At 35.7% G+C, this 68,202-nt stretch overlaps 9 protein-coding genes and 1 long non-coding RNA gene across 18 annotated transcripts in view; 4 read left to right on the top strand and 6 right to left on the bottom strand.

Annotated features, from left to right (window-relative positions):
* Positions 1-3,201, bottom strand: part of LOC105160157 (Class II aminoacyl-tRNA and biotin synthetases superfamily protein) — a 5,855-nt gene extending 2,654 nt beyond the window's left edge. The window contains exons 1-6 of the mRNA XM_011077450.3: positions 2,524-3,201; positions 2,115-2,225; positions 1,901-2,014; positions 1,131-1,421; positions 943-1,053; positions 698-751 (exon numbers count right to left, since the gene is read on the bottom strand). Of these exons, the coding sequence (XP_011075752.2) occupies positions 698-751; positions 943-1,053; positions 1,131-1,421; positions 1,901-2,014; positions 2,115-2,225; positions 2,524-3,033 (1,191 nt within the window). The 5' untranslated portion in view covers positions 3,034-3,201. The remainder of the gene's footprint in view (positions 1-697; positions 752-942; positions 1,054-1,130; positions 1,422-1,900; positions 2,015-2,114; positions 2,226-2,523) is intronic.
* Positions 3,202-8,494: 5,293 nt separating this feature from the next.
* On the top strand, positions 8,495-15,237 carry LOC105160023 (uncharacterized). Of its 3 annotated transcripts, XM_011077313.3 has the most exons (14): positions 8,496-8,852; positions 10,263-10,390; positions 10,510-10,695; positions 11,257-11,325; positions 11,418-11,474; positions 12,383-12,436; positions 12,510-12,572; positions 12,665-12,727; positions 13,110-13,274; positions 13,359-13,514; positions 14,265-14,345; positions 14,443-14,504; positions 14,600-14,683; positions 14,933-15,237. In XM_011077313.3, the coding sequence occupies exons 1-13, from the start codon at positions 8,654-8,656 to the stop codon at positions 14,670-14,672; spliced, it is 1,356 nt and encodes a 451-aa protein (XP_011075615.2). In that variant the 5' UTR covers positions 8,496-8,653; the 3' UTR covers positions 14,673-14,683; positions 14,933-15,237. The 3 variants fall into 3 exon arrangements, 2 of the variants coding, with proteins under 2 accessions (XP_011075615.2, XP_088738277.1); XR_016066213.1 differs by lacking the exon at positions 14,933-15,237 and having other exon boundaries at positions 8,495-8,852; positions 14,419-14,504; positions 14,600-14,618; XM_088882151.1 differs by lacking the exon at positions 13,110-13,274.
* On the bottom strand, positions 13,356-18,510 carry LOC148789302 (uncharacterized). Its single transcript, XR_016066214.1, has 2 exons — positions 18,230-18,510; positions 13,356-14,475 (listed from the first exon to the last, which is right to left on the bottom strand). It is a non-coding gene; the product is annotated as an uncharacterized LOC148789302 (long non-coding RNA).
* Positions 18,511-19,561: 1,051 nt separating this feature from the next.
* SKB1 (SHK1 binding protein 1) lies at positions 19,562-32,206 on the top strand. 2 transcript variants are annotated; one of them, XM_011077201.3, is made up of 23 exons: positions 19,562-19,783; positions 20,475-20,592; positions 20,908-21,017; positions 21,201-21,290; positions 21,411-21,476; positions 21,882-21,973; positions 22,060-22,135; positions 22,664-22,750; positions 22,974-23,049; positions 23,232-23,323; positions 23,448-23,483; positions 23,605-23,673; positions 24,038-24,106; positions 24,220-24,273; positions 24,384-24,458; positions 24,729-24,821; positions 24,928-25,031; positions 26,321-26,369; positions 26,480-26,566; positions 26,645-26,750; positions 27,201-27,288; positions 27,481-27,574; positions 31,822-32,206. In XM_011077201.3, exons 1-23 carry the CDS (start codon positions 19,646-19,648, stop codon positions 31,903-31,905), a joined length of 1,953 nt encoding a protein of 650 aa, XP_011075503.2. In that variant the 5' UTR covers positions 19,562-19,645; the 3' UTR covers positions 31,906-32,206. The 2 variants fall into 2 exon arrangements, with proteins under 2 accessions (XP_011075503.2, XP_088737140.1); XM_088881014.1 differs by lacking the exon at positions 20,908-21,017 and having other exon boundaries at positions 19,752-19,783.
* A 978-nt stretch (positions 32,207-33,184) lies between these two features.
* Positions 33,185-37,298, top strand: LOC105159497 (pre-mRNA-splicing factor). Its single transcript, XM_011076615.3, has 3 exons — positions 33,185-33,765; positions 34,583-36,789; positions 36,989-37,298. The coding sequence occupies exons 1-2, from the start codon at positions 33,419-33,421 to the stop codon at positions 36,750-36,752; spliced, it is 2,517 nt and encodes an 838-aa protein (XP_011074917.2). The 5' UTR covers positions 33,185-33,418; the 3' UTR covers positions 36,753-36,789; positions 36,989-37,298.
* A 390-nt stretch (positions 37,299-37,688) lies between these two features.
* LOC105159582 (DUF1997 family protein, putative (DUF1997)) lies at positions 37,689-42,019 on the bottom strand. Of its 5 annotated transcripts, XM_088877953.1 has the most exons (9): positions 42,000-42,019; positions 41,715-41,929; positions 41,398-41,625; positions 40,214-40,322; positions 40,040-40,085; positions 39,614-39,699; positions 39,088-39,146; positions 38,636-38,768; positions 37,689-38,049 (listed from the first exon to the last, which is right to left on the bottom strand). In XM_088877953.1, the coding sequence occupies exons 2-8, from the start codon at positions 41,786-41,788 to the stop codon at positions 38,666-38,668; spliced, it is 705 nt and encodes a 234-aa protein (XP_088734079.1). In that variant the 5' UTR covers positions 41,789-41,929; positions 42,000-42,019; the 3' UTR covers positions 37,689-38,049; positions 38,636-38,665. The 5 variants fall into 5 exon arrangements, with proteins under 5 accessions (XP_088734079.1, XP_011075192.2, XP_020551456.2 ...); XM_011076890.3 differs by lacking the exon at positions 42,000-42,019 and having other exon boundaries at positions 41,715-41,993; XM_020695797.2 differs by lacking the exon at positions 42,000-42,019 and having other exon boundaries at positions 37,689-38,032; positions 41,715-41,993.
* A 750-nt stretch (positions 42,020-42,769) lies between these two features.
* On the bottom strand, positions 42,770-45,663 carry LOC105159245 (axoneme-associated protein MST101(2) protein). 2 transcript variants are annotated; one of them, XM_011076339.3, is made up of 6 exons: positions 45,497-45,663; positions 44,856-44,924; positions 44,217-44,344; positions 43,478-43,548; positions 43,307-43,393; positions 42,770-43,213 (listed from the first exon to the last, which is right to left on the bottom strand). In XM_011076339.3, exons 3-6 carry the CDS (start codon positions 44,323-44,325, stop codon positions 42,950-42,952), a joined length of 531 nt encoding a protein of 176 aa, XP_011074641.1. In that variant the 5' UTR covers positions 44,326-44,344; positions 44,856-44,924; positions 45,497-45,663; the 3' UTR covers positions 42,770-42,949. The 2 variants fall into 2 exon arrangements, with proteins under 2 accessions (XP_011074641.1, XP_011074585.1); XM_011076283.3 differs by lacking the exon at positions 44,856-44,924 and having other exon boundaries at positions 45,497-45,662.
* A 5,527-nt stretch (positions 45,664-51,190) lies between these two features.
* Positions 51,191-52,650, top strand: LOC105155927 (uncharacterized protein At4g15970-like). The gene is made up of 3 exons (XM_020693123.2): positions 51,191-51,510; positions 51,609-51,980; positions 52,094-52,650. Exons 1-3 carry the CDS (start codon positions 51,241-51,243, stop codon positions 52,637-52,639), a joined length of 1,188 nt encoding a protein of 395 aa, XP_020548782.2. The 5' UTR covers positions 51,191-51,240; the 3' UTR covers positions 52,640-52,650.
* A 79-nt stretch (positions 52,651-52,729) lies between these two features.
* LOC105159166 (Nucleotidylyl transferase superfamily protein) lies at positions 52,730-57,442 on the bottom strand. Its single transcript, XM_011076169.3, has 11 exons — positions 57,023-57,442; positions 56,735-56,920; positions 56,263-56,314; positions 56,080-56,145; positions 55,336-55,422; positions 54,672-54,764; positions 54,203-54,283; positions 54,045-54,116; positions 53,673-53,741; positions 53,432-53,542; positions 52,730-53,047 (listed from the first exon to the last, which is right to left on the bottom strand). Exons 1-11 carry the CDS (start codon positions 57,346-57,348, stop codon positions 52,997-52,999), a joined length of 1,194 nt encoding a protein of 397 aa, XP_011074471.2. The 5' UTR covers positions 57,349-57,442; the 3' UTR covers positions 52,730-52,996.
* A 515-nt stretch (positions 57,443-57,957) lies between these two features.
* On the bottom strand, positions 57,958-62,588 carry LOC105159075 (eukaryotic initiation factor 4A-3). The gene is made up of 8 exons (XM_011076054.3): positions 62,169-62,588; positions 61,477-61,717; positions 61,234-61,314; positions 60,615-60,722; positions 60,089-60,208; positions 59,365-59,532; positions 58,522-58,608; positions 57,958-58,332 (listed from the first exon to the last, which is right to left on the bottom strand). The coding sequence occupies exons 1-8, from the start codon at positions 62,471-62,473 to the stop codon at positions 58,219-58,221; spliced, it is 1,224 nt and encodes a 407-aa protein (XP_011074356.1). The 5' UTR covers positions 62,474-62,588; the 3' UTR covers positions 57,958-58,218.
* Positions 62,589-68,202: the final 5,614 nt, after the last annotated feature.

Raw genomic sequence — 68,202 nt, 5'->3', positions numbered from 1 at the left:
CAAGCACTCACTGGCACAAAGCAGAAACCAGTGAAGAAGACCAACAATTAAAAATTCTAGTAGAAGCACAACATTTTATCCTGAAAACTGTATTCATTAATTAGGTAACTACTAATTAAGAATTTAATGCATAGTGAACCTAGTTCTTTAATCCACAGATATTAGCATCTATTACACAGATTTTCCATGATTTGCTTTTATAAAGGAAGTGTACCATACACACGTATTCTTATGCTAAAATTTTCACTGTATCACAGTACATTTTAATTGAGCTCATACGGATCAGATCACATTTTTAATTTAGTGTAGTTTCTTTAATATTTTATTGTAGATTGAAACTTTTATTGGGGAGAATATTCAGCAATGCATTATATAGTGTGCTCAATTTATTGATTTAGCCCATTGATAGAACCCTCGCCTTCCACAATATTTAAGCAATCAGGAATCCTCCTAAGAACATCAAAATTGAATATACACTATAAGTCTATAATTGCCAAAAACATGAATTTCTGAAAGCAAAAAGCATGTAATTTCACAGACCTGCATATTTTGGGTTAATATTAGACATATAAAACAATCTCTTGAAAAAAATTAGTTTTACATAGCATTCACATCTTCACCAATTGTCTTCAAGACAAAAATAAGACTGGACATCTCTTTACAGAAAGATATCAACACTCATTTTTTCCACACTTACCTTCAGCATTTGAACCCCCTCTTCAAAGGTAAGCCTCAAGGTCTTCCGAAGGTACTGCATATGCAAAGTCAATTATAAGAATTAACACCAGCTTTTGGAAATAGCATATCTGTGGATGGACACATGGAATAGCCAAACCATGGTTCTGCCACAACAACCAATGTTTTTCTTCATGAAGTTCAGAGATCATTCTACTTAGTATGATATCTAAATAATAAATGGTGTAAAACTGTTAATGGCTCAACCTTCAGCTTCTCAAAAGGGTATTGCCTATTGATGGCTTCAAGCTCTTTGGAACATTTCTCATTCAAACTGTCAAACATTGTCACAAATAAGCGATCAACAATGTCCATCACCTGCATGAATATGGTCAGGTCATCATCTAGAAAACGAGATCTAGAAGTAGCCCAAGCTTCTACAAAGTAATACATACCTCTGAATAGTGCTCCTTAATCTCCATTTCAACATCAAGACCTGTAAACTCACACAAGTGTCTGTGTGTAAAAGAGTCCTCTGCTCTGAAGACAGGACCAACTTCAAATACACGACCAAAATCACCACAAATCGACATTTGCTTATGAAGCTGTGGTGACTGTGCCAGACATGCAGGTGTTCCTTTGTAATCAAATCTAAAAACAGCTGAACCGCCTTCACTAGAACCAGCAATCAATTTTGGTGTGTGGATCCCAACAAAACCTTCAGACAACAAAAACTGCCTAAATATCTGCATGAACACATAATAACATTTAGGATCAGTATGTAGATATAAACTGATAGTGGCAGTTAATTAAGCATCGCCAGATTGATGTCGACCAACAACAAAAAAATGCAGAGGACAACTGCAAAAATATCAATATTCTTCCAAAATATTGGCCATTACACCAGACAGCATGAACTTATATAGGTAAGTCTCACCAAATTGAACAACTACCCAAAATTTTCTTATAAAAATACCTCCAAACCCAAATTTGGGCTCACACATTAGGCAAAAACATTCAGAAATCCATAACTGAACTTCACCAAGACAAATAGATATCACTATTACTACTAAGACTGCGTGAGAATTTCAATTAGTGTTACTAAATCCACATGGACCGCATGTAGGAAACAAAAGAAAAAAAACACTCGTTTGAGACCTTGAGATAGATATAGCTGCCTACGAAAATGGGGATCTCATACAAAACTGAACCTGTATACTCTTACATTCTCAACTTGACACTGAATTCGAAAAATTGCTTGATTGGCAGGAGTACGCATGTCAAGAACTCTAAAATTCAAACGAGTATCCTGATTCACCCGCACAAGCTGCTCACCAGCCTGCATCCAGAAAACACTCATCACTACGACAGTTTCAAGTATAAGACGAGTCACGTGCATAATCGCACGAGAAAACATGTGTATAAATGAAGCAGTATACCTGTAAAGCCTTTTCTATTTCGAGCTCACTTCTTGCTGCATCCTCAATATTAATAGGCAGTGCTGGAACAGCCTTGTTCACACAATAAAGCTTCCTCACTTGAATTTCCACCTATCAGAATTAAACAAATCCACCAAATATTATTAGATACAACAGAAGAACAAAATACAATAACATAATCACATTAATACAAGTAAACTTAAGACCCATATAATGATTCTAAACTAATCAAGCAAGCAACCTCGTAACTCAATATACAACTACAGATATAAGAAGCAGAAGATGCAAACATTTGATACCTAAGTAGTATGAACTCACAAGCAGAAGCGTACTAGAAGTATTACAAAACCTTTCAATTCTTTCAAAAATCTTCCAAAAAACATAAAACACCAAAACCCCAGAAAAATACCTGCTGACTAGCGCCAGTGATTGGTTGGGTCGGAACCGATATAACCCCTTCGATATCAACTATACTCTCCCGGCTCAAACTAGTGGCAAACTTCACCATCTGCGGGCTGACAACATCCTGCGCCACAGTCAAGACACACTGCACCGTAAAACCCCGTTCCCTCACCACCAGGAACGCCATCTTCTTCCCGACAGCGCGGATCGCCTGGGCGCGCCCACGTATCAACACAACCTGATCCTTCAACTCATTAGTCAAATCCTTTACCTCCGTCCACTTCTTACCGGATATTTCCTTGGATTGCAGGTCGTTTAACGGGATTTCGCCGTAATTCGCCGCCAATGGGTCCTCGGCTTCGAGGGTGACAGCGGAAACACCGGCTGCAGCAGAGGCGGCCGCGGCGGCTTCTTGGCGTTTGCGCTGTCGCTCCAGCTTGGCTAGCTCTTTCTTGGAGAGCTTCTTCTCGGGATTCTCCTCGGAAGGAGTGCTCTGCAGTGGCTCTTCGGACGACATTTCGTGAGAAAAATTGTGGGATTATCGAGTGAAGGAATTATCAGTGGAATGGATTCGAGTATTGAGGAAAGCAAAGAAGACGAAGAAATGGTTGGCGGCCGAAGTTTTCACTTCTCCTTCGGGTTTAGCTATTGGATTTGGGCCGATTCCTCCTCCTTTGTGGATTGTCTTTTTTCCTTTTTTCTTTAAATTATAAAGAAAAACACACACACACACTCTGCAAGTTGATTTATGCTCGGGAATTTACAACATACTCTATGAGGTTTTTTGTATACGTAAATTTTTTACCAAAATTCAGCAACTATCTATAGTACCTTCAATGTTTATTTTTATTTAATAAATAAATTTTTTTATCAATTAAAATTTACTAATTTTATCGATATTAATAAAAATATAAATAAATAGTTATATTTCTGATCCAACTAATTTATAATGGAAATACAATGAAATAACCCCAAAAGACATATTTGCCCCTCATAAATGAAAAAATTCCTAAACATTCAAAGTTTTTACGTCTTTTATATCAGGTCAGGTTGCACCCAATTGCCTGGCCTAATGACCCAAATAGTCACCATTAATTTCAAACCTATCAAATGGTTATTTAGATGACATGTGGCTCTGTACAATTTAGTACAATCGACTCTTATAAATATGAGTTGATACACTTTACAAGATAAAAGATAGGCTATTCATTATTAATATCGCACTTTGCAACCGTTATAACCTGAACTCAATACTAATTTAAACATTGAGGGATTTTAGTCCGAAACACCTTATTAAACCTAACAAGTTGTATGGAGACCACCCTTATTCATTCAGATTAGGGTAATCCCTCGAATCTGCAATCACAGAAATATTCAAATCATCGTCAAGTTACCATCAGATCCTTGAGGACCTTAAAAAATTATCATATTTTTTAATGTATTTATTTAATACAAGTAGTTACATTTCCATTATTCTACTAGTCCTACTAATATTTTGTGTCTTTACACAAACTTATATAGAACAAAAATGACAAAATTAGGTTGTTACATTATCAAATATCTTAGGTGAAATTGAATATTTTTTTTATATAAAGGTATCAAGATGGTATGAAAATTGTAAAGATTAGAAAAAATATACAAGTTTTGTTATTTTATTTATTCAACCCCCCCCCCCCCATGGGCATGTTAATGTGAGTAGATAGAAAAATACATATTTAACCCTAACATTTTGTATTGTAGATTTTATTAATTTATTTTTTCCAAAAAATAGTAAAAAAATAAAGGTATTTGTAAAAAAGGAAATAAAGTAAATTAGATTGTCACCTCCTAAATTTAGAGTTATATACACAGAAAAAAATCACATTTTTTTAACATTACAAATACATCATTTGAAATTGCAGGTGTAATTATAACAACAACCTATCATAGAAAAGAATTTGCACAACACCCCATGAAAAAACAGTACATTATCAACCCTAAAGGGTGTACCTATAATTTTGCAAAAGGTATGGGATATTCTTGTATTTCAACATAACTTCATGTAGTGTCAATGTTATTTACCTCGAAAAATACAAGGGCTTTTTACCTTTAATTCTATTTGCTTAACACTACCTTTGTCACACTCTATGTTGGGGCATGTTGATGTGCATCGCGTGAAAAATACATCTTTAAGGCTCTAATGTTTTCATTATAAACTTAATTAATTTATTTACGTTAAGAGAAATACTAAATAGATGAACTTGTTGCAAAAAAATACAAATTTTTTTAATCTATTTTTTCAGCACACACTGTGCTGGGAACGTGTTGATGTACACGGTTTGAAAAATACATCTTCAAACCCTCTAATTTTGTTGCGTTGTACGCTTTATTAATTTATTTTTTACAAGACAAATCAAATTAGAAGAAAATACTGTAAAAAATACAATTTTTTTCATCTATTCATTCATTACTATACTTAGTACACCACCTAGTGGGGACATATTGAGGTCCATAGCTTAAAAAATATATCTTCAACCCCTTAATATTTTGTATTGTAACTTTATTAATTAGTTTTATCTGAGATGAGTAAAATGTTGGACAACGGTGAATGAAAAATTAAAGAATAAATTTAACTAATAAATTTATTTAGATTAGGTTAAATCATAACAAGTGATTGGTTACGATGTGCGACGCGTGAATGATGATTGATGATGCACAATCATCAGTCAGCTGTATTTGATCAAAGGTGGGTTCTTTGGTTGGAATTATGTGTTCATTGGGTGAAACCCTTTGGATGAAATGATGCGTTAATTTGAGTGAAATGATATGTCATTTGGATTAAATGATGCGTCTGAAAGAATCGGATGGTTCGGAAACGCGGCGGAAGTGTGAAATAAAAGAATTGTTAAAATGATTCAAAGAGGTGTTTCGTTTGAGATTCTCGGGCGTTCAGTATTTGTCAAAAGCATAATAATCAGCATATAAATATGCTAGATAAGTAGCTAAAGAATGAAACAAAAAAACATAGAAACAAAATTGAAACTTTACCTTTTTGTTTCTTTAATTGAGCAGCAACATGCATTGTTCTCTTTACGTTCTTCCATTCCATTCACTTTAGAATCCAAAATTAGAATCTCACTAATTTGTCCACACCACACTAAGGAAGAGATGTAGTTTTTTTTCTATTGCTAGATAGAACAAAGAAGAAAAACAACTCCAAACTAACACTAGTGTTTAGTGCTTTTGGAATGTTTTATATTCTAACTTGAATCCAATTCAATGTGTAACAAAAAGGAGAACATTTTTTGAGAGAAAAAAGAGCAAATTTCGTGGCTTAGGTGCTGGTCATACATGATATGTGTGTAGTTTTGTATATTACATACAATTGAATTCAAAATCCAATAACTACCAAGTTTGCCTCCAATGCAACCTATACACACACATGCATATAACCTCCAACCATGATGAAATAATCACTCCATTATGTTTATCATGGTGAGAATTTTCAACTCCTTCTTTACTTGTTCCTACCTCCCTCAAATGGGCTTGGACTTCAAGTATGAACCGAGCTTGATTTAATTCGCGGGCTTTATTGTTCTTTTTCCTGACACGAAGGCTTAAATTAAGTCCAACCAAAATCCATTGGATAATAATTAATTAAATTAATTATAGCCCCACTAAGTCCAAAGTTCACTTAATCTAATTAAATAAATCTAAACACAAACTCTAATTAATTGATCTAATCAATTAATTAAGTCAAACCATATAAATTAATCTAATTAATTTAAAGGTGTTAAGTCCAAAATTAATTAATTGAATTAATTAATTCTTTTGTCATCCATCAAAATGGATTATTAAATAAATGATCCAATCATTTATATATTCTCTTTGAATTAATTTAATTAAATTAAATTAATTTGTTTCTTCTCGAATTAATTCCACAAATTCCATAATGATTTGTGTGTGACTTTTTAGGTTCACCCTCAGCTAGACTTGGGTATTGCGTCCAACACAAATAATTAATTAAATCTAATTTAATTAATCATTTTCAATTAACCATTAATAAAAAATGCCCGTCACCATGGGTGGTCGTCTAGCAACGGTCCATGGCACTAGAGACTAGGTGAATGTTGGTGTGAACATTTATACTCTCGAGTTCCATACAGGTAGGTCCTTCCATCGACCATATCCCGACCTTAGTGTAGGCATGGAATTGGGCATCGGTTCCCATCTTGGACCAGACAATAATGTTGAATATTTGAGATGCGTTTACTCTATTGATTTTGAGCTCGACTCGAGCTCGAAAAATTCGGAGAGAGAGTGAGGAGAATGTGTGTGGATGTAGGTGTGAGAGAGAGATAGAGTGTGTCAGTATATGAATGATGATATTTTTGTCTTATAACATATTAATTTTATATAGCTTATAAGATTTTATAAAAAAAATTAAAAAAACTAACTTTTTTTTAAAAAAAACTTATAAAATCCAAAATATCTTAATTTGAAATTTTATAAGTTTTTTAAAAAAAATAATCAAACAATATATTAAAATTTATAAACTATCAAACATCTTATAGCTCATAAGCTTAGCCAAACGGCCACCGAATCAAATGTCAAAAGTTTAGTAGAACACGTAAATACTCAATACACAAAAGGGTTGTACTCCGTGCAATAATTGTCGGACAGTGACTCAGTGGAATCCAACCGAGTGGGCTGATTCTGTCTCAAGGACTCTCAGATTCGGGTGCATAAGAACACGTGCAGCTCAACAAAACCCTCCAACTACTATCGCCCCACCCACAACAAATATGAACGCTACATCCACTCCCACATACTCTATCAACACTCCATTTATGTTGCAAATGACTAAGTTGCCATTTTCAACTCAAAATACTAGTTTATATATACTATAAAATACTGATTTGAATTTTTTTTATTTTATGTATTTTTATGCCTTTCCATACTTATTAACATTTCTCCTTAATTTATATCAAAAATAAAGAAGTTAATGGTATACTAAAATAATTTAGTATATAAAAAAAAATTAAAACCTTATTAGTAAAAATATTCATTGAACTTAAGAACATAAATATTTTTTATTAATAAAAATATTCTAAAAATGAATATTAAAACTATTCAGTTTAAATAAACTAATAATTATTATCAATAACCTCAAAAAAATCAAATTTGAATAAAATATGCATTTTTTTATCTTATATTTCTACTTTTTCGTCCAATTTTAAACGAAAATAAAATTAAACTTCGAAGGAGTCTCGTATAAATACAATTTTATTGCTTCTCCAATTATTATTATAACCAAACACCAAATTATTTTTTATACATTAATTTTTCCTCTTAACTTTTCTTCTACACTCATTTTTTATTCAGACCAAACAACTCTGATATTGCGCTTGTTGTATGTTCTTATTATTATATAGTTTATGATTTATTGAAAAATCTACGTCAAATATATAGATAAAATAAAACTACTAATCTTATAAAATTTTAGCAACCACAAATGCGTAAATTATTTGGAGAATATCGGACTAACTTAATGAGATTTTAAAAATAAATTGACGACTTCATAATTTTTGTAAAAAAAAATTATAAATTCATAATATCTTATTTTCTCGATACAGTCTGTCTGTTTTTAGTTTTAGTTTTTCAATAAAAAATATGTGTTTGAAATTTTGTATAAATTTTCGTATGAAATAATAATATATTTAAATTAGTTAATAAAATTATATTTTATATTAAATATGGTGTCAATAATATATTTTTAATAAAAATACGTATAAATAAAAATATTTTTCATGCACTCCAATTACTATTAAAAAATTATAAAAATAAAAAATGAAAACAAGAATTCAAAACTTTGAATAATTGCATCTGGATTGTGGACCCCAAAAGAAGGAAGTAATGATATGAAGCTACAAGATATATGCAAGGGCATTATTGTCCTTATACAGAGGCCGTAGGCGCATAGAATAGAAACACAGAGTTTCAATCATTCATACATCTGGACTCCATCGTGCCGACCGGTGCTTCCTCCGCAAGGAAAAAGAAACAGTAGAAACTGCAAACAACGTAGTAGGGAGGACGCGGCTGAAATTACAATAAATTGCTGAAGATTGGATCGCCGGGCCTACGGTAGTGGCTTCATGGCGGCGTTGAAGCTGTTCGTGTTGATGGGTTTTCTTTTCCTAGTGCTGACCAGCATCACAGTTGATGCTGATGCCTCAATCTCAGACGTCGGTGTTGATGCTGATGCCTCAATCTCGGACGTTAAGGGTGAACCCAGATCGGATGGCCCTGATTCCGTCGTGTCAGAGCAGCTCAACTCTAAGATCAGCAGTCTTGGTGAGTGGGCTCTTAACTTTTCCTCTCTGTATTGTGTTATTGACAAACGCTTTGTCGAGGTGATGGGCTGTGTCGTTGTTTATGTTTCGAGTTTTTCAATGGGGTATATATTATGTGAACTATGAAGTGCTAAATTGATTTGGGTTGAACTCTCCGCATGCATGTGGAAGGTTCCCCTTAAAGACAATCATGCATGAATATGGGTTAGTAACTAATATGATTGTTTGAAATTGTTCATATTCTTGGGTCCGCGTTCAAGCTATTTCTCCCTTTTTCTGTGTCTGATGTCTGCAGTTTAACACTAATATATGCATCCACTTCGATGGGTGGATTTTATGCATACTTGATATTTGTCCTGTTCGTTACGACGCCATATCTGCAGATCATCGTATATAGAAGATGTGGTGAAAGGAGGTTATTAGAAACTGGTTTTCAATGTGGAGTATAGTTAATTCACATAGAATTTCTTTGGAGAAATGAAACCATCGGAGAAGTTAAAATTCTTGGATGTTGGAAACACCAACATGACTTTCTTGCCACAAACATTGGCGTAGAGAAGAGACTGGTTATATTGTGCTGAAGACTTGGATATGCAGTGGAATACACAGTGCTTCATCTTGCGGAGCATAGAAATTCATAGAGTTCCTCATCAGATTTACTCTGTGATAACTTACAATTGATTTTTCTTTCTGCCCTTGTCTTTTTCTGGCATAAAGAGGCCCGGAAAGCACAAGTGATAATCAGTATGCATTTTCAATTCTCTTAACATTACAAATTGGCGGTAAAACGGATTAGAATTTGCTGCAGTAAACAGCCATTATGAAAGCATTACATGCCATGAATTAAGCATAGCAAGGTTAACTTCTGGTGTTTAGGATGAAGTAAAACTTAAATGAAGTGTCGAAGAGTTACATCCTGATCTCCGTTTGCTGGTCTATGCTTCACTAAATTCTGGAGCATCTCCTTGACTTAATTCGGAAGTGTCTTCCTAGGAGCAATTATGTGTTTTCCTACGGCACTATATTATGTCAGAACTGTGGAATTTACTCCTGGGCCACTATCGGCATGTCCCTTCATTGACACTAGATTTTGCATAGAGTTCTTACAAAAGTGAAATAGCAGACCCTATTTCGGCATCTTTCTACCCAAAACCAGTGTTGGGCCGTGTTAATTTCATCAAGTAAAGGTCAAAGCATTGCCTCACCTTTTCATTGTTATGATATTGTTTGGACCTGGATATTGCTACATTATGTAATCAGTTCATATGGATTTGCTGAAGTGGGTTACCTTTTTTCTGTTTGGGGCTTCTTCCCTGCCTTGTTTTGTTATTTTGTGAGCAATGTCACAGTGTAACTGTTTTTCGATTGGTAGTTGTTTCTCTTTCTCTCTTACTCATTTCTTATGTTGAAGGGTACCGTATTGAGGAGAAAATTCGAGAAATAAAAGACAAGGATGCAGTGATCGCAGCTAAGGACAAGATAATTCAAGAAATATCAGATAGCATTGTGTCATTGAAGAGTGAAGTTGCTTCTCTACAAGTGAGTGAATTGACTCCCAAACATAAAGTTCTAATATCACTTTTCCATATGATAGGGACTTTTATGCTAACAAATTGACAGCTTCCAAGTGATTTGGATCTTAATTGTTTATTGCTTAGGAAAAGGGAAAATTGGATGCTGCAAAACAGGAAGACAAGGCTCATGAAAGAGCTCGTGAATTGGAAAAGCAGGTGGGGAAACTAAAAAGCAATCTTCATGTACAGATCAAGGAAAAAGAGCAACTGAAAGCCAGAGAATCTGAAGCTGACAAAAAGGCATCCCAATTGAATTCTAAAGTTGAAAGTGTAAGTCACTCGCATGTATGAAGTTTGTATGGTTTATGAAGTACTAAATATGATGTGATCTTTGAGTCTTTTCTTTTTGGTCTTCTACTGATGCATCTGATGTTATAAACTCATTGTCCATGATCTTCGTGTAATACTGCAAGATCTATTGAAATTGTGCATGGGTTTGATATGTCGAATAACTCTAGGTGCCTCTAAATGAGTTTCTGGAAAGATTGAGATATAATTACATTCTCATGAGAAACTATGATGTTGCACAGCGAAAAACTACCATCCATGCATTAAGAAGTACATATATTGCTACACTAGTATAATATGTTTGTGCTTCACTAGTATGAATTTATTGAGTATGCAGTTTGTGCTTCACTAGTATAATATGTTCTTTTTCAATATGGGTATGCTGCTTGATAGTCACAGAAGATTTATGCAATTATCTGCTTATTAATCAGATAATGTGATTAACTCACTTTATGCTAATCAGGACGGAACTAAATATACTTTAATGGTTTGATTCGACTTCATGGATTAATTTGGTGTTACTGTTAAATTTTGGTTTGACAGCTCCAAAAGATTATTGATAACCAGAAAGCTACGTTGCGTAAAACTGAACGAGCTCTTCAAATTGCTGAGGTATTTTACATTGGTTTAACTACTGATTAGATGTTTTTCTGCTGCGGTTAGGATGATTGTTACTGGTTCTAATTATATGTACTCTGTCACAGGAAGAAATTATGAAGGCAAAGTTGGAGGCAACATCCAAATCCAAGGAGTTGATGGAGGTATCTTTTATTAGGTTATCTTTTGCTTACAGTATGTAGCCTGATTCTTTCAGTACCAACTAACTGCTATCTCATTTGGCTTCCTTGATGTCCCATATGGATCCATTTTCAGTTTTTATGTCATATTCTTTCTATATTGGTCCTGCACACTTGTCATCTCATTCATACACCACAATTGTACTGGCGAAGTCCTGTATATCTCTATCAGCTATATGAGTGTGTTTCATCTGAAGCCAGGCATCATGACTACGATGAAGTTATATCAGCACTTTGCACTATAATATTTTTTTCTGAGTTATTGCTCATTATTATTGGACTACTGATGTTGTCATCTTAGTAAATTTCAGATAAGAATAGTTGGAGCATGGAATAAGGCACAAGAGGTCGATATGTATGTATTTTATGACTGGAGCAATATTTAGCGCATGCCAAGATAATCTGTTAAGAAATAGTATATTCGGGTTCTACATAAACATCCTGAGTTCATTCTTTTGTGCATTTTGTGTCATTTGACAATTTAACTTTTGCTCTCTAGATTCCTTAAACCGCCATATTTCAGTTCACTTAACTTTTGCATTTGCTGGCTAAAGTGGAGAATGATGTACTTGCAACTTGATATCTTGCATACATTTTTCTGTGCTACGCTTTATCTGCTGTGTATTTCTACTCTTGTTTTCCCTCCACCCTATCTTCCCCTGATATTTGACCCGGTCTTCTTTCTATGATAATACTGTTCTTACTGAAAATCTGAGTCTAGCATTTGGCATTTTTTATCTCTTCAGTGTGGGATTATCTCTGTTAGCTGTATATATTGTTTATTTTTATGTATAAATGTCCCCAGCTTCTACCTTGCCATCTGTCTTGCTGGATTTAGCTTGTTAAGCTTGTTCATTTTTACGTATATGCAGTTTCATGGTGCTTGGCTTCCACCTTGGCTTGCAGTCCATTTCATGCGTCATCAGGTACTTATTTATTTTTTTATCTCACTAGGTTTTGAGACATTAATGTATTTAGTTAGTCCCTTTTGCATTTCAGATACTTTTGGAGAAGCACTGGAAAGTGCATGTGAAGCCTGTTCTGGAGCCATTGATGCAAAAGGTTAGCATTTTAGCTGCACATATTTATATAATATATCCTGATCTTATCTTTCAAATATATGAATAATGATCCACCCTTTTTGCTGGTTTTAGGCTATTGAGAAGAAGGCCCAAGCTGAAGAGTGGGCTGCACCGCACTTGGAGACAATGAAAACTGTAAGTCAGCTTCACATAACATAACATTGCTTAGTCTTTTTTGTCTCTGTTAGTGTTTGTTTTGCTTGATTGAACATCAATGTGGGAAACAGAAAGTTGGATTGTATTTTCCCAATGGTGATGCCTTTTCTTCTTTCTCTTGTTATCCACTTTTAGATATTTAGTTGGTCTGTGTTTCATGATTCTTCATACTGCAAAATGGGCAATTTGTGTCGATATCACCAGGCCTTCTTTTTGAATCTTGAAAGCATTGGCCTAAAATAAAGGCTGATAGCAAGCTAAAGATAGCATACCTATTTGTTTATTAGTTGATGAACTTTTCCGTTATACCTCCTGCGGATTTGGATTCTGATGTTTGTTGTTACCGCTGGACTATATGAAGAAATGGGTACCAATCATCAAAGAAAAGTGGGTAGTGGTATCCAGCAATGTTGAACCGCATGTGCGAACACTAAGTGCAAGAACAATTGAGATATATGAATCATCTAAGACTACTGTAACTCCGCACATAATTAGAGTGGGGGAATTTCTTGATCCTTATTTTCAGGTAAGGTCAATATCCGCCGAGTTTGTTTGTTTACCTTTTCCATCATCCACCTGTACCACATGAATTAATTTGATTATCATGCAGGAATTAAGGAAAGTCAGCAAACCTTACATTGATCAGGTAGCTACTGCAACAAGACCTCATGTTGATACATTACGCTCTGCTTTGAAGCCCTATACCCAGGAGGCAGTTGTTGCCTATGGGAAGTTCGTCGAGTCGGCTACAATATACCATCATCATGTATGTTATGCTTATTCCTATATTTTGCAATCATTATTAGAAATTTGACCATACACTGTTGTGCTAGTACGTAATTCAATGAATATTCTTCTTCACACAGAAAGAAATTTAATGTCGTGCATTGACTTTAGATTGTACAGTGAATATGAGGCTTACAGTTGATATCTTATAGGAAAGTTTTAAATCCCCTTCTCTGCTCTTTAAATGAAATATAGTTTGTAAGAGCATCGCAATGAGGTTGTTTGTGAGCATGGTTTTATGCCCATGGTAATATTTGCTTAATATTTGACTTGCATACTTGATTAAAGTATCATCATCCAACTAAACCCACCAAACCTGTCTAAACACCTTTAGAACAATAAACTATTGACCCTAGGGAACTGCACATTGGACATGCCACCACATAGAATAACTCTGGCACAACGTAACACTTAGGAAATGTCGGTACTTATCCAAGTTGCTTGCTGTCAGTGCCAAGGCAGAACTTCTGCCAGAACCATCTTAGATTAGTTGTTTTGGTTAAAAAGAAATGTGAAACATTAAAGTGCATCAATTTGGGTTACTAGTAGGTGTGTCATGTGTGTTTCATGTTATCACTGAGTCATTGAACTATATACTTTGATGCTATTTCTTCTTGTAGATGGTTAAGTATTCTAGCTTCAGTTGAAACAAAAATGGTCAGTTTTAATCGATATTTAGCATAATCAACTTGTTCATGATCTGAAAAGTACTTTCTTATATATGATTAAGGTTCAAAACAGAGTTGAAGAGAAACTGAAGAGCCATGAGCTTACAGAACCTTGGGCGACAAAAGAGCTGGCTTGGTTCGCTGTAAGTTCTTGACAACAATTTTATGGCCTTGTCTTCAACTTTTTAGTGAGAACATCGGTGTATCATGTTGCAGTTTAACTGACCCGTTGTGCTTTAGGCCTCTGCACTGCTGGCTTTGCCCGTCCTTTTTCTGTTGAGAACATGTTCTTCCATCTTTTGGTTAGTATGACTTCTTCCTCCTTGGCAAACACTATCTAATGGTTTTTCTTTTTGTTGCAATATAAAATTTTATTCTCCTTGACATCATATTGCAGCAAAAAGGCGCAAAAGCCCATTCAATATGGTAACTCCCATCAGAAAGGAAAACATGCACACTTTGACAAGTAAAGCCCGGATAGGTATGCCCATCCGCCTTAGCTGACGGGAATGGAGACAAGCAAAATATAAACTAAAACACAAATTTGTTAAAATTAAATTTTCAAAATGCGTAGTGGATCCAAATCCGAATTCCAGTCATTACTTCTTTAGTTTTCCATCCATCCATTCATTTGTTTTTCTTTGGGGAGAGGAGCTATTTATCCATCAAAGTGTTGTTGCTGCACTATCTTCTTTTGATCTTAACGATAGATCTTATTGTTTTTGGTCAGGCTAGTTCGGTCCCTCTCCGATGGGCTCGTAGTTTCCAGAGCTCTACATGTTGGAGGAAATTGATGCCAGATCTTGAAGCTTTTGCAGCTTCTCTTTATACAAGGAGAACATAAGTTGGAATAGGATTTTTTGAGTGGAATATCTCACTCAAGTTTCAAATGGTTACTCGAGGTATAGGTATGTCCATGTCGCCCGAGTGTAATTTCTTCCTTCCGTTTCTCTCTTTTGGCCTTCAAAAGTATCAGATGCCACATCTTAAACGATCTTTCCCCATGGGGAAATTAATTTATTCGTACTTTTAGCATCTTGTGAAATATTAAATTTTGTCATCTTATTCTTCATCATTCATACCTCTTCTATTTATGGCATGTATTTTTCTCCCAGATACGCATCACATATACACCGCACTGTTGTTTCTACCATAAAACGTACACAAATAAACATAATATACGATCAAACGAACCAAAACTATTTGTAATGCCATCATCACAATTATTGCACCTGTTGCAATACAAAGAATGGCTTGATTCTTGAATCTTGGTACAGCGGAGAGGGATGGAGTAGATTTGGGATAGGGTTCTCGAGCTCTCTCTCTCTCTCTTTTTTTAATTATTTTTTAATGCATGCATTCATTTAACATATAAATTCATGTTCGAACACAAGACTTCTCTTGTAGGAAGTTTTGAGCCCAAATTCTTAGGCTATGATTCTCGGGATTTGATTTTTTATAGCAGTGGCACTTGAGAATTTAGATTTTTTTTTCTATAATTTAATAATTATATATCTCTATACATTATATAGATTTTTTTTATATTATAATAAATATTTATATCTATATTCCACTCAAACTTTTTATATTATAATTATATGTATCTATATCCTGTACTATGTATATTGAAAAGGAGACCCATAAAATAACTATAATGGCAAATTATACATGAATTGCAATGTACTAAAATGTATTTGTTTTCTTGACATAATAATTATCATTTAATTTACTAATTTTATTAATAAAGTTCTATTTATACACATTTATAAAATTAATATTTTTTTATTACTTATGATAGCTTATTTATTTTAATTTTATATTTTATTTATTAAATACATATAATAAAAATTTAAAATATATATATATGCATCGAATGTGCTCTAATGATTGATTATATTTAATTTTGTACTTGCCAATTTGGTGGGATCTGAATTAAATTTGGAAATATTTATTTATTTATTAATAGCATCTGTTTTTTATACTTAAAAAAGTCGTGGTGTTGTTATTTTTTTATCGACTCTAATAAATCAGCTTGTGTACTTCCGATCCCAGACCAATCGGTCACGGACGCAAAATAAGCTTAACAATATAACCACACACATCATTTTAGAAGAGTGAAGAATGCAAAATTCTAATTAATAGTTTCCAAATACTATAAAATCTATAGGTGCAGTGAATATTTTAAAGGAATAATTATATTTTCCTCCCCTAAAATTTAGTGTAATTATATGTAAATTTTTTGTGGTTTGAAAAATTACGTATAGTATTCTTGATTTTTGCTTTCGTCTAACAGATAAGTTTCCCCATTAATCAAAATTTATTGAATCTGCTGATATTAACAAAAAAATTCAATGAAAATTGATAGTTTTTCTTGATTGACTTATTATTGCTGGTCAAATAATCTTTTTGGAACTAAACTACCCTTATAACAATGAATACCTCATCACTTGCATTAATACTTAAAGGCGTATGAGGATAATTTGTTCATAAAGAAAAATATTTTGACCTGCTATAAGTCAGTAATAAGCCAATCGGAATAAATATAGATAGATACTATAAGCTAATACTCGCGATCCTCCTGCCCAAAACAAATTAACGTTGTGATGGAATTCATTCATTTCTAGATAAGAAAAATTATTTGTTTAGTTCCTTAAGTTTGACTGTTATTAATTTTAGTCGTTTAAATTTACCATTTTAGTTTTAATCGGTAATTTCCAAAATTGCTTGATTTTAGCCATTTGGCGTAATTTTGAACAGTGTATACAATTTTTAAAGAGCATTTTTAGTCCATATATATCCATTCATTTTACATCTCATAGCTAATACTCGCCTAAAATGGTATAAGAGTTTAGGTTTATTGAAAAAAAAATTATTTATATACACTTAAAGTATTATGATGGGACTATATCAGCCTTTATCATTAAAACAGCAAAAAAAGTCATAAATTAGGCTAAATAACCAAATTTATGCAAAATTGATAGATGAAAGGATTAAATTTAATATAGTTAAAATAAAGGACCAAAATGAAAACTAGTTTAGATAGAAGCATTGACTTCCTATACATTATATTTGTTGTTGGTGAACAATCTATTTCCTAATTTGATTCTTTCTTTATTCTATTCGTTTTATTTATTTATTTTATTTACATTAGAAAAATTCTTATACAAGTCTCGACTTACACATAAAAAATTGTGTGATTGAGGACCCCGTGCATAACTGTCATTACATTAATAAGGAACAAATAAACACCGATAATGCCTTAGCCTAATGATTCTAAGATTAAGGTTTCATCAACAAATTTGATGTCATGTATTCTAATTCTACGGGACATGTGGGTATTTGTCTCGCTTTATGTAATTTTATTGTGATTTATTTATCATTATTAGTTATATTAATATATTGAGTAGACATCATTGTAATTTATTATTGTTATTAGTCAAAATAAATAAAAAGATAACAGAAAAGCTTTGCAAGAAAGCAACTAAGGAAGAAGCATATACAAAATAACAGAGAACCTTCTTGGCTCAAAACTACAACAACAATGAGTATCTTACGAACAACTAGTCAAAAGAGTTGTCTAAACCATGATGCATAACAAAGTTTGTGCATGAAGAACTGTGGTGTGAATCGTAGCAGCATAAGAAATATAGCGACTCCACGACATATAACAGAGAAAACCTTATCGTCGTCATTAAATAAGAAAAACAAGATAGAAACTCTGCAAAGAAACTGGCTAATGAAGAAGCATATACAAAATAATAGAACAATGCAAGGGCTTGTTCGAAATTACTAAAACCCCCCTCTCTAAATTTATAACATTTACAACCCCGACCCCATTTCAACGGCCAGTAATTTAAATTTGATTGAACGCCAACGATCTATTTCTACAAATATACAAATGTAAATATTCTTCGTATACTCATATTAGAAATGTACGACAAGCAATGCAGAGAGCACAACACATGCGTCAGAATACAACCACAAAAGAGCAATGTATAAACCAAAAAAGAACCATGAAACAACTGACCAGAGTAGCAAGGACGAAATCGAAGCCACAATGAATGTTGAAGGAGAGGAGGTTCGGCATGTCATCGTCGATCTCCGTCTCGACGCCGCAGTACCGAGACTCGCTCTTGTCTCCGCCATATCTCTCTCCCAGCGGCATCTTCTCTCCCTTCCTTCTCTATGAAGAGAACGAGGGTTGTAACTTGTGAGTTGTGAGTGAGTGTGTGTTGCTTGGAGAGGAGGTGAATCTAGGGTTTTAGCACCCCCGCTCCAATGGACTAAGTTTTTTTCCGCTTCACCAGTCATTTTCCAGCTATTATCATTTTTTTTGTTATATTAATAATTGTGTAAGAAAAATCACCAACGGCTACTTTTTTCTTACCGTTGATTTTTTTTTTTAACCATTGATTTTGTAAATAGAATTTGTATAAAAATTTACATAGAAAATAATTTTTATAATCAATTCATAATTTATTGTGTTAAAAAAAATTAATAATTTGTAACAAAACCAACGGTAAAAAAAAATCACCAACGGTACAAAAAAAAAGTAGCTGTTGGTGATTTTTCTTACGCAATTATTAATGTAAAAAAAAAAACGATAATAGCTAAAAATGATTAGTGTTCTCATCCACTGACTAGGCCTATAATTAGGATCCATATGCGTCATGAAACTTATAAATAAGGCAGATTGCTTGAAATGGAAATTTTTACATCTCATTCTTTTAATAAGTCAAAGCTGCTTCATGATTAACTTGAACGACACCCCGCAACCAACCACAGTGAAAAAAAACAAATTCGCTTGGAGAGGGGGTGAATCTAGGGTTTTAGCACCCCCACTCCAATGGACTAAGTTTTTTTCCGCTTCACCAGTTATTTTCCAGCTATTATCATTTTTTTTGTTATATTAATAATTGCGTAAGAAAAATCACCAACGGTTACTTTTTTTCTATATTGTTGATGATTTTTTTTAATCGTTGGTTTTGTAAATAGAATTTGTATAAAAATTTACATGGAAAATAATTTTTATAATCAATTCATAATTTGTTGTGTTAAAAAAAACTAATAATTTGTAACAAAACCAACGGTAAAAAAAAATCACCAACGGTACACAAAAAAAGTAGCCGTTGGTGATTTTTCTTACGCAATTATTAATGTAAAAAAAAAAAGAAACGATAAAGGCTGAATTTTTCCTAACAGTAATAATTTTTTCCAGCTGTTTTTTTAAAATAAATAATTGCCTAATTTTTCCAACGGATTAATTTTTCAACCGTCATATTTTTTTCCAGCTGGATTAATTAGTCCGTTGGAGCGTTCAAACCCTAAATTCAGCCTTTATAAACCTGACCCCCCTCTCCAAGCAACACTCACTCACTCACAACTCACAACTCACAACTTACAACCCTCGTTCTCTGGCTCATAGAGAAGGAAGGGAGGGAAGATGCCGCTGGGAGAGAGATATAGCGGAGACAAGAGCGAGTCTCGGTACTGCGGCGTCGAGACGGAGTTCGACGATGACATGCCGAACCTCCTCTCCTTCAACATTCACGGTGGCTTCGATTTCGTCCTCGCTACTCTGGTCAGTTGTTTTTTTAACAATTGGATATTGCTTCCATTATAGGGCTGCATAGTTGCTTGATTTTTTAACAATAGGTTTCTTGTCTCATGTAATTGAAAAATTGTTCTGCATGTGGTGGCCAATTAGCCAGTCATACATCAGCTGGTGGCTGTTATATCTGTGTGAATGGTCAGTAGGCTCACCTACATCATTATTTTGATAACCTCCTATTCGAGAGACTGTAAGTTTCTCGCTGTGGTTATTAACTACATCTAACTCTTGTAGGAACTATAATTTTACTTTGTATTGGTAGATAGGATTAATGTTAAGAAGTTGTGTATTCTTATATAGATGCTACTGGGACTAGCAAATAATGTCATAGTCAGAATTTAATATGAGTTTGGACCATAACGTACAAAAACCAACATTGTGCATTCTATGTTGTGGTAGGAAGTAAAATATTGTTATATATGTTTGTATCAATGTTGCTGATAGGAGTAATATCATCATGATCCATACCATCATTTGTTGGTTTTAATTTTAATTTGGGACTCCATGGGAAGAATGCGCATTTGTTTTCTTTTTCATTGTGGGTTGGTTGTGGGGTGTGTCATTCAAGTTAACCATGTAGCTGCTTTGACTTATGAAAAGAATGAAATGTAAAAATTTCCATTTCAAGCAACCTGCCTTATTTATAAGTTTCATGATGCAGATGGATCCTAATTATAGGCCTAGTCAAGTGGATGAGGACACTATCAGATCACGTGCTCTGCCATTTGCTGGTTCAGACTTGGTTCTAAGCCCTTCACAGTGGAGCAGTCATGTTGTTGGTTCGTACCTCTTCCTGACTATTATTCCTTTATATCTTGTTGAAAATCCTAATTTGTGTAATTAGGTCTCCTTATAATTTTGTTCTCTTAGATCTTTTTTAGTTAACTGGCCTATGTGTAACTTTTTTGCTTTATTTGATAATCAGATACAGTAGGATTTACTTACTAATGATCTCTTAGGATGTAAGATTTCTGGAGGTGTTCATTTTAAATCCATTCTTGATAATTTGAATCATTGGAAAATTTGGTTAATAGAGATAATCAGTTGCCAATCGCTTAGTTGCAAAGCTCCATTGACTAACATCACCTATATAGGCAAAATTAGCTCTTGGATTGACTTGGATTCTGAAGATGTGACACTCCGGAAGGATTCTGAAATTGCATTGAAACAAGAATTAGCCTGGGCTTCTCATCTCTCTTTGCAGGTGAATTAACCTATTGGAGTATTGTTACCTTGTTTTGGGTCCACATTTCCATCCCATGATGAGAGTACTTTATTGTATTGTTCTCCTCATACTCATCATACATGTTTTTCAGGCTTTCCTTCATGCTTGTGATCCAGTCACTGTTGTTTTTGCTGCTTAAGAAGCTGAGATTTTCATTTGCAGGCTTGTCTCCTGCCTACACCTAAGGGAACCTCTTGCGCTAATTATGCAAAATGTTTGAATCAGATTTTGCAGAACTTAGGCAGCATGCAGGTAACTTTGAACCATTTCCATATCATTACTGCTTATTGATTTCTATTGCCGGTTAATTGTTTCATGTACTTTTATACATTCCCTTTCCCTTTTTTCTTATTATTTACTTCTGTATTGAAGTTGTGGCTTAGGATTCCACTGGAGAAGTCTGAGAATGATGAAGAGGCCAGGAACCCAGAATATATGGTGAGTAAAGTTCATTCATCCCATTTGACATGTTCATCACAATGTCCTCCAATTTGAAAGTCACTTGTTTTTATCATTTGGCATGGCTGATTTCTAATTGACCAGATCAGATCAATTTGGATCTTTCTGTCTTCATTCAGTATTTTGTTCGTTGCTCTTTTGCTATTAACCACTGTATCTTTGTCTTTTGGCCTTGAGCAATTAAGTTAATGGTGACATTTGTTGTTTGATAAGCTAGAACGACAGCAAAATATTTAAGAATCTGTCATCTAATTATATACTTTTTCCCATGTTTCTGTCTCTTATTGTTGATTATATTTCATTATGCCTAGCCCATTTATCGTTTTCCATGTAGACTCTTTTAACTTAAGCTTACTCTCATGTCCCCTTTTATTTTCCATATAGGGTGAAGGGCATACTGATTCATGGGAATTATGGAATTCCTTTCGACTTCTTTGTGAACACCATAGCCAGCTTGCAGTTGCACTTGATATTTTGTGAGCTTAAAATATTATGAATGCAAGTTGTAGTTTATTGTTTATATACTTTGCTGTCTGAAAAGCTTTTTCTTTATGTTCACCAGGTCCTCATTACCTTCAGCTTCTTCAGTTGGACGATGGTTTGGTGAACCTGTTCGGGCAGCCATAGTAAATACAAATGTAAGATTAAGTAGTACTTTTGTAGCCAGTGTTATTACTTGATGATGGATGTACTGTAGCAAATAGTATTGCGGCCGCTTTTAGTGATGACAATGAGGAAGGTGCGCACATAGAGGAGTTCATGAAAAGATAATATAGATAATAAAGAAACTTTGCTACTTTATCACTCATAACCTATGTGTGAAATGGATGCAGCTGCCTGTCTGATAATCCTTAGGTTGTTGCTAATCTTCTTTAGAGAGTAAGTCAAATTCTGTGGTAGTATGCAATTCTTTAAAGATTGCCTATATTCTTTAAGAAAGACCTTGAACAAGAAAACTCCCTACAGCGCTGTATATTCCGTTGACATCTCTATAAAGACTAGCTGAAGAAGTTATTGGACAAATCGTCGGTATCTACCGCATATTACTACTTTACACCTTATAAGCTGATATGTATTCAACTATAGCAACAAATACGATGTATATCCATGTTCAGGTGTAAGTTTTTCATCATTTTTCTCACTGCTTTGAACTGCTGTGTTGCCAGTCTTTTCTAACAAATGCACGGGGCTATCCTTGTCTGTCGAAGCGCCACCAAAGATTAACAACTGCATTTTTCGATCACTCGATTCAGGTAGTTTTGTGACACATGGTGTTTTGCAATTCAATACATGCTGTTGGAATTTGCAATGCCAACATAAAAAATGATTAATTTGATGGTTTTTTGTTGCGATCTGTTAGTTTGATCTTTCCCCTACTGTCCAGTTTTCTTCTATGGCCTATGAAATATGTTGTCTTAAGGATTATCATTATAGACTCAAATTTATAAGATGCTGTTTCCTCTGGGTGTTGTACAGGTAGTAATTTCTGGCCGACCAATCCACAATGTACCTGCGGGTCCCACAGGAGCAAATGCTGATGATCATGTTGAGGGTAAGACTTTGTGAGCAATGTTAAATCATACTGTATTAGCTGAGCATACAAAAAAGTGATGGTCTCTATAACTTGTCATAATTATTTCAGTCAACTCATTGTGTGTGTTACTTGATGGTTCGATACTACTGACACTTTATCATGGCTCATTTAAGCATGTTTACAATGATTCTGTTGCTCAGGTGGTTGGAGACACCCCTTAAAGGCATACTTGGATTATATTGCATTCCTATACCAAAAGATGGATCCCTTTCCTGAACAGGAACGTTTTGAGGTAAGAAATCAAACCACTTACACCTCCACCCCCCTGGGCGCTTCCCAATCCCACAACAACAGTGCACTTTCATACAGTGTTTCGTTTATTAATTTTGTTTTAACTTCCTTATTTGATTTACCAGCTTGGATATAGAGATTATCTACAGTCACCCTTGCAGGTGAGTTCCCACGTTAAATCTGACTTTTTGGTCAGCACTATTCTTTTTGACTTGGGAAATCTGTTGGTCTTTGATTCATATACTGCTGTTCCTCTGACTTATCTTCTCACTAACTTTGCAGCCTCTAATGGACAATTTGGAGGCCCAAACATATGAAACATTTGAAAAGGACACAGTTAAATACAGTCAGGTACGCTTTGATTTTTGTATAACTTTCCACAACCATTAGATGTGAATATTCATATTGTTGATAGAAGTCCAGTATACCAGAATGCAAGTATGTAAAAATAGCAAAAAGGAATCCCTCTTGTGAGATTCTATTCCACAAAGGTATTTGCAGCTCCTTGCAGGATGGCAACATCTACTTGAGCATTATGTTGATTCAATAATAAGTTGTGTTTTCATTTTAGAAGTAATATAGTTTATGGCTAATTTTCATTTTGCACCCTGTACATAGTTCATATGGCAGAAGGAAAAGGGGCATGCATTTCGAAGCTTAGTGTCTAATTTTTTTTGTGGAACTTATGTCTTAATATTGTGTCATATCATGACAGTACCAAAGAGCAGTTGCTAAAGCTTTGGTTGACAGGGTTCCAGATGAAAATGCTTCTGCAGTGACAACAGTAAGTTGATCTATTTCCGTAATCTTTATATTCACTTAGATAACTGCAGCTGCAATGTGAGTTCGACTAAGGTGTGGGCATTCCGATGATACATTTATTGGAACCTTTTCTAGGTGTTGATGGTTGTGGGCGCTGGACGGGGGCCTCTTGTCAGAGCATCACTACAGGTATATTTTCTTCCACTCTGCCAATAGAATGTGTAGAAACTATGAAAAACAATTTGTTGAAGCATGCTAAAAATCTTGTGTTTATACCTCGCACCTTTTTTGTTTGACAGGCTGCTGAAGAAACTGAACGCAAATTAAAAATATATGCTGTAGAAAAAAATCCAAATGCAGTGGTGACGCTCCATGTAAGTTTCATTTTGCTATTATCCGAATCATTTTCTGGAATCTAGTTCCACTACGGTGTAAAATGTTTTCTGCTGCTTAGCTCATATATAAAATTATTACTTCTTACATAAGCTTTTTTGTCCAACAAAGTTACAAACATGCTAGATTCTAGAATACATAACAGTTACCAGAAACTAATGTTTTTCTTATTATATTTTATTGTTTGCAATTTAAAGATTTTCTCAAATGAAACTATTAATGCAAGTTGCATTTTGATGATTTGAAAACAGAGTTTGGTCAAGCTAGAAGGATGGGAAGATATTGTTACCATTGTTTCCAGTGACATGCGAAATTGGGATGCTCCAGAGCGAGCTGACATACTGGTGTCATACTTGTTGTGCAGTTAATTTTTAAAGAACACTATGAGAAGTTACATTGATTGGGAAAGTACACCTAATAAGATTCTCTTGTTTTTTTAACTTAATGTAGGTCAGTGAGTTGCTAGGATCTTTTGGTGATAATGAGCTCTCACCTGAGTGTCTTGATGGAGCCCAAAGATTTTTGAAGGAAGATGGAATCTCAATCCCATCCTCGTATGTACTCTGGTTCCCTCTTCCTACTGAAGTGAAATTAGCTGTTAGAACAAAGGATCCACTGACACAAAGCCATATGGGGTGTTTAATGCATGTTGCATTTTAGTCCATATGGGGTGTTTAATGCATGTTGCATTTTAGTCAGTTTAGGCGTACTATGATTATAAATGACCTGCTGGTTAGACATTATTGCATTTTCTCAACATCTCCCTTATGTTATGCGTAGGGTAAAATTCAGTTTAGTCCCGACATGATTTCAACTTCAAAATAGTCCTTGTCTTTTCAACTCAATTCAAATTAGTGTCTCCGGTGGGTGATGTTTTTCCCCATATTATCTGTATAAAATTATTTGTTTTTTACAAAGAAAATCATTTTAGCCCACTTTTTATTTTCTATTTGCAATTTGGTCCCCCACACATAAATTTAGAGGAATATAACCATTTTAATTAGAAGAATTATCATTCAGCAACTATTTAGATAATAATTTGATTAATGACATATGAATATAATTGTTGTGAATTTAATGAACTTGTATTTTTCAAATAAAAAAGCGCTTGAAAAATAAGTTAAGAAAAAATCTTTTGAAATTAAAATGTTGAAGAATAGTGCATAATTTTCAAAAGTTTTTTCCTTAAAATGTTTTTGCTCTATTTTTATTTGGACTTGCCAACTTATTCAAGTGTACCTTTTTTTTATTTGAAAATTGTAAGAAGTTTGTTATATACACGAAACTTATGTTTATATGTCATGATCAAGTTATTGTTTAAATGATTGTCCAATTGTTAACACTTCCAATTTAAAACGGTTATTATTTTTTTAAATTTATATGCAAAAGGGGCCAAATTGCAGTTGAAAATGAAAAGCAAGGGATATAAATGATTTTTGTTAAAGAATGAACTGGTGGCAAGTGTGAGATCATTTAAGGATGATCTCTATTGTATTTCGTCCAATGTGAATCTGTGTTATTATTGTCTTGTTGTTCTCTTAAATTGTTCTATCAAGAAACTAACTTATGAGGATGCAGTTACGAAGAAACTTATGCAAACTACTTTTGCATATATTTACTGTATAATTAGTTATACAAAGGCCGCCGAGCAAAACTGCTGAGCTTTTTTCACATCGATTTTCTTGTGTTGCTATCATATGAATTCCTCTTTGTTATGGCATTGACAGGTATATACGAATTTCGTCTGACCTGTGACTGCATGCAAACTGCTGAACTTTTTTCACATCGATTTTCTTGTGTTGTTGCTATCATATGGAATTCCTCTTTGTTATGGCATTGACAGGTATACGAGTTTCATTCAACCTGTGACTGCATGCAAACTTTACAATGATGTAAGTCTGGCATCCTGATTCTCCATGTTCAGTTATTCTTCTTTGTTTGTTTTGGCTCTTCGCTGGATTCCTATTACATACGCTTCTGTGTCTATTTTTTGATGGTACAGATCAAGTCACATAAAGATCTTGTGCACTTTGAAACTGCTTATGTTGTCAAGCTGCATCGTGTGGCAAGAGTTGCACATACTCAACCAGTTAGTTGCTTCTTGTGAAATCTGTTATTTGGCATTGTGTCTGGTTCTAGCGTCACTTTTCCATTTGCTTAAATGTAGGTCTTCACATTTACCCATCCAGAGTACTCAGCCAAGTCAACCAATCAGCGCTACAAGAAGCTTCATTTTGATATTCCGAGTGACACTGGTTCTACATTGATTCATGGTATGTGGTTCCAAAGCCTTATCACACTTCATTGCTCAATATACTTGCAAGACAATGGAAATGCATACTCTTGCCAAGTTCTTGAACTGAGAAATGATATATTACTGCTCGTTTCTTTACATTTATTTGTCGCTATAATTTCAACTTTGAGTCCTGACCTGGAAGTACTATAATATATATTGGAAGAGGAGGTGCCATAGGATAAATAGTGTCTGGTGTGAACGAAGTATGGAACTGGTGCAGGTTATCCAGCTATCTGTCATCTTTCGTCACAAAAACTCCTAGCAATATTTCACTTGGCTTTCGTTAACATTCACTTCATGCCATAGGATAAATAGAGATTGGGTTGGTTGGGGGGGGGGGGTAGTATGTTGGTGGGTTTTGCTTGGCCCTTTCAAATTGCCTATAAACTAACTTAAGTTTGACTTCTATATTTGCCTTCATCAACAGGATTTGCAGGTTATTTTGATGCAACGCTTTACAAGGATGTGCATCTTGGCATTGAACCGTCAACAGCTACCCCAAACATGTTTAGCTGGTATTGTTTTCTAATGAAGACTCTCGAGTAAATCCTATGCAGACATGATTGAAACACTGATTTCTACTTTTAGTTCATTCCTGAAGTTGTAGATGTGATTGCTTCCTTCTTACTTGATATAAACACTGATTTCTACTTTTAGTTCATTCCTGAACTAGATGCGATTGCTTCCTTCTTACTTGATATAAACAGGTTTCCAATATTTTTTCCATTGAGGACGCCAATATGCGTTCAACCTGGAACTCCTTTGGAAGTCCATTTTTGGCGTTGTTGTGGTTCTACCAAGGTACCTTGCTTCTCCTCATCTTGTGCCAGTTCTTTTATCTTGATTTTGATTTCGTGGTATTGTGTCCAAAGTAGAATTGTTGTTCAAGTTGTCTAGAACACAATGATGTATTATGCTTTTGTCGTGTTTACTGTTCTTCACTTCTATCTAATGTTATTGTTACTATGTTTTATTATCTCTATTATCTAATTAATTACTCGTAAGACAAAAAGTTTAGGTTATTCGTCAAGTTTTTATTTTTGTAAAAAAATTATATATCAAATTCTTATTTGGAGTTAAACTTGTACTGTCTGTGAAAGTATTTTAAAAAGATATAAATACAAATATGTGAAGAAAAAGCTACTTGGATTCTAATGGTATTACGTCATTTCCGATCATGTTAACAATAAAAAGACCAAACACCCTCTTAGAGATGTTTGGCATAATAAATTTAGTTTTTTTATTGGTAAAATGACTAAAAGGACATACTGCCATTATAATCAAATAATATTTGTCAATATATTTTGTATTTAATTTTTTTTAAATACTTTCATAAATAATACACATTAGTTTAATTTCAAATAAAAATTTAATAGATATGTTTTTTACAAAAACAAATAATTGACAAATAACCTAAACTTGTGAATCAAAATTCACATTGATGCTAGTCTAAAATTAATAAATATACTTTTTCCTTCAATTGCAATGCTACTTTTAAGTAAGTATGATATTTGGAGAGGGCGAGATGGTCTTTTGTTCTTAAAGAAAAAGTTAGGAAAAAGTTTACTTTTCTGAAAAGATCTTATTATATTACCCTTAAAAAAAATGTATTAACGGTTTTTAACATCTGAAAAGCTCTTAAATCTGTTTTGAGGAACTTCCTGCATTCATAATTTAGAATATATAAATTTATAGGTTAACACTAGAATATTAGTAGTTGTAAGGGCAAGAATTAAAATTTTAACCATTGGACCTCCTAGTAATTACTTTTATTACTTCCTATTGAATGCTTTTTTGCATTTATTAATTCACATCAATTACTTTTTATATCATATTTTACAAAATGCTATAAAACAATAAAATATGAAATAACTAGGAAAAATCAGAATTGTGAAGACTTTTATTTAAGTATGAATGTTTCTTCAATTTTTTAATATTTGGATAATATATTAGACTTTTATTTTTAATTATATTTTTGGATGTTTTTTAGGTTTCTGGAATATGAAATAATCAGTTTTGAGTGACTTGACTGTTAAATGTTTGCTTAACATTTAATGTTTATTCTAATAAAAATGGTATGGCCCGGAAATGCGGCGGAAGCGTGAAATAAAAAAAATTATTTAAAACGAATCAAAGGTCCTTTGAAATTCTCGAGCGTTCGGTGTTTGCCAAAAGCATAATAATCAAAATAACATGCTAGATGAAACCAAAAACATAGAAACAAAAAATCAAACTTTACCCTTCACGTTCTCCCGTTTATTTTAGGATTCAAGTTAGAAACCCCTATAATTTGTCCACACCATAATACACCATAATAAGGAAGAGATATAGTTCTTTTTCTATTGCTAGATAGAACAAAGAACAAAAAAAAAAACAACTCGAAACTAACACTATTTTGTTTTATCTAAATAGAATCCAACTCAATATAGAACAAAAAGGAAAACGTTTTTGGAGAGAAATGGCAGCAAATTTCGTGGCTTAGGTTGTTAGTTACATGATATGTACAAATTTTAAATTCAATAACTACCGAGTTTGCCTCCAAGGCAATCTATATACATGCATATAACCTTCAATCATGATGAAATAATCACTCCATTATAACTCCTTAACTTGCTCCAACCTCCCTCGAATAGACTTGGACTTTAAGGATGGATCGGGCTTGATTTAATCAAATTAAATTAAGCCCAACCAAAATCCATTGGACAATAATTAATTAAACTAATTTTAGGCCAACCAAATCTAAAGTTTATTATCCAATTAAATAAATTTAAGCTCAAACCAGTGTAGTTAATAGCGCGCCATACGGCGTCCATGACGTCCTTCTATATGGCGTCGCCGTAGCGCGCGCCTAGGCGCCATTTCGGCATTGCCCAGGCGCGCCTTCAGGGCAGCGGGCTGCTGGCTAGGTTGCAGCTCGCCCAAGCCCATGAAATTAAAAAAAAAACAAAGGTAAACCCTAATTAAAAAAAGGAATTTGATTCTTCAGCTCTGTCTTGACTCTTCAGTTCTCACTTGGCTCTTCTTCGGTTCTTCCTCTGCCAAGTGCCAACACATCTTCTGCTTAATTCTTCTCTAGTTCTCTTCTTCTCTTTCATATAACTTATAAGCATCTTGTCCTGGCCCTGCTGTTCACACTTCACCGTAACGGAATGACTTTTTTCTAAATTAATTACAGTATTTTATTGTATGTTTATGTTGATGTTGATATTTATTGTGATTTTTGCCAAAAATCATGAAACTCAAAACTGCATGCAGCATACTTAAAGATGATGAAGTAACTATTGTTAGATTCTTATAAATACAATATAAATATTATATATATATAACGCATTTAATACTAATTATATAAATACATAGATTATTTGTTATATTTGCGCCAACCTTCGAAAAGGCGTGCGCCGCGCTGCGTGCTATGGCTCCAGGAGCCCTTGGCGCCATTGTGCGCCGTGCGCCACTAACTACTATGGCTCAAACTCTAATTAATTGATCCAATCAATTAATAAGCCAAACCAAATAAATTAAAAGGTGTTAACAATTAAATTAATTCCTTCTTTCTCGAATTAATTCCAAATGCCATAGTGATTTGTGTGCAACTTCAGCTGTGTCCAACATTAATAATTAATTTAATTTAATAATCATTTTCAATTAACCATTAATTAAGAAATGCCTGTCATAATGGGTGGTCGTTTAGCAAGTCCACGACACTAATGACACTAGAGACTAGGTGAATGTTGGCGTGAACATTTAAGCTCTCGAATTCCATACAAGTATGGTCCTTCCATCGACCATCTCCCGGCCTTTGGGCATCGGTTCCCATCCTAGACCAGACAACTATGTACTTGAGATGCGTTTACTTTATTGATCGACAAAGGAAACCATTTCTTATTCGACCAATCGCTATCATCATAGATTTAGAGAGTCTAAACCATCTCAAAATGCATAGGAGATACATCCATCATATACTGATAGAGGACGGATTTTATCTTGAAATCCATCGTCCTTAATACATAATCCGACTATACTGGAAAATGCTTCCATATGGCGATTCCCACAAGTCAGTTCAAGCAGCTAAGAACCTTGTCAATTAACCACTAATTGCATAGACATCCCATGTCTGTTGACGATGAAACACGACACTCATACTATGAATACAATACTTAGTGCAAGTCTCTATAGGACTCTAGATGCCCAGCCTTGAGGTTCGTTTCTTAACTGTCATCCAATGCGCAGCCCAACTAACATGGGTTATTCAATTGGTTTGTGGGCATTTGTTGTGACGTTAAAACACCATTGAAACACACGGTGCCAATCCAAGATAATATCACATTCATAAAGATCGTGCTAAATGGTTTCGGAAACCGTCAATCCAATTGGTTTTCTGGTCACCATTTCTAACAAACAATGCTAGAAGTTAAATTTTAAAGGCAAATGAATAAACATCAAATTAAAAAATGAAGTTTTTCTTACTTTTATCGTTAAATTTCTTACTTGTACATGATATGGGATTACATGATATGTTAACTTCTTGTGATTTGACAAATTATATTTAGCACCTCTGAAGTTTGCTTCTTTTGTCTAACAAATAAGTCCTTTCATTAGTCAAAATCCATCGAATTTGCTGATATTAAAAAAAATCTATATTACCCACATTTAACTTATTACAGGTCAAATAAATCTTTTTGTAACTAAATTATTCGCGTACGTTTCACGCGTTAATACTTGTGAGGAGGTATAATTACACCAAACCTCAGAAGAGGGGAGTGTAATTATACCTATTATGTTCAAAGGGCATGCTTTTTTACTAGTTTTATGCAAAAGGAAATTGTTCCTTGGAATACAGTGGAAGTCAGTAGGGATCCTATATCAGGTTTGGCATGATGAATTGGTATAAGAATACTTGTTATTTGTTTAAAATGAAATATAAGCTTACTCTCTTTTCAAAAACTTAAAAAAATCAATATTTTTGAAAACCTATTATGTTTGTATGCATAGTAGAATAATATCACGATTGACGAATGATATGTGGACATGCTTTCTGTGTTGAACAGGTTTGGTATGAATGGTGTGTGACGTCTCCGTCTGCTTCTCCCATCCACAACACCAATGGTCGCTCATACTGGGTGGGGCTGTAGGATTTTTTTTTTTTTTGATTTAAAAAATTTTGGCATGAAATACCCTGATAGGACACCGATTGGATGAAGAGTGGGATTGTGTTGTATACTAGTGTTGGGAGCGTACTTGCGTACCCAAGGTTAGGCGACAGACATATAGGGAAGTAAGAAGCTTTACTTGTAGAATTAGTATTGAATGGGTTAGGTCTTTGTGAAATGTTGTTCCGGGGAATCATGTTTGTGGTACTGATCTGTGGATGCCAGATTTTGAAACCTCAATTGGCCTGGGAAAGTTGATAAAGATGAGTAGTTTTTCTCCTGATCCGATTTTCACATTTTTTTCTGCTTTTGAGTAGATCTTTGTTCTGATAAAACCCTGTGTAATAGGAGAAAAAAACTTGTGTGGAAAAACTGTTTCATATGATTATGGACTTCAGTGAACAGATTATTTTAATTTTCCAAAATCAGATAATATGTTCAATTCGACGTTTAAATTCAAAATAATTTTGTTTGAAGTTAGATTATAATTTGAGATGATTTTTTTTTTAAAGACAAATTAAATTCCAAATGAATTCGAACATAGCCAACCTTTTAGAAATATTTTATATATACAATGTTCAGTTCAATGCATATGCATAAAATTTTTTAAACCATATTCTTTTAGGAACTCTAGAAAATCTTAAAAAAATAAATTCCATTTACTAAAAAATGTTTGTTGTAGGAATTTGTAGACGTGTGGGTAGGAAAAAAATAAAAAAATAAGAAAATAAATATCATGTTGAGATGTAATAGAGGTAAAATAAATTATTATATAAAAAAATGATTGACATAAAGAAAAAGAAAATGCGTGGTTAAGACACTTAAAAGGATGCTGGTAAATTATAACAGTTGAATTTGTTAATTTGTCATTTAATTTTTATGTTGAGTAAACTTGGTTAATATTATAAACAATTGCTTGTTTGTCATAGAATTTTTAACCAAAAATGAATATCATAAAATTTAAATTATACAGAAACGTCGAGAGTGCCTTAATGAATATCATAAAATTTGAACTGATTTTCAAAATTGTTCAAATCTGTTCCTTTATTTTCAGTCTCGTTCTTCCACCGTAAATTCGGCCACCTTTCGGACCAAAAATTACAAAATCATTTATCTATTTTCAAGTTCAATTGAAATTTAATTCTTTACTAGATAGACAATTTAAAACTATATATATTTCATAATAATTTAATTAAATCACGTGGGTGTGGGGCCCTTGCAAAAATCTCTATTAATATCTATAGTAAATGGGCCAAATAGGGCCCAACTCGTTCATATCCGAATACTCGGATCCATTATCCTATTCCTCTCGTACACCCCCCAACCCTAATCCATCTCTCTTCTTATCTCCAGTCCCCTCGGATCGTAAAAGTACAACGTGTGAAAACGATTTTATGTCGGAAGAGCAGATTCTTTCAACTGGAAATCACAACAGTTCTTGAGAATTTTTTTCATTCAAAAGCAGATCAGGGCTTAGAAGTTTTGGGATTCCGTCATGTATAACGGGATAGGGTTACAGACGCCTCGTGGCTCCGGCACCAACGGCTACATCCAATCGAACAAGTTCTTCGTGAAGCCGAAGACGAACAAAGTCGTCACCGACTCGAGTAGGGGCTTCGAATCGGGTCAAGGGACCGCGGGTGTGACCCGAAAACCCAATAAGGAGATCTTGGAGCACGATCGCAAGCGTCAGATTCAACTCAAGCTTCTTGTGCTGGAGGAGAAGCTGATTGATCAGGGTTATACGGATGCTGAGATTGCGGAGAAGCTAGATGAGGCGAGGAAGTCGCTTGAGGCGAAGGAGAATGAGGACGGCGGAAATAATGCAGTTATCTCAGAAAAGTACGTGTATTTTGAACTGCTATTTTTTTTTTTTAACATTAAATTGTGCTTTAGTTTGCTTTTATTTGTTCGGGTAACGAGCAAGGTTAAACAGGTCAAGTAAACGTACTATTTTTGTTTAAATTCGTCTGTTTGGTATGGCTCTGGTGAGCTTTGCTGATGGACGAATGAAAGAATGTCTGCAAATGTATTTGAAGTGGGGAGAATGTTCAGAGCCATGCTATTTGGGAAAAATTGGAATCTGTATATGTATTTGGTTAAAAGAGTATCATAGACATGCCATTGGCCTGACAGGAAACAAGCTTTTGAGTTTGAATGCATCGTCTACTGAGTTCTGTGTGCTAATCATGTAGTTTCTTGATATAAATTTGTCAGTTATACAGGTTTTTATGCTAATTGCTTTGCCTTTGCTTTGTTATCAAAGATTATTGTTTCTTTCGATGATTTGTACTTAGTTCTCAACTGGCCTGCATCTCAATGCATTTGCCGAAGTTGGTTTGGCTGTGAAATCTTATCTAATGAAGTGATTGTTGCTTTACATTGTGTACAATGCCACGTCCTCTCCTGTTTGTTTTTATTGTTAACAATTCCAACTCTAGTGTAAATAAAAGATGGAATGTTCATAATTATATTTCTTCTAGTAGGTGCGACTGGAGTCAGTTGATTGGAGTTAGTCGTCTGACATGTTCAATTGCTTAATAATGCAGTTGTTGGGAATTGATTTACTTAAGTGGGCTTGGTTCATCTATTGAGATTATTTTTTCCTGTTACTGAATTTTTGAGTCAGTCTGACTGAATATTTTTTATGGGCAATCAGATTTTCAGAGACACAAACGCATCAGGTAGCTGCACGAAAGGAAAGGCAGATGGAGACACTGAAAGCTGCTCTTGGAATAGAATCTGAAGCTGATAGAGAAAAGAAGCTTCGTGATGCAGAGGCCCAAGATTCTGAAGAGGATCTTGAAGAGGGTGAGCAAAGAAACAAAAAGGATGCTGCTGATAGTCATAAGCAGCATAGAAAAGACGCAAGAGATGAGAAGGATGATTTGCGCAAGATTGCAAGAAAAAATGAATCTGGTAGAGATGAAATAAAGGGCCAAAGTAAGGAAAAAAACAGAAGGCGGCATGATGATTCCTCGGATTCTGATAGCATTGTGAAGCATGGGACTAAGGAGAAGCACAAAAAGGACAGAAGACATGTCGATACCAGTGACGATTCTGATGGAGATGTTAGGAAGAGAAAGGAAGAGTCGTCCAGGAAACACAAGAAACATGAAAGTGGTTCTTCTGATTCCGATTCTGAATCTGAATCGGGATCTGATTCTGGTTCACGTTCAGAATCTGATTATGACAAGAAGTACAAGAAAGCTCGGAGGCGGTATGATTCTGATGATGACTATAGTTCTGGTGGAAGTCCTAAAAGTAGAAAGCAAAGGCCAAAGAAGCCATCAAAAAACAAACGGCATGACTCCGATGATGACAGTTCTGATGAAGGCCGTGACCATAAGAGTAAAAAGTCAAAGAGCAGAAATCAAGTTTCTTATGATAAATATAGCTCTGGTGATAGCCCTAAACACCACCCAAAGGGAAAGCAAACTCGAAAGAGTAGGGAATTTGACTCCGATGATGATTATGATTCAGATGCCGGCCCCAAAAATAGGACTGGAAGGAGCAAAGAGGTTTCCAGGAGTAGGCGGTATGATTCTGATGATGAGGCATACACTGATAGATTAGAGGAAGATGAAAGAACCCGATCGAAGAAAATGAATCAACTGCAAACTCGCAGACCAGAGGATTCATCTCGTGATAATGGTGGGAAAATCAGGAGTGAGAAACAAGAGAGAGTCGGTGGAAGATATGGTCAAGAAAGTGACTCAGATTTTGAGGAAGTACCCAAAAAGAAAAGAGAGCGGCAAGATAGAGGTGAGTATGAATTAAGTGCTGGCCGCGGAAGATATGGTCAAGAAAGTGACTCTGATTTTGAGGATGCAACCAGAAAGAAAAGAGAGCGGCAGGATAGAGGTGAGTATGAATTAAGTGCTGGTCGCGGAAGATATGGTCAAGAAAGTGACTCTGATTTTGAGGAAGTGGGCAAAAGGAAAAGACAAGATAGACGTGAGTATGAATTAAGTGCTGGCCATGGTAGGCAAGAGAAAAATTATAGAAGAAATCGGATTCATGATTCAGGTAAGGATGATAATCGTAGGAGTGATGATTCTATTGAAAGAACTAGAGGTACTGATCAGAATCGTGATAGAGTCGAAGGTGTAAAGCCCCTGGGAAGGAACAGAATTGGTCATGGCGATGATTCAGGTGGTAGAGGTGGAGCGAAGGATTATGCGCATGAGATTGATGTTGAGGATAAACAAAAAAATAAGGCCGATGGATTGGACACATTTAGGAAATTGGAGCAACTCTATAAATCGAAAGGAGATGGATCTGGAGATGAAAGGGAAGATATAACAAGGGGTAAGAGGAAAGCTGACGATGGAAGTCAGGATGAACAACCTGAGGTGAAGTCTAGAAGGCGGGATTCAACAAAAGAGATTGGGTATGAGGGCACAAAGGATATATCTGATACACAGACTAAACCGTATAAACATATGGAAGATAAGAGCAAAGACTCAATGCCAAGACGTGGTGGGCATAGTGTTGATGGTGGTGATCATCGTGATAAAATTCGTAGCAGGAATGAGTCACAACATGATAATAGGAGAGATAATCGGGACCATGAAAGTCATGGACGGAGTAGAAGAGAAAGAGGGGATGACGAAGACCGCCTTGGCAGAAAGCATGAAAAGGATAGAGATGAAGAGTCATATAAGAGAGGTCGTGAGCATCAGCGAGTAGGAGAGGATCGAGTGAGCATGAAGGCTGAGAGAGAAGGAGAATACAGTTTGAAGAAGGCTAGATATAATGAAGTACGTTCTAGTGGGAGAAGGTACGATGGCGACAGGGATGACGAGAGGCGGTCTAGACACTGGTAATGAATGTGTTGATGCCCTGAAGTTGAAGACAAGGATGGTAAGTTTGCCAACATTCATAAAAATATTTTAGGGGTTAATTGCCCTCACTTGTGTTGGTTCCATTGGATAGTAGTCTATCTTCAGCTTATTATTCTGGCGATTTATAGTTCGAAATATGCTTTTTGGGCCATTGTATTAATCGTAATAATTTTGTATATGTTGGTGAAATTAATGATCTTGTTTGGTAATTGTCACAGTGGAATTTACTTGGTGCCGCACATGTCATAGCTGGCTTGGAGTAACTATTCGCTCATGGTGGTGGGACTGGTCGCACAGAGAGTTTGGACCACACCATGTTGAACATCAATGCTGACTCCCATGTTTGGAAAGAGCCCCTCAAGGGCTTTTTGCGTTCTTGTCATTAATGCAATATGCTGTATGATTTGCCAACAAGAATTTGATTTAATGCATCTAGTGGTGTGAAGTGTGTTTGTTTTGATGTAATAATTTGGTGTCAAGTTGCTGGTGTAATGAATCCAGTGATATTAACTCTTTTTTCTTTGCCAAGTGTGGATCTTATCATTTGTGTGGCTCTTATTACCGAAGGTTCTTTTTGAGTAGGTATATGCACTGCTATAGTCGACCAAATTAATGTTTTGCATATGCATCTTCATCTTTTCAGGTGGCCTCTCCTAATCTAAGTTTCTGCACATAAAAAGAATTGGTGCCTCTGCATGCCAACAGAGAAAAATAATTGGGATACTGGGGCTGGACCTTCCGGTGTGAATTTCTTTGTGGTGGCTTTGTATCTGAGTGTCGTCCCTCCAGAGATTGAGCTTATTAGTCCATCTTTTCTTGCTTTTCCTTATTGAAGGTTGCATTTTGATAATTTTGATCGCAAGATTTCCAAATGTAATGTGTCCGCTGCTGTTAGAAGCACTTGCTTCAAATGGGCAATGTCATAGCAGCACATCTATATTGATGAAGGTATAATATAGTAAACACGCAATCAGCATGGTTAACCATACTTCTCGCAAGTAACAGGCACTGCTTTCTACAAAACAGAAAAACCACACCCGATATGATTGAATATGTTGCCCAGTACTAACAATCCTATGGAGTTGCTATTAACAAGTTTTACGGACCTCATCTATAAATATTGTACTGAAGACCGGTTTTAACAACTTGTAAAAAAAAACTGGCCTTGCAGAATATGTCTGTAAACAATCCATTGAGACTTGAATTGTATGAGGCGCGTACATCATAGGCATGGACGGCAATTCCCTTTCCTGTCTACCTACCTGAAAGAAGTTTTTACCTGCAAACATCAAAATCACCAACCATAGTATTCTAAAATCATTAAATGACCAAGTTAAACGTTGCGAAAACATGAAAAAACAGATATTTTTTTGGGCAAAAAGAACGCTGTGATTGACACATGTTCCTAGGCCGTGCTCAATATTTTACCATGAATGCAATGGAACACTACTAACAGCAAACACAGAAACGCAGGTGATCAACATGTCGTAATTAATCACACTGCTAAAATCACACTTCAATTACATCCTCCAAATGAGGATCAGTTTCTACGAATGGACTGCGTCGCAATCCTAGCATTTGGCCTTTGCCGCTTCATCCATAATTGCAACGATAAGAAAGCTTTTCCCACATCCAAAAGCAAAACAAAGATATTCACCGTTGCAAGTAGATTGATCCAGCATGTACATGTATACGCTGTACCGCACATCCGTAGGAGTTATGACGATCATGCAATTGCTCATGATGTTTTGTCTCTCATCTTAGGACATTATAAAGTGGGAAGCATGTCTTTCATGGGATCATTATGAAATATACGGAAAACATCATGTGTTTCATGAGATCATTATGAAATATATGGAACTTACACTGCAAGACAATAAAAAAAAAGTCATGTGTCATTGAAGGCGTTTGCGCTGTTGATCTACCCATTCCTCATAGTCTTGCAGTAATTGTTGTCCAAGCAACGGCACCAGTTGGTCTACCAAGGCTTGCATCATTCTAGGTGCCACCAAACTCAATGTCAATGTTACAACGCACATTTATCAGCATCCGCTGCGTCAATCGTATTAAGATCCAACCTGGACAGCTAGTAATTTACAGTATCCTAAAGGTATACCTACTGCTGCATTGTTAATGGATTACTAGCTCTTAAGTTTCTGAAATAATTGAAATGAACTAAATTTGATGACCAGGAAAGGCTTGATTTGAGCGACGATTTCGGATAGTCAAGAAATGCTTTCTCAACTGACCCTCCTTAAATAAACTTACTGTTTTTACTTTAGAGTTCTTTAAGGATTGAACAGTTTTCAGTACTTACATATTTCCGGGAACCTCAACAGCTGATGTGGGCAGCAAAGCAAATGGTTGGGTGTAAATCTGCATGGAATAAATGCTACAAATATGAGTACATAGAACCAGAAACAGTAACATGATTTAGTCCAAGCTGCGTCATAGATGAGGGTACAAGCAATAATAACACAGAAATGAGCAAGGAAATGCATTTGTAATATAACCTTCGAATAGTACATGAACAAAGAAAGCTTATTGGCCAGAAGCAAGTATGCATCAGATGTGTTTTGCTAAACTATATACTACTGAAGACATTTGAAGGAGAAAACATATAAAATGAATTGACAAATTCTTGAAAGCCCATCTGTTAGTAGTTAAGGCGTTTGTCAGACTTTTCCCTCAGGCTCAGGTTCAAGAGTATCATTAAAAGTGTGAGCAGGATCACAACATCTGTGCTATGCAAGTCTTACAGTTCAATTGCCTTATAAAGCAATACCGTCTTGTGACTAATATATGATTCATATAAAGGAACCTGATAAAAGTAGGATAACAACCTCAAGGACAAGATTTAGTTTTACATCAACATCCAGAAATGGTTGAGAATCAATAGTCTCCCATCTTATATGGTTCCTCATAGAAGCTGCAAGAATTGGAAACAAATGATGCCGTTACATATTTTCAAGGGCTCCAACAGTCATGAGAATTAAATATAAACATTTGAAATATGGAGACATGGCCTACATATTGAATAAATCAGTAGAGTACAGCTTTCTACATACGAAAGCTATAGTATGACCAAGTTGAATTTCCGACTGTAAATCGTCTGGCAGCCCATATCTGTCAATGGGTTTGGACTTCAATATATAGCTCGAGCTAGATGTAAATTCAGTTTCTAATGCATCAGATTCAGATAGTTCCATAAAGACATAGCGCACTCATTGCAGCACGACAAACCTGAAGAATCTTAAAATCATAAGTACCTGAAAAGTGCTCATTCTGGCGTTCCACTAAATCAGAACCCTCAAACTGCAGTATAAATTGAACATGATGTCAAAAATATAAACTGTCTAAGATTTGCAAACAGATGGTACGATAATTATTTGGGGCATTACTTTGTTCTTTGGCTCCACACTGTCTCAGTGTTAACAGCTTACCTTGCAAGATAACATCTCAACTATGCAATCTTCACTAGTTGGAGTTACTTGTAAGTCCAAAACTGGTGCAACTTCAAAATTGAGAAGTCGAACCTGCGGCAGAATACACCTGCATGTAGGCAATAATTGCGATTTACGTATAGATCTGTAGATAGCATAGGCCTAGGGCGTGGATTCCTATGTACAACCAATAGAAACACTGCACGTTATTAGGAATCACCCAAGTAACAAGAATAATAGAATCTTGAGTTATATTCATGGAGTTATATGTCATGGCATAAGTGATATACCTTCCATTCTGAACATCAATCCAGAAATTAATCTTATGACAATTACTTATGCACGAACTTATTATGCTTGTTTAGCTTCTGTATATTTAACACATAGAAAGCTCTAAAACAATATCCTTTCAGCATGTATTTTAAAACACATTATTTCAATTTTCTTCAAGAGATGTAAGAAAGACAACAATAGGTTGTTTCCCTTCATAAATTCAATAAACTCAATAATATGTTTCTCTGCATAAATTCAATAAACTCAAAGTGATTTTAGCTATTAAGAGAAACATGAACGGTAAGCATGACACATATATGGCGAAAGTGAATTTTGTAGATTTGTTATGACATTAAGTTGCGGCATCCATTGAGCTGCTTTAACACATTGACTGCTTTTAGGCCCTCTCAACGTCCTCAGTTGAATACTATATTTGGCATTAATTCTCAACCAAAATCAATTATTGAACACCATGCTTGAGTCCTACCTGTTTAGCATTCTACCATTCCATTGTTCTAAAATGCAAGCCACGATACTAAAGAGCTTAAGATTTTATTTGGAAGAACCGAAACTACATGGTAAAGGGTGTAACAGCAATAGGACATTGCTCTTTCAAGGGGAAAATAAGCAAACTCAAACCCCTTCAAAGACCACAGTGAAACAAATTAAGTTTTGACAGGTTGCTACGCGGCAATCATGGACGAGATAGCCCAGTTCCCAAGATTTTGATTGCACTCAAAACTACAAATTTCTCCTTCCTCGTTCTAGCGTTATCTACGCGTATGCTAAATGGACTTGGGATTTGCCTTTCATGTTCAGGCATTTCATCATTAACCAGGTTTACATTTTAGAACTAAACATCAGTTGATAAATTCAGCAACATGAGAACAGAAAGAAAAAAGAAAATCTACCTGTACAAATTGGAATCAAGGGACTGGTAACTCTGCAAGGCCCTTGTGTTCAAGATTGCTTCAACCCCAGACGGATGACTAAAAAACTCACTGATATGATAAATTTCATCACCATAACTAGGAAGCTTTATCCTCTCCCTCTTACTGGCCGAAAGATTTGCCTTCTTTGCATTTGACACCGACCACTTTGCTCTCCTTACGCTCACTTTCATGACTCCATTCCTCTTCCTAGAGGGGTATGAAAAAAATTCAATCTTGATGAAAGCTACTGAAGATACTACAAGAAACAAGCTCTAAAACATGGAAAACAGAAGTACCTGGTTCTGAATATTTCTTGGAAAAGATGTCCATGAAATGGGGAGCAGACAGAGTGGTATTTAACTGTTGCCATGGCTATACAGAGTCAGTATGTCCTACTGCTGTATTTCCATGGATGTAGAGATAAGAAGAACAAAAGTGTTGATTCTTCAGACAGATTGTTTGATATTTGGAATTGGAGCCGAAAGCCACAGAAAAGAGAACTCTCCAATTTCTGAAAGAGAGAAAGAATTGCTAAATTAGTGACATGTGTTGCAAAAATAGTGAATAAAATCGTTACCCACTTAGATATATCTCCTCTTCAGGGAAAAAATAGTGAGTATCATCGTCACCCATTTAGATATACCGCATTTTCAGACAATTGTTTATGGGCTTATTTATAGTCAGGGTAATACGTTAAAAGAATTTTGATTTTCTTGAAAATCAAATGTCTATTATGTTTATTAAGTTCAACTTAATTTGTAAGATACCCAGTTCTTTTTAGTTCAATTAAACCTTTCTTTCCAGCATTGTGCAAAATTCATTTCCCATAGTTCATAATTAGTTGTCGTCACTAAAGAACTGAGAATTGAGAATGGGGGACGAGGAATGATGGGAAGCGGTAGTAACATGGGATCGACTCCACCATACATTGTGCTTAAAAACGTGGTGAAAGAACGTGGTATATGTCATTGATCACAACTTCTTTTAGTTATGGACACGTCACTTGATGTACAAAGAATTATTATGCATACTTATTGAGTATGAACCCTAATTGTATGACATCCACCCATTGACTGGCCTACTGCGAGGTGCTAAATCACCTCTAATATCATAAATGAATCTATGCCCATTCTGATTGTGGATAGGCTGCAAAATTTGGAACCAAAGATGAGAAATAAATATATACTCCTGTGCAGACATTTCGTACTTTTACCACAGGACCTTGCTGCTATATAATGCCCAAAATGTAGTTGCTTCCGCAGAGAACACAAAACAATATAAGGGGGACAGCAGTTCTGTGCCCTGAGACCTGCATACTATCCCCCTTCCATGGTTGAATAGAAGAATAACATTGCCAAATAAAGCATGATATTTCTACTAGTTTTCAGATCCAACAAGAATTTCTGTATAGGAGAAAATGTCAATTGAAACTAAATATGGTAATCTATGCCTTGGTTGATCAGCAAAAGCATGGAAACAGGGGAATAAGTATGGAAGAAGATTTCTCCTCCTAGGTAGATTTCACATATATCTAGTGGCGCTTCCTACCACCACCCTTTCCCTTACCATGACCTTTTTTACCACCTTTCTTTTTCTTCCCTTTACTGATGGCATACCTACCATTGTCATCAGCACTTCGAGGGGCAGAGGGTTGTAATAGATGTTTCACATCGAGGACACCATTTCTGAAATTACCTTCGGTTGCCCTAAGAACTCTGTCCTCAGGCCGGCGCCTCTGTGCTACCTTTTTAGCACCACTGCTACTATAGGCTCCAAACCTTCCAAGTATTGCTCTCTGAAAAGGACCAATTATTAATACATAATTTGCTTAAGAATATTCAACATCGCAGGAAGACAAACAAATGACAAAGTGAAGAATGTTAATAACCTCTTGAAGCAATTTTTCGTCTCTTTCCTTCTGTTTCTTCATGGTAACTCGTGCTACACTAAGAGGTAGCCTCTGCTTCTTTGGAGGCTGTCATCGAGAAAACATACAGTTATATATGGCACTCTGGAGCTTAACATGTGTTGCAACAACACGAAGGACATATGTTTTCACCTTTCCGCCAAGTGAAACTACCTTCCTGTTCTCTAAGTCCTTTTTCTCTTTCCATGTCATATGCGAGGACCCTGATTTACATTAAAATTAAACCATACTCCAGAATGTATAGATATCTGTATCAACAATGCATTCTTTGCGAACAAAAAGTCACCATAGTTAGGCAAAGGTTGCAATTCCAGCGGTGGAGTGAAACAAATCAAAGATTACCGGTTCAAGATGAAGGTAATAGGCATAACGTAGACCTTTTCCTTTTGGAATCATGTTACCACGATGATGTATTCTTTGAGCCTTTTACTAAAAATGGGAGAACGACTCAGTTTGCAATCAGTACAGATGATAAAAAGCTTGTGCTCTGCATTGCTTGGTCCTAAACTTAGCACTATAGTTGTATGCTTCAGAATTACCCAGTTCAACTACACAATATGATAGCATAAGATTCCTGTCAGGAACTTAAAACTTTTCAGAATCTACATTGCTGCAGAAAGCAATTTCTATTACCATCACCCGAATAGAAAACTTCGACTACTATCTCAACCAATCAAATAATATTAGAGCTCTTTCCTTGCCATTCTTGTAGACATATTTCAGACTTTGATTTCAATTGCTTGTCAGAAAATCTATGCTCACTTGGTTGTTGCAAATGTTATTTCCCAGATCAAATCACTGGTTAGTTTGCATGCTTAATACCAAATATTTGATAAGTGGATGATCGTTAGTTTCATGAGACTCATGTTACCTAGAAACTCAATATCTTTCAGGATGGACTTGATGTCCATTTTTGGTTCCTCAGGAGCCACATCAGGGGCTGATGATCCTCCTTTGGCTTCTTTCTTCTTCATAGGCATTTCTAACCTTTCTTCTCAGCTGCAAAAGAAATTATGAACCAGCATCAGTTTTTATGTGCAACAGTATGAGAGATAATCTGGAATAATAAGTGTGCGATACTACCAAGAACAAGTCTCACCCATAACAGATTAGTAATGTCATCTTATATAAAAAAAATAGCATATGTTAAGGAGATTGGAATAAAGAGATTCCAAGAAATAACTTAAATAAAAAAAGAACCACAAAATCATAAAATCCTCTTATATTTTTGTAAGAGTATCAAACTTCACAAGTAGTTTAAAACCCTTGGATGTTGAAGAGGCTCTTTAGGTGATCTAGAAAATCCTACAGGACAGATGTATTTGGTCCATGGATTCCTTCCTCTCTTTAACTGAATATCACTTATATGGCAGATGCCAATAACACATAGACTTGCTTGTAAGGCCGACTTACACCTCTTCTGCACAGATCTCAGATGCAGCCTTATGGCTGCTCACTCCATATAATATATGTTTATGATTTAAACCAATGTTACAGCTGCCCATCCTACCTCTCTTTCCAGCTTTACTCAGCTGTGGCGTCTAGTGGTCTCCAAGCCCAACCACCACCCCAGCAGGTACTGAACGACACAGGCAACAGAAAAAGAAAGCAACTTCAATTTCCTTAATGTCAATAACCAAATTGATCTCAGAAAAATAACTGAACAGACCAATTTTCATAAGCAAAATGCTCTAGTGAGCTTCATTCTGACTCTCGCTCAACAAACACTTGTCTTGCTACAAGATTTTAATTTCCGTTCTCTAAATCATTCTTTTTCATTCTTAGGACACAGAAAAATATATGATTTCCTTGCATACTACCATGATAAGCATTAAAAATGACCAAAAGAAAGGGTTTGTGAAACGACCCACTGATTTCTTCTCGGAAGCAAAACCATTCCAATCACATAACCTTCGCTTTCACATGCACAATTTAACAGGAATTAACAACAGAAACACACCTTTTATCTAAAGATTAAACAAAATCCACAGACTTAACGATATAGAGTAAATTCTCAACTCTGCATAAAAAACCCACAACAAAATATGATGATAATGAAAAGGAATTAAGAACCCAGATTTGACAGCAACCAACAAACCACTAAATTCCCTAAATTTCTAATTCAACCAAAGTAGCTGGAGCGTAAATTACCTCGAGCGGCTTCCAAAACTAGAATCTTCTCCAATTCTTTTAGGATTTAGTGAGAATTATAATCGGGTGAGTGGTGCCGCCTGTGCTGGTTTGGGTTTTAGCCTTGAGGGAAGGAAGGGTTCAGAGATCCCGTCCCTTAGCACATGAAATTAAAATATTTTAAACAGCACACGTCTTTTAAGGAAATAACATACCAAACCATTAAGACACTGATACACTGTTTGAGAAATTTTTTGCTCTTCAAAAATTAATATTTATAAAAAAAATCGGAAATTAAACTTCACTAGTGTTTGTATATTAAAAACATATAATAGCTATTTAATGTTATAGGAATAATATAATTAGATAATATAGCAAACAAAATATAGAATTTAATCTAAAATATTAAATATGTGAAAGTGTAAATTTAATTATGGTTAAAATTATTTGAAAAAAAAATGCAATATCAACATAGTTTTAAAAATGAAGTAAAAATAGTAAATTGAATTAAAATTAATTTCAAAAGCAGAAATTGTTAGGAAATGGATCGGGTTAAGATGGATAACAGGTGGAATATGAAGGCGATAAAAGACACACGAATTTGTTAACCCAGTTTGGATATAAATCCTACGTCTGGGGGCGATACCAAGCCAGGAGAAAACACTCAAAGAGGAGGAAAATTGAGGAGTACAACACACACACACTTGTATGCAAGTCTTCACCACACGTGAAAGACAACACTCACCCTCGTCTCAACTCTTTCTTTTCTCTCTACTCTATTCTACTTTGCTCTATGAAACAATGCTAATAAGAGTAGTATATATAGCCATGACTTATCCTTTTTCCAACTCAACTTGGGAATTCTAAGTTGAATCAGGTTATCCTTTTCTTCTTCAAATCAATCTTCACAACTTAACAATCTCCCACTTGAAGATTGATTAGCTTTTCTCCACTTCTTTCTTGGTACCGCCGGGTTTGTCCACTCTAGTCATCAAGGCCAGTCGAAGCCGTACACAGCTTCAACTTCTCCATCGCAACCGCCTTGGTCAGCATGTCCGCAGGATTCTTTTCTCCTTGGATCTTCTCCAGCTGCAGTGCCTTCTTCTCCAGAAGTTGTCGGATGAAATGGTACTTGATCTCGATGTGCTTTGTCCGCGAATGGAACGCGGGATTCTTTGCCAGATGGATCGCACTCTGGCTATCGCTATGAAGAATCACATCTGCCTGAGGTTTCCCTAATTCACCCAACAAGTGTTGCAGCCAAATGAGCTCCTTAGCTGCCTCAGTAACTGCCACGTACTCAGCTTCCGTCGTGGACAGTGTGACAACCTTCTGCAACTTTGAGACCCAGGATACGGCTGTACCGCCATATGTGAACACGTACCCTGTAGTGCTCCTCCTTTTGTCATAGTCACTCCCTGCAAAATCAGCGTCAACAAACCCAAACAAGGTAAGCTTGCCCTTACCAAACACCAATGCTCGGTCCTTAGTACCCCTTAGGTACCTAAGAATCCATTTCACAGCTTCCCAGTGCATCACTCCTGGATTGCTCATAAAACGGCTAACTACTCCCACTGCATGTGCTATATCCGGTCGAGTACAGATCATAGCATACATCAGGCTCCCAATTGCTGAGGCATACGGTGTGACTCTCATCTTTGCACGTTCGGAGTCAGTCTGGGGCGAATCACTGTTGGATAGTTTGAACTGATTTCCCAATGGCGTTCCAACCGGTTTTGCATTTTCCATCTTGAATCTGCATAATACCTTCTCAATATAATCAGATTGAGATAACCATAATTTACCAATACCTTTGTTCCTTGTGATTTTCATGCCCAATATCTGTCTTGCTTCGCCAAGATCTTTCATGTCAAACTTCCTCGATAACTGATCCTTGAGCCTATTGATCTCCTTGACATTTGATCCTGCTATCAACATGTCATCAACATACAGGAGTAGAATGATAAAAAACTCATCGAACCTCTTCACGTAGCAGCAATGATCAGCATTGCATCTAGAGAAACCTATCTCTAGCATGAAGTTGTCAAACTTCCTGTACCACTGCCGCGGAGCCTGTTTCAATCCATACAGGCTTTTCTTCAGGCGACACACCTGCTGATCATCTCCATTATACCCCTCTGGTTGTACCATGTATATCTCCTCCTCAAGATCCCCGTGTAGGAAGGCTGTCTTTACATCCATCTGTTGTAACTCCAAGTTCTCTGCCGCTACCATGCTCAACACAAGACGAATAGTAGTTAACTTGACAACAGGTGTAAAAACATCAGTAAAGTCAATACCGTATCTTTGTTGGAATCCCTTTACTACGAGTCTTGCCTTGTACCGCTTCTTCCCGTCTGATTCTTCCTTAACCCGATAGACCCATCTGTTCTGTAGGGCCTTCTTTCCTTTTGGGAGCTGACACAATTCCCATGTGTTGTTTTTCTTCAACGAGTTCATCTCGTCGTTCATCGCAAGCTCCCACTTGCTCTTGTGGACATCATTGACTGCCTCTGCGTAACATTCGGGTTCTCCACAATCAGACAAAAGCAAGTAATAAAGAGAGGGGGAGTACCTATCTGGGGCCCTTCTCAGCCTCGGTTCTCGACCTAGTGCCAAGGGTGTGCTGCTTTCAGTAATCGGTTCCTCCGATACTGGTTCTGGCTCTATCTCCGTTTGTTCGGTTTCGTCCGTCTGAACTCCCACTGAATCCGTATCTGCTGGTCTCATGATCCCGGAATTTGAAATATCGAGATCAACAAATTCCCTTTCCTTCTTGTCATCGTCCGGGCTTACCTTCCTGTCGTTGTACATTACATCCTCATTGAATATAACATTCCTGCTACGAATTATTTTCCGGTTTTGATCATCCCAGAATCTATACCCAAATTCGTCAGTCCCATACCCAATGAATGTACATTTAATCGACTTAGCATCCAGCTTAGTCCGATCATCGTTCAAAATATAGGCTGAACAACCAAACGTACGTAAGAAAGAAAGATCCACTTTCTTACCACTCCATACCTCTTCTGGTATCCTGTTGTTCAACGGGACAGAAGGCCCTCGATTGATCAAGAAAGCAGCCGTGTTGACTGCATCTGCCCAAAACATCTTTGGTAGTCCGCTCTTCAATCGCATGCATCTCGCACGCTCATTCAGTGTTCTGTTCATCCTCTCAGCAACGCCATTTTGCTGAGGTGTCCCCGGGATTGTTTTCTGCATTCGGATTCCATGGTCGGCGCAGTAATTCTTGATACCTTCACTGTTGTACTCGCCACCGTTATCCGATCTGAGACATTTCACTTGTAGACCTGTCTCATTTTCTACTAGTGCCCTCCATCTCCTGAATGTATCAAAGGCATCAGATTTTCTTTTTAAGAAATACACCCATACCTTTCTAGTGGAGTCATCGACGAATGTCATGTAGTACGTTGATCCACCAAGAGATGACACTGGTGCTGGTCCCCACAAATCAGTGTGAACAAGCTCCAACTTTTCTTTCCTCGGAGTTCTTCCTGTGGTCAAGAAGCTCACCCGCTTCTGCTTTCCGAACACGCAGTGTTCACAATGACCCACCTCCACCGATTTTAACTCGGGCAACCGTCCTTTCGACTTCAGCACGTTCATTCCTTTCTCGCTCATGTGGCCCAAGCGATTGTGCCACAGGTTAGCCTGCGATACAGTTCCTGCAAAGGGGATGTTTGAACTGGATCCTCCCGCCATGTAGAGCGTTCCCGACTTTAGTCCTCGAGCCAAAGTCATTGCTCCCCGACTGATCTTCCACTTCGCGTCTCCAAACGTCGTGTGGAATCCATCACTATCCAGCTGTCCGACTGAGATCAAGTTCCTTTTCAGTCCTGGTATGTGTCTCACATCATGTAGGGTCCAGCATGACCCATTCGTTGATTTGATCCGCACATCTCCCTTTCCTACAATCTTGAGGGGTTTGTTATCTGCAAGATAAACTAAGCCAAAATCACCTGAGGTGTATGGCTCCATGATGTCTTTGTTGCTGCATGAGTGGAATGAGGCCCCTGAATCCACAACCCAATCATCGGAAGAACTGCTCACACTCAACAAGAGTGCATCCGTGATCTCCTCCGTCGCGGCATTCGCTGTCCGGCCCTCCTTTTCCTTCTTTGGCGCCCGACATTCGCTTTTCATGTGTCCGGGCTTCTCGCAGTTCCAGCACACCATCTCCTTCTTGCCCTTGTTCTTCCCCCTGGACCTTGACCTTGACCTTCCACGGTATTTACCCCGTGTGTCAGGTCTCCCTCTGGACTCTGTATGTAGTGCAGAGCCAGATGATCCACCCGTTTGCTTTCTACGGGTTTCCTCGTTCAACATCATGTCTCTGATGTTGTCGAACTTCATCTTTTCCTTCCCAGACGAAGTGCTCACTGAAGTAACAACCACATCCCAACTGTCAGGTAAAGATGAAAGCAAAATTAACGCTTTTACCTCATCGTCAAACACGATATCCACAGACGCCAGCTGTGTCGTGAGTTGGTTGAAGTCATTGAGGTGATCGGCCACCGACTTCCTCTCCTCCATCTGCAACCTGAATAGTTTTTTCATCAGCATAACCTTGTTCATTGCTGAGGGTTTCTCGTACATATCGGCAAGAGTCTGTAGAACTTCCTTCGTGCTCTTTGCTCCCTTCACATGATAGGCGACATTCCGAGAGAGCGACAGGATTATTGCGCTCATCGCCTTTCGATCGAGCACCTTCCATTCTTCATCACTCGTCTTCTCGGACTTCTCTGCAAGTGGTTCGTACAGGTCCTTCCCGTACAGGTAGGCCTCCATCTGCATACGCCAAAACCCAAAGTCGGAACCATTGAACCGTTCGACTGGAAACTTTCCCTCCATCTTAACTCCTTGAACCAGGCTCTTGATACCAGTTGTTAGGAAATGGATCGGGTTAAGATGGATAACAGGTGGAATATGAAGGCGATAAAAGACACACGAATTTGTTAACCCAGTTTGGATATAAATCCTACGTCTGGGGGCGATACCAAGCCAGGAGAAAACACTCAAAGAGGAGGAAAATTGAGGAGTACAACACACACACACTTGTATGCAAGTCTTCACCACACGTGAAAGACAACACTCACCCTCGTCTCAACTCTTTCTTTTCTCTCTACTCTATTCTACTTTGCTCTATGAAACAATGCTAATAAGAGTAGTATATATAGCCATGACTTATCCTTTTTCCAACTCAACTTGGGAATTCTAAGTTGAATCAGGTTATCCTTTTCTTCTTCAAATCAATCTTCACAACTTAACAGAAATCGGAGTATTTTTTTAGACAAATATTTTCTTGAAAACTCTCATAAATACTGGTATATTTCTTTAAATGGAAAAGGACAAATACAATGTTTATTAGTCATTTATAATGATTTAATTTTGGTGGATGAACATATTAATTGATTTGGAATTCTAAAATGCAGATATTAGTTAGTTGCCATATATAATTCCACCTACACCACAAATTTCACTTTTTTTAAAACTACTTACCTAAATTAAATTTGACCCTATTGAATTAATTATAGAACGTATTTGTCATGATTATTTTTTTTTAATTATACATCAATCACAGTATAAATGTATTATACTTATTTGGTTTAAATCCGATTAAACTCGATTCGGAATATAAACCTCCCTTGTGTTTTTCCTAGTAGAGGAACAAGTGAGAAATACAAGTAGGCAAGGTTGCTTACATCTACTGTTATTGACCACCACAAATATACAAGAAAAAGAAGATGGATTATAGAGGTGGAGGCCACGGCAACCACCAACACCGCCGCCACCACCGTGTTGTTGTCAAAATCACAATACTAGTAGCGCTGGTCGGCCTGACACGTTTTGCTCTGTATCAGTCCGGTTATCACACTCAGCTCATGCAGACATCTTACTCATCCTCACCCCTCAAAGACTCAAAACAACAAGGAAATCCATCTCCGCCATCTTCCACCACAATGCAACGGCGCGCTCCATCCTCCTCCCACCAGTTGAGATCTAAAGATGTTTATGTAACTGTTTTCTTTCGACTTTGTAATTCTTTTCTAACAGTTTAAACTTTACTGTTACGGTCGAGTTTTATTTCTTTTTCTATTTTGCCTTCAACCAGGGGATTGACGAGGAGAATAAGTTGAAAAGAACGTTGAAAAGGGCAGTGATGAAGGATCATAAGACTGTCATCATAACTACAGTAAATGCAGCATGGACAGAACCAAACTCCATATTTGATCTTTTCATGGAGAGCTTCAGAATTGGGAATCAAACACAAAGTCTTTTGAAACATCTGGTTGTTGTGGCTTTGGACCAAAAGGCCTACTCTCGTTGCTTGGACGTACATCCTCACTGTTTTGCCCTCACCACGGCCGGAGTCGACTTCTCCGCCCAGGCATTCTTCATGAGTGCCGATTATTTGAAGATGATGTGGAGACGGATTGATTTTCTGCGGTCTGTTCTTGATATGGGATATAATTTTATTTTTTCGGTAAGTCAATCTTTTTTTCACCTAAATTTATCCTAAATATTTGCACGATTGTCCCACATTTCCAATACTATATATATACCTGCCAACAATGATTTGAAGTCATTGATTTCCAGGATGCTGATATAATGTGGCTGAGGGATCCATTTCCAAGATTCTACCCGGATGGCGACTTCCAAATCGCTTGCGATACATACAAGTATGACTCGACAGATTTGCGCAACTTGCCAAATGGAGGCTTCACCTATGTCAAATCAAACAATCGGACCATCCAGTTCTACAAGTTCTGGTACAATGGAAAGGACTATTTCCCTGGAATACATGATCAAGATGTGTTTAACAGGATAAAGTTCAACCCTTTTATCGTGGAAATCGGGTTGGAGATCCGGTTCTTGGACACTGCTTATTTTGGTGGGTTCTGTCAACCCAGCAAGGATCTTGATCTGGTGGTCACAATGCATGCAAATTGCTGTATCGGATTGGAAAACAAGATCCATGATATTAAAATGGTGATTGAGGATTGGAAGAGCTATATGGGATTAATGGCTGTTACGGGTCGAAAGAATTTGAGTAACGGGAAGTGGACTGCTCCATGGAGGTGTGGTATGAAAAATTCCAAGAACCGAAGAATTGCACCTTTCAGATCTTTCAATGTAAATTAGTATTGCATCTTGAACTGTATTTTACCTATATGTGTACAACTGAAAGTTCAATGGGAAATCGATGGAAACGAAGGCAAAGATAAAGAAGAGTTCACCAAGTATACATACTTCATTCTAAGAAAAAGCAGATCGTTCGATATATCTAATCAGGGAAGGTATGAATCACAACAATCACCATTAGTTTTGTTTATGGTGCTCTGTAACAACGATTGTTAAAATCTATACCATGTATGAAAATGGCAGAAAAACTACTTTGTTTCTCTTTGAGCTCCTACTCTGCCAGAGCTAAAAATCTCGACAAATGGGTGTGTGAAGAAAGGAAAATGTTACATGGAAATTGACATCTCCAATGGCAGTCTAGCGGAACATATTAGGGAGTGGACGTACTGCCATAAATGCATCGACCATCTGCAGGAATACAAAGGAATGTCAAGTGAGTTGTCACCCAACAATTGCATCACAATCTAATAATCTTATAATTATCCAGTTAGGACTTTTGGTAAAAATAGGCTTGAGAATCACACATCCATCTCTTAAGCTCTCTTTGTCCTTTGGCAGCAAATACTGCATTAAGAACTATAGTGCAGAAATTTTACAGTTACTACGCAAAAGTCTACTAACAATACCCAGCAAAAGAAGAAAGAAAGTTTCTGCATGAATTTTAGATGAGGTTATTATCCTTAGCAGAAAAGTTTAGGAGAAAAGATTAACATGCCCGATATAAATTTGGGATAGACCTTCCAGCATTTGTTACAACAGAAACATCTGAAACAAAGGAATTAATGACTTTACCTCATCAGTCACAGCAGCTCTAGCCCTGCGGTGTCTTTCAACCAGTTCAGTTAAAACTTCGATAAGACGCTTCTTCACTTCACCTGTTAGCATACGACCTGCACCGTATTCCTGTTTGATCAAGAAATATAGCATTTCAGTGATCGTGTATGGAAACATATGAATTTGATTTAGCCACAAATAAAAAGGCATGCACCCCCCCCCCCCCCCAAAAGAACAAATAGGAAACAACAGTACTTACTGTTCTGATGTGTTCAAGTTCAGCATCATCCTCCAAGAAAAAGCCAAGATATTTAATAGGTATATCTACCTGAACAGTTATCAAGAAAGGGTGGAGAGAGGAATCAGTCCAAATCCATGAAAGAGTGCAAAGCATTGAAGGGGATAAATGGGTGGTTCTGATCCAAAATGGGCAGAATTCAACATTTCAGCAGCTGTGCTTCTAATGAAATTAAATGATCTATTTTTTTAGAGGTGTTCATTGAAGGTTTACAGATAACCACTTTCTAACATCTTAATCTGCCAGATCTATAATAAAAACATTCAACGCAGAGGGAATAGTTTATATCTGCAAATTAAAATTACCAAGGCAGAAAGATGAAATTGCCAATACCTCAAGGTTTGCTCCATACTTCCTGTGATTCTCTATTGAATCTTGTCCACCGGAGAAAGCATATCTGTTTACCTATACCAAATATTATCATCAGAAAAGAGTGAATAAGAAATGGATGAGTATAAAGGAAATTGATGAAGAATATTCTCAAGTAAAACCTTGTTTTTTATATCCTTAGCAGAATCAGTCACATATATAGCAGAATTTGGATCACTGGCAGACATTTTTCCCGTCTCGCCCTGCAGATATGATTCACAAAACTAGAAGTCACACAAAATGAATGGCCAAGTTAATCTTGCCGAGAATTCTTCAGATTAGTGAAGATAGTATATGTGGGTGAGTTTCAAACAACAAATAGTACAGTCATGAAACTTGAGATAGAGTACACACTATCTCGTCCTACTTTCACATTAAACAATATAAACTAAACTGTTGCAGAGAAATAAATATATTTTAGGTGCTGAAGCTATGTATATTAATCTTGGTTTTGAAGCTTCTCCCTCGAGATAACTAAGTTATGTCATATGAAATGCATGACCACACCAGCAGTAATAACAAACAAAAAAGGAAAATTGTTCTCAACTCTTAAGTTGGCATATTTTGTCTGTAAGAAAATCAAATAGAAACCTGAAGGGCAGGAAAGAATGATGATTCGATCAAAGCAGGCTTGTGATAACCTATTCGTGGAGCAACATCTCTTGTCATTCGGAAGTAAGGATCCTGAAATAAACTCATCAGACTTAAAACGCAAGAATCGATAGAAATATCAAGTACAGAAAAACAAGAATATTTTTCATATGCGCTAGAATTTCTACTAGTTACTAGCCTAGAGTTGGTACTTCTTTTAGTAAAATAAGTACAAGCATCTTAAGGATATGAAGCAAAAAGAAAATGCTTAAGGCCTAAGGCCTGGCAGCTTTGTCCTAAAAGGTCTTACATTACTGAATCATATGGATCAGACTTCATAAACAAATAAATAGAGAACATGGTTCACTTATACACCAGCTTGTTGGTGACAGAACTTATGCAACATGTGCAAATAACAGCGTCAACTTCTCTTAGCGTATTGTGAAATATGATGACAGCGTAAGCAACTCACCTGTATAATATTCAAAACATAATGCTCGAACTATCACAATGGTCACAGGATAACCTTAGCTGAACTGCTTCATTTGATTCACGTTTTCTTATGGTGTCCACTTAGATAAAATTATATTACTATTGAGGCAACTATTGCATTAACAAGTATAACAAGAACTACTGAATGCATCTGGGAGGAAGAAGAAAAAACCTGGTCAATTGCACAAGGAATCAGGCATCGCAGACTATCTTTACCAGAGAATAGATGTGGAAAAGAACTGGGAAACGATGGAGCTGCCTAAAACCACGGCAATCACCAAAAGGTTAGTACCATGCATAAAGAGAAGAATGAAAGTAAACCAAAGTAGAAAATTATATTCTCTAAGCAGCACACAAAATCACATATGTATGCCTATTTTTCAGGTTATCTTGTAGACTCAGTGGCATTACATAACAAAAGGTCAACAGTAACTTTGCAGCAAAGACTACAACAGGCAATTTGATCATGATCCAGGATGTTCCTATCAAAACAACATGTTCCACAGTTGTCAGGATAGCAGGTACCAGGACAGCTACCAAAGACAGAAGCAACATACTAGTGGCTCCTGCACATACTCTCTGACCAATTGGAACGAATGGCAAAAGAAAGCCTCTACATTTGCATAAATCATACAATTACGAAAGTTGTTCTTGACAATTATTTTCTTTGCTCTTCTGTTGTTCCCAGGTGCATCTCAGATATTTCTTGTTTATCTAACCAGATCAAATTTAAAAAACACAGAAAAAACAATTAAGGCACCATGCAGTAAAGCAAATATATAATATAATAACTACAGTAGCAACAACTATTATAACAAAAATAGTAATAAATGCTTATTGGACACTATCATAAGGAACATTACACATCAGATCCTCAAACATCGTAACTTATCAAATGAGAGGCACAGATTGATACCTGCACAGGTGGAAAGCTGACTTTGCCAATGTGATCTTCTCCACTGAAACCAAAAATACCAACTACCTGCACTAATACTTGAAACATTATTTCCAGGTTTGAAATCTATGGATAGTTGGTTACAGTAACCATCAGCAGTGAGAAAGAATAGAAGTTTATCAAATCATTTCATATCATTATCACCTTATTATATGTGACGCACTTTGCAATTTTGACCATGTTCTTGTAGAAGGAACTGCACAACAAATTCCTTGGTCAAAGTACTGCTAGCATAGTATGAAACAGGAGATTTCTCTACTGAACAAACCATACAAAACCAAAGAAACACTAGGATCTATGTAATATTCAATGGCAATATGCATCTCTAACATTTATCAAAAAGTATATCACAATTGAATTGAATTATTTAACAAGAAACTGATTCATTGAATAAAGACTAGTTTTACTAGAAGTAATTTGTTGTGCATTATGGATAACAAGGTAAGATCTAACAGGGACGACCACAAAGTAGCTGGAGGAATTTGGTGATGACAGGCCACATAATGTAGCATGAGATCACAATAATTACAGTATAAACAAGAAAGCAACTAAGTACAAAGTACAAACTACAAACTAAGGTTCCAGATAGATGGAGACTGAAAAGAAAACTGCTCACCCTCCAACATAATCAAAATCAGAGAAAATAAATGTCCTCGAAACGTCAAACCCACAAGCAATTATATCTTTAGCATTTTCACGTGCAAGTCTCTGACTTTCCTCCACTGTCAAATTCTTCCACATGCATTTCTCATCATCAGTAAGTTGTATCACAAGCGGCACTTTGAATGCATCTTGCAGATACCTAAAATAAAAAAAGCGCTTAACAATTACGAAAGATGATGATAAGCATAACGCAAATCAATCAGAAAACGCTTGTCGTCCCACTGTCAACTAGTTCCATTACTTGGTGAACATAAAGGGCACCAGATGGCCCAAATGCAAAGCCTCGGACGATGGGCCTCGGCCCGTATACAGATAAAACTTTTCTCCCCTCTCGTACGCATCCAGGACGTCATTGAAATCACGGTGCGCGAAGAAGACGCCACGGCGAAGAAAAACGTGGGGCGGGCGGGCGGTGAGACGGGCAACGCGGTCGACGAGGGATTGGTCGAGACGCTGGCAGCCGAACTTGTCGATGAGCTTGTCGTAGTCAATTTTTCCGCCCTTCTCAGCTGTTACCTCCCATGGGGTTACGATTTGCTCCTCTTCTTCTTGTTTCTGGTTCTCCATTACTGTAGAGTTGAGGGTGAGGGTGAGAGGAAGGGGGGGAGAAGAGGATGGGTAGGTACTTCAGTAGGGTTTTTCGGACGGAAGGGTGTTTTCGGGTTTTCTATAAAATATTTTCCCCAAATAAGGCAACTGATTTTAGCTAACAAAGAAAAAGAAAAAAGATAATTATATTCACACCTATAATTTATAATTTTTTTTATACAAATTATTCATATTTTTTAATGTAATATCGAAACTACCGTTGAAAATAAACAAGGAGTGATACTTTACTTTAAATTTTAGATTGTAGTTTTTAAACATTAGAAATTCGTGTCACAACTAGTTTATCAAGAATTCTACATACCAAAATTGCTAGTCATGTTTAGAATGCAGTTTCCTTGCACGAAACAAAATACATGGGGCAAAATTGATTGTGCATTATAATTTCATGCGAAAACTGGAGTGGCTGATTCTGGGGAAAGTAATAACCAGCCAAATCCAAACAAGAGGGCACGCAATATGATCTGAGGACCACAACTACTGGGATCTTGATGGAGTACATGTCAATGACTTCACTTCATTACAGCAAAAAACTTTATCAACATGGACAAATGAAGCCGAAAACAAGCGTTATCAACAAAAGTGTTGCTTCAAATTACACCAATAAGTATTAAGTTTCATATATAGTACAATAACCCCGTCAGGTCAAGTCAAAACCACACCACGCTGAAATGAAACACCAGCAATCCAGCATTACACCAACTGTTTCTCACCGTAAAGGGGACAAAAGGGCTAAACTAATCAGCAGTCCAAAATCTTCAACTACAGTTACATACAGCATTTGCTTTCACTGATTGCAAAAGTTCAACTGTTATATCCAGGAATCAGAAGCTATATTAAATCAGCCACATTCATTGGCATTTCATCGATCTGTGTACTGTAGTATTGCTCGATATCTCTGAGGATTTTGATGTCATCATTCTTCACAAAATTTATGGCAACACCCTGCACATCAGCATGAGAACGTTAATATTTAACAAACTATGCATGGGTAGTTATGATTGTCTATGAATTTGAAACACCAGGATTCCCTAGAATCACACCACCACCCTTATCAACTTGTTTTAGATGTTCCAGTTGAAGGATAAGTACTGCATAGAGGGAATAGGGTGTCTCAAAAGACTATTAAAATACCTTTCTCCCAAAACGCCCGGACCGTCCAATGCGATGAATGTAAAGCTCTCGGTTGTTAGGAAGATCATAATTGATCACTAAGGAAACCTATGGAAACTCAACAAAGACACTAGATCAATACTCATTCCATTTATATAATAATATTTATACAAGTAATGGATGGCAGCATGTGGAAGTTAAAAAGCCAATCCTGCAAAACTACCAAGTGCTCAGAAAAAATCACTACTAGTTTCATTTGTATAATAATATTTAACTCATAATGGGAGGAAGCGAGGGACTGAGGGTGGTGGCCGAGATGAAAAATGGAGAAAAAGGAAAATAACAAATCCTGCAACAGTTCAAAACTACGAAATCTCTGGAATATCAGCACTTTTTGATGAACAATTTCGATTGACAAACCACTCAAACAAGAAATCATTCATCCACAAAAATAATTGGTTTGAATGTTTACCTCAATGGTCTTTAAATTGAATGATCTAGTCAGGTTATCATATAATGAATCAAGTCAGATGGTCAATGTTTCAAGTTAATCATCTTTGATGGCCTAAAACTTTTTGATAGGGGAAGTCCAGAATGACGTACCATAGGTCTTACTATCACCCAAGAGAGGGTAAAACTTTCAGATGTCTAGAAGTGTATAATTATCTCATATGTCCAACTTTTCATTTCTTTGTCATCTTTTATTGAACATAGTTGCTTAACTGGCCACCAGTGTAAAAGAAGTTAGATAAGCGTGTGAGGTGTCTAGTGTCTTGCGCAGCATTTCTTTGCCTCTCTTCCCTCTCCTCTGAATCTAACAGAAAATACAAAGTAGGAAAAAGAAAAAGAAGAGAAGATAGACACCTGTTGAACGTCCAGTCCCCTGGCCCAAACATCTGTTGTGATAAGAACTCTAGTCTGCCCAGATCGAAATTCTCCCATAATGGCATCCCGTTCCTTCTGTGGCATATCTCCGTGCATAGATGAGACAGTAAAATTATTCTCGCGCATTTTTGCTGTCAACCAATCGACCTGTCATATATGAAGGAAAACCATAAAAATGAGTGGACATGACTGGTTAGAGAATCAATTACTCAGCACCAGAACCCAGCTATCCTTAGTACATAGTATTTATTTGCATAGGTTACTTTGGTTTTCCCCACCAAGTATTTGATGTAGCGGATTCCAGGGATTACCATGCGTTCTTCCATTAGATACAAGACTTCTTTAGCGTGGCAACTCGCTTTTCCTAGAATTTATAATACCTTATCAGCCATTCTTTTGTTCTGTTATTACTGTCAACTGTCAAGTACACCCTCTAAAAAAATGATTCACAATTATTTTGAGAAAGTAATTTTCAGCACAACTGCAGGATTATCAAATCGACAAAATAATAGAACTTCAGATATAGTGAGCCTCACAAATTTTGAAAGTCTAGGAAAACAAACAAGGGAATTAAACAGCTTTTGCACTAAAATCAACATTTGAAATATTTTAGCATGTTCAACGCAGATTGGCACTGAATACTTAGTCATATTACCATTTACATAGTACAAAATCTGAATTTAAAATGAGGGGAAAAAATTACCTTTCGCTTTGTGTTACAGAAGATAACAGCCTGGGTGATGGTAAGGGTATCATATAAATCACATAAAGTATCAAATTTCCATTCTTCTCTCTCCACTGCGACAAAGAATTGTTTGATTCCCTGCAAAAATATGACATAAAAGATCAGAATACAAGAACCAGAACAGGAATTCCGATGCAAATTCGGCATCTGGAAGCTAAGGCATTTTTGCATACGGAAGAAAGTGCTTGGAGATTTCCACGGGAAAGGACAAAGGAAATAGAGACATTAAATAGCAGAACTGGTAATTTGGGATCTCATCAAGCCAAATCGCAATATATGATATATCATGCATGATACTCGCAACTTTCTGTTGTTTCTGCTACTTATAAGAATGTTTTTTAGTGGTTTATGTCACGGGGTAGGGCTAAGAGACTTATATACACATCCAGATGCCCCTCCATTTAATAGCCTCCTATTTTCTTTCCTTAATCAGATTGAAATATATTTACTCATTTAAAAAAATAAAGAATAAAAAGAAGCCTACCTCCAGTGTCAATTCATCACGCTTTACAAGGATCCTAACTGGATCGGTCATGAACTTACTTGTCATCTCCAATATTTCATTTGGAAGGGTGGCAGAGATTAGGACAACCTACAGTGATACCACACAAAAGTCAATAATTTGATGAATGAGAAAATACAAGCCCTAAAAGTTTTCCACCTTTCAGGAAGCTTTGTATTAATGAAACATGCACACGAGAAACACCAACCAATAGGTCGAAAGTTCTACACTATACACAACAAAAATAATAAATATGTTCAGAATATCACACAACTATCTCAAGCAAAGTCCATGAATACATGCTTGCAAATGCTATATAAGCAAAGCTTAAGTCCATGTGTTCCCAGGTATATCCATGTTCTCAATGTTCATATCTTCACAGAATGTTTCATCAGCATCTATATAACTGCCACCTTTCATATATTTGAACACCTATTTCAGGCACCTTATGTTACATAGATATCATTTTATAGTTAGAAGTTTGAATTGGATAAGACAGGTTTACAAACTACTTCTATATATTTTCCATGTAGGAACTGGGAAGCAACTTCAGAAGTTTCATGACTCTAACCCCAGTGGGGGGTAAAGAGAGGGAGAGAACCTGCAGCTCAGGTGGAAGATATCTGTAAACGTCATATATCTGATCCTTAAAGCCTCTGCTCAGCATTTCATCTGATTCATCCTAACATAATTCCAGGAAGAGTACATAATAAGAATAAGAACGACCTGATTAAGTATGCAGAAGAATTCAGTATAAGATGCCCACTAATACATCAAAAAGCACCATATACTGTCATGCTCGAGCTATACCAAGTAATCAAATAAGAGAAAAAATGAAACTCACCAGAATTAATAATTTGATTGCTCTAGTTCGTAAAGTTCTCCTCTTGATCATGTCGCAAACTCTGCCAGGAGTGCCGGACACCACATGAACTCCATGCTCTAGTTTTCTTATATCCTCGCCCACACTTTTGCCTCCAATGCAAGCATGAGCTTGTACATTTATATAGTCACCAATTGCCAGTATTACTTTTTCTGTTTGGGCAGCCAACTCTCTTGTAGGTGACAGAATCAAGGCTTGGACCCTAATTTTAAGGAACAAGGAAATAACGTAAACATCCTTGAAGGATATAGATGTTAGGGCAGAAGATGGGAGGAAAGTGTTTAGGTTTAACAAAAATAAACACCAATTACATCGACCCTAATGCACCTCAGGTAAAGTTAACACACAAACATGGTTATGTTATCTAAGAAAAAAAAAAAAAAAGGACCTGAAATTCCAATAAATTCCATAAATACCAGAAACTATTTGTATCTTCAACTATTAACAAACACAGACACTTAAAGTAAATAAACACCATTGAAAAACATAAAAATAACGTCTGAACCTAAAAGTCATGATCCCAACTTCTGGAAAAACACAATTCACACGTAATTTCACAGGAGAGAAAGGGAGGAAAAAAATACAACCACAGAAGTTCGTTACCAGAGTCGCAATTATGCTGCATAAAAGGGGGGAAAGCATAAAAATCATACTCAGAGGACTTGGTGTCGACAATCTGGCAAACAGCGAGGGCAATCATAGAAGTCTTGCCCGTACCAGATTGCGCCTGAGCAATTACATCACGTCCAGAGATAATCGGAAGAACCGCACGCTGCTGAATGGCGGAAGGCTTCTCGAATCCGTAGTTGTATATTCCTCTAAGGAGATCATCCTTTATGCCCATCTCGTCGAAGCTCGATATAGGCTCCACGCCTTTCGACGTCTCAAATACGAGCTTACCATCCTCCTCCTCCATCACCCGCCGGCCCCCGCCTCCTCTCTGCACCGCCGCCGCCATACTGCTCTTATCTCAATTGCGTCGGAGGGAATAGTACCGGGGAATTGCTATTGCTAACGCGTAGAAAAAGCTCAAATAACCTAGGTTTGGGTTTTGCCCCCAATTTTAGTTTCAGCTGTGGGGTAGAGTCCAGGTGTATGTATAGTTGTCTTAAAGTCGTGTTATCATGCTGTCGCCTACTTTATTTTACTCTTTTCACCTAAAATCGCCACTCTTTCTCTTTGGGCTTTTCTGTCAGTGGGCCAAACCATATGGGCCAAAGGCCCACCTAAGCTGGGTCATAATAATTTTAGGAGCCCAATTACAAATATATATTTGTGAATATAATTTTTTTATCCTTTTTTTTTATTTATTACAAAAAGTATAACAAATGAAAAAGAATTAAAAAATGAGAAAAGAAAAGGAGATGTGTTTGTTGAGAAAAATCAAAATTGGAAAGTTAAAAAGATTGAAAAAAAAACAAGAAAATTAATTAAATATAAAAAAATAAAAATCGACATACCAAAATTAAGTGAGACGCCAAAAAAATATTCTCACTTTCTGTATTGTACAAATATTAACGATATATTTCTCATGTTGCTTTATCTGTGTCCCCGCATCATAAGAAATAATCAATAGCCCAACAGACATGACATGTCCTGTGACGACGTCGATTTATTTGTCTTATTATGAAGTATTTTGTGGCATGTTGCTACTTTACCACAAATTTAAACAATGCCCAGTAAACATCAGATAAATAATTACGAAGTAATTCATTAAATTTGTCCGATACAGTAAATAAAATATTACTTAACATATCACCACACATCCCTTACGTTATTATGTATTAATTTATCTCACCATAATCCCATCACAGAAAATAAATGATACTGTAATGTGTGATGGAGCTGTGCAATTTTATTTTTTTTTTTTTTTTGTTGATAATGAGCATTTATTGTATGAAATCCTAATAATAAAAGTGCAACTGTAAATTGAGCAATTTAAAAAATAATGCAAATTTTAAAAGTTTTTTTTTTTTTGAGAAAAATATAATTTTATATTTTTAAAAGGGTTGAAGTGTAATTAACCCAAAGTTATGTGAGATACTCTGTACCGGCAGAGAGGGGCGTCGTGGACATGGGGGACACGTGAATGGTGATGTCCAGCGGCGGAACGAATCAGGAATCTCACAAACAGACAAAAATGACTTTTTCAGCTATTATCACGCCTTATTATACGTGGCGCTGTTTTATTGGCTGAATGGCCCCACTTATTTTTTTTATTTTAAAATAAAAGTGTGTTTAGGCAAAGACAGCATCATGATTCCTGTTTTTCTACTTAAATAATAATAATAGTGTTCTATTTAATTATATATATAAGAATAATATCGTGTATTTTATTTTTAAAAAAATTATATATATAGCGTGTATATGTTGAATGGAGGAAAATATATAAAAGACTTTACAACAGTCCCGATCAATTTTATAAGGCAGATCATAGATTGAATTAATTTAAATGCAAATTTTGTTGTGGTAACGAATGTTGGGAAATGGTGATTGATAAATTAAAAAATAAATTTATTTCGATCAGATTAAATCGTAAGAAGTTATTAGTTACAATGTGTCGCACATCATAAACTCGTGATATGTAAATGATGGTTGGCGACATCCGGTCATTATCTAACCGTATCTAATCAATCAAATAGGTATTTGTCGCTGAAATTGTATCATTTAGTTGAAGTAATTTGCCTGCCATAACTTTTTCATCCAGTCATAACTTTTTGTAAGCATATTTTTTGGTATTATTTTTCACACCAATGAATTTATGACTTGGTAATTTATCTTATTTCGATGAGGAAAAATAAAATGAAACTAGTTTAGTCGTGATGTAATGCGTCTTCTTTTTTTTTTTTTAATGTGTGATTGTTGATAGTTGACGCATATTAAAAAAATAAATATAATGATTACAATTGATCTAATACTTTTTTTCCTGAAAGTAGTTGAGTGCATTTGAATTCGAAAAAAATTTATCAAGAACCGAACGCGTGTTCACCACAGTCAGATCAGTTATTCCAGTCTATTTTTAATTTTGATGTGATGTGGTGATAGCGTAATCGAATATTTTACAGCGTTGAGAATTTACGGTATATCTCACGAATATATTGAATTACAACACATCAATCCCTAGGCCCTAAAGTGACAATTCAAACAGAACCGACTATGTCATTTTATAGGATAAGTGTAAATTAAATTGATTTAAATACAAACTTGTTTGGATCGTAGACTCGTATGATGAGCCATTTTAATATATTGTACATTTGGATAAAATTGTGAACGACGGACTTACCCTTTATATAACGATTACTGCCCAATTCGAACTTTTTAACATTAACGAAAAGTTTTTTATGATCACGTTCGAAGAGAATTACATAATATATTTTTTAAAAAATAAAAATTATTACCAGAAGCACGAGCATATTTATTGGATTTAAAGGGGCACCTATAAAGTTGTATCATAACATTCTACTTTGCGACTTTACTTCAAAACAACATAACGACTATACAATAAATAGCACGCGGAAAGACGCTTTTCGTTGTCTTTACGTAACCATCACATTATGTTGGGTTGAAAAAGTTGATCAGCTACTTTACGTTATAATAGATCTCGTGCTTTGCTTTTGAAGTTTCTCAAAGGACCTCTAATTATTTAAAGGGTACATTATTACTTCTACACCCCTTACAATCAACTCCAATTATTTAAATATCCTTTATATTTTATAAAAGGGATAATTCCAGCTACACGTATTCTAAAAATATAAAATTATACTCTTTCCTGAAAGTGTTTAAAAATTACACTTACACCCTTTTAAAAAAAATTCATTTACATCTTATCCCCTTCCATTAGTGTTTGGAAGAAAAATGTTGATGTCAATAAATAATTATATAATTTTTAATTTTATTCCTCATTTAACATTTTTATGTATATTTTTGTGCTTATAAAGGGATCGATATAACATATGCGTATGGCGTGACGTCGTAGTACTACATTTTTCTCTTTATAAATATAAAATTATTACTTGGGATTATTAAATGAGGTGTAAATTAAAAAAATTATGTAATTTTTTGTTAATATTAGTATTTTTCGTCTAAACCAAAACAAAATGGGGTTATGTGTAAATGGTGAATTTTTATAAAGGGTGTAAGTGTAATTTTGAAACTCTTTTGGAGAAAAGTATAATTTTATAGTTTTAGAGGGAGTCTAAGTACAATTAATCTTTTATAAAATATTATATATAACCTAACTACATAAATACTCTTTATATTTTATAAAATTGTAAATACACTCATCTAATTACATAATACTCTTTATATTTTATTTCAAGTGCATCTTCTATTTAGAGGCAAAATTATAAATACACACATATGATAAATTAAATAAAGGAAGTGTTTGTAATTATCTTTACAAAAGGTTACAACGAGTTCCCTGGGGTTTAGTAAAATTACAAATACATTTTCATTTATCGAAAAATTACCACCCCAGATGTATAAAATTACAGTTTTTGGATGGAGGCCTGGAATTTTCACTTTTGCCCTTGTTGTCAATTTTTCTTAAATTCACACCACACACATATATATATATATATATATATAAATTGAAAATGTAGATGAAAATTTTAAAAAAATATGATAAAAGATCTACTTTGTCCATATTTTTTTAAAATAAAGTGAATAATCCATAGTTCACAAGGGCATTTTGATCTGTTCATCGCAAAAAAATAAATAAAAACATAATGAAAATTAACTAATTGAGCTAGTTGTTGGACGACTATTAAAAATAGATAATATTAATAATTTTCAAATAACAAAAAGAGATTTATAATTATATCGAGCCTCAAAAAGCTCACTGAAATTTATCGCTATATTTAATATTAATGTTCGTCAATATAATTTTACCCTTATTTAAATCAATAAATGTATTATTGATTTCAACAAGTTTAGAGAGAAAGAAATATATATATATATTTATATACACACACCTATCTTCTTAAGTATGCTGTAAATTATTCGAATATATTAATATTTTATTTTATTTTATTGATTCGTATAAGTTAGATAATTAATACAGATATCTATAGAGTAGTAAAGTCAGAGACATTAAATTTACAAAAATTAGAAAAGTAAACAAAATTTGAAATATTGAAGGAGAAGAAAAAAAGTGGTAATAATAGCAAGTGGTCAGCACTTTATATTATAATTTTGAAAAGGTTGTGCTTCGTATTTATTGTGGACGGTTCCAAACTTCCTAGGCATTAAATTTGGACAAGAAAAGGGCAGCCTCTTCTTGTGATCAACTTTAATATAACTTTTCTTTTCCTTTTCTCAAAAAATAATGAGCCACCGGATAAAATGCTGTAGAAAACAGTAATTAAAGTAAAAATATGTTAGTTTGTGTGTAATTTTAATTGGAAATCTATTAATTTGGCACGATAGTTCAGTGTAATACACAATCTCAGTAACTGATTTAGGTATATTCTCATTTTCATATAAAAATATGTACAAAATTGAGAACACGTATTTTGGCTTTTGGGGATGTTTACAAAGTGAAGTATCCCTATTCCGTTTAACTGGTTTTCTAGAATGGATGAGGCGTTACAAGATGTCGGATCTTATTTTAAAAAATAAACCATCCTAGGAATTAAATAAAATAAGATCACATGGTTGATAGAATATGAATAACAACAATTTTTTGTTAATTTTTTTTAAAGTAAATTAAAAACTCCTACTATCTTATTTTTCAATCTTACAAACTCATTATGGAAAAAAAAAATTAAAACCCTCTTATAAAATAATTTTTTAAATATTTATATAAATAGATATCCAAATGCCTTGCGACATTCGAATATGATAGTAAACAAGTTGAATCGAGTCAAACGTATTATTGTTCAAATGTGTTCGAAGTACCATCAAGTTTGAAAAAGTGTATTTGATTTTAGTTTGATTAATAAGTAAGTTGAATTCAAACGAGCTATAATTAAGTTGGACACGAGTCGAGTCCAGATAAATGAAATATGAATTTAAATGGGGCCAAAGAGAAAAAAGAAAAAGAAGAGGGGCTAATATTGCAAAGGAATGAGCTTTAGGGGGGTTTTGCAAGTTGTAGATGTGTGCCCAAAAGCCCACTTTTTATGAACCACTCATATTTGACTGGAAACTTCAGTTTCTCTTTCTTCTGCCCCCACAGCTTTTCACATTTATTCCATCTCTCTTTCCCTTATCTCATTCTCCTTCTCTCTCTCTCATTCATTGCTATACTCCAAAACTTACAACCAAACATTGCTCCTCCACATTTAGACATTGTGAAAATTACTATACTGCCCCTGCTCTTGCTTTTTTTCTTTTTTAGGATAAATTGATTGATAATCCTAAAATTATGTAAAAATATACTAACACCCCCTTTTTTTATAAAATTACAAGTACGCCTGCATTCAAAAGTAAAATTTACACAAACACCCCTAAAAAATACTACACTAACACCTCTCAGAAATATAACTGTAACTATGCAAAACATGGTGTTTGTATAATTTAACTCAGCTTCACGAAGTTTTAAAGTAATTTATTTATTTATTTTTTTTTTGTGGTCCTTGTGCTAATCCACATCAACATGAAGGTAAAATTTGATGTGATTGTAATTAAGGAATATTAAAAGTGTGTGATAGTGACAAAATTAGGTGGAGAAGTTAGGTACTAATC

This window comes from Sesamum indicum, linkage group LG1 (assembly GCF_026168435.1).
Source record: "Sesamum indicum cultivar Baizhima isolate 11 linkage group LG1, ASM2616843v1, whole genome shotgun sequence".
NCBI lineage: Eukaryota > Viridiplantae > Streptophyta > Magnoliopsida > Lamiales > Pedaliaceae > Sesamum > Sesamum indicum.
This window is presented reverse-complemented; position numbering and strand designations above follow the sequence as displayed.

What these genes read in the sequence shown, in the direction of transcription:
- LOC105160023 (XM_011077313.3), top strand. Translation starts at nt 8,654, where the DNA reads ATGGCGGCGTTGAAGCTGTTCGTGTTGATGGGTTTTCTTTTCCTAGTG. An exon ending in TGGAGCCATTGATGCAAAAG is followed by an intron (nt 12,573 to 12,664) that starts GTTAGCATTTTA and finishes TGCTGGTTTTAG; the next exon opens with GCTATTGAGAAGAAGGCCCA. An exon ending in AAGAGCTGGCTTGGTTCGCT is followed by an intron (nt 14,346 to 14,442) that starts GTAAGTTCTTGA and finishes GTTGTGCTTTAG; the next exon opens with GCCTCTGCACTGCTGGCTTT.
- SKB1 (XM_011077201.3), top strand. Translation starts at nt 19,646, where the DNA reads ATGCCGCTGGGAGAGAGATATAGCGGAGACAAGAGCGAGTCTCGGTAC. An exon ending in ATCTACAGTCACCCTTGCAG is followed by an intron (nt 23,484 to 23,604) that starts GTGAGTTCCCAC and finishes CTAACTTTGCAG; the next exon opens with CCTCTAATGGACAATTTGGA. An exon ending in CATGCAAACTTTACAATGAT is followed by an intron (nt 26,370 to 26,479) that starts GTAAGTCTGGCA and finishes TTGATGGTACAG; the next exon opens with ATCAAGTCACATAAAGATCT.
- LOC105159075 (XM_011076054.3), bottom strand. Translation starts at nt 62,473, where the DNA reads ATGGCGGCGGCGGTGCAGAGAGGAGGCGGGGGCCGGCGGGTGATGGAG. An exon ending in GTCGACACCAAGTCCTCTGA is followed by an intron (nt 61,718 to 62,168) that starts GTATGATTTTTA and finishes CCTTAAAATTAG; the next exon opens with GGTCCAAGCCTTGATTCTGT. An exon ending in ATCTTCCACCTGAGCTGCAG is followed by an intron (nt 60,723 to 61,233) that starts GTTCTCTCCCTC and finishes GTATCACTGTAG; the next exon opens with GTTGTCCTAATCTCTGCCAC.
- LOC105159245 (XM_011076339.3), bottom strand. Translation starts at nt 44,325, where the DNA reads ATGCCTATGAAGAAGAAAGAAGCCAAAGGAGGATCATCAGCCCCTGAT. An exon ending in GAAAGATATTGAGTTTCTAG is followed by an intron (nt 43,549 to 44,216) that starts GTAACATGAGTC and finishes AATGTAAATCAG; the next exon opens with GGTCCTCGCATATGACATGG. An exon ending in TAGTTTCACTTGGCGGAAAG is followed by an intron (nt 43,394 to 43,477) that starts GTGAAAACATAT and finishes TCTCGATGACAG; the next exon opens with CCTCCAAAGAAGCAGAGGCT.
- LOC105159166 (XM_011076169.3), bottom strand. Translation starts at nt 57,348, where the DNA reads ATGGAGAACCAGAAACAAGAAGAAGAGGAGCAAATCGTAACCCCATGG. An exon ending in GATTTTGATTATGTTGGAGG is followed by an intron (nt 56,315 to 56,734) that starts GTGAGCAGTTTT and finishes TTTGTTGTGCAG; the next exon opens with TTCCTTCTACAAGAACATGG. An exon ending in AGTGCGTCACATATAATAAG is followed by an intron (nt 56,146 to 56,262) that starts GTGATAATGATA and finishes GTATTAGTGCAG; the next exon opens with GTAGTTGGTATTTTTGGTTT.
- LOC105159497 (XM_011076615.3), top strand. Translation starts at nt 33,419, where the DNA reads ATGTATAACGGGATAGGGTTACAGACGCCTCGTGGCTCCGGCACCAAC. An exon ending in AATGCAGTTATCTCAGAAAA is followed by an intron (nt 33,766 to 34,582) that starts GTACGTGTATTT and finishes ATGGGCAATCAG; the next exon opens with ATTTTCAGAGACACAAACGC.
- LOC105155927 (XM_020693123.2), top strand. Translation starts at nt 51,241, where the DNA reads ATGGATTATAGAGGTGGAGGCCACGGCAACCACCAACACCGCCGCCAC. An exon ending in TGAGATCTAAAGATGTTTAT is followed by an intron (nt 51,511 to 51,608) that starts GTAACTGTTTTC and finishes GCCTTCAACCAG; the next exon opens with GGGATTGACGAGGAGAATAA. An exon ending in GATATAATTTTATTTTTTCG is followed by an intron (nt 51,981 to 52,093) that starts GTAAGTCAATCT and finishes ATTGATTTCCAG; the next exon opens with GATGCTGATATAATGTGGCT.
- LOC105159582 (XM_088877953.1), bottom strand. Translation starts at nt 41,788, where the DNA reads ATGGCAACAGTTAAATACCACTCTGTCTGCTCCCCATTTCATGGACAT. An exon ending in CTTGATTCCAATTTGTACAG is followed by an intron (nt 40,323 to 41,397) that starts GTAGATTTTCTT and finishes GCCTACATGCAG; the next exon opens with GTGTATTCTGCCGCAGGTTC. An exon ending in CCAGAATGAGCACTTTTCAG is followed by an intron (nt 39,700 to 40,039) that starts GTACTTATGATT and finishes CAATTCTTGCAG; the next exon opens with CTTCTATGAGGAACCATATA.